This window comes from Lissotriton helveticus, chromosome 3_2 (genome assembly GCF_964261635.1).
Source record: "Lissotriton helveticus chromosome 3_2, aLisHel1.1, whole genome shotgun sequence".
NCBI lineage: Eukaryota > Metazoa > Chordata > Amphibia > Caudata > Salamandridae > Lissotriton > Lissotriton helveticus.
In genome coordinates, this window is record NC_136062.1 from 175,950,171 (window position 1) to 176,022,259 (window position 72,089).

Genomic DNA, 72,089 nt, shown 5'->3' on the forward strand with positions numbered 1-72,089 from the left:
TTCCTGGGTAGGGAGGAAGAACTGCATTATTTTAACAGCGGAGTCATGTGTATGAGGACTTAACAGCAAAAAGACCAACATTTATGAACAGTATTTCCGGAAAAAAAAACTATGACTAATAAAACCAGTCTTCTACAAATCCGTCCGGCAAAATAGACGAGCGGCAAAGAACAAAAACAAAGTGGACACACAATGTCAACAGATATATTCCTTCGTAGCACGTCTCTGTGGGCTAAAACATTTCTTTAAAAGAATTCAGACTTTACTACGAATTGACGGAAAGGAAGTTCATGTCCCCAAATCAATGACTTTGCTCAAAACACTTCCGTATGTCTGGATATTGACACAAAATCCCAAACTATTTAGACTTTCAGAGAGTTGTCTGCGAACACACAACGCCTAACTTTTAACAAGCAAACTCACCGCCGCAGCCCGGCTTCAACAGGAAGCCAGGCAACCTTTGTTGGGACGGGGGTGGTGTGTAGGCGAGTGTCTGTCTGCCCGTTTGTCTGTTTGTCTGTATGCACGCGAAAGCAAGCGAAACAGCGCGCAAGCAGCCAGCAGCAAAGGCGCGCTCACGAGGAGAAATCTGAGACAGCAGAGGCTCGTGGCCGAACGCTGTCTCAGATTCCCCCGAAAGTAACAGCTATAGGCCTGAGCTAGACAGCGCATGCTACGCATGCGCAGCTCTACGCTCGACCTAAAAACGGAGACACTCTACCACGGAGCAAATGGCAGGAACGAACTCGAGGCACGCGTCAGCGTGGGAGGCACTGGCGCACAGGTGGAGCTGTGTGGCAGCAGGGGAGCGACCTGGCCTGCAAGCAGGGTCAGAGGTTTCATAATTGGTGAATATTAATTAATAAAGGACATCCAAGAATAACGTGTATTAACTTATTTCTTTATGTAACGTATTTACTGTATTTATTGTATTTGTTTAGCAGATTTCTATAGTGCATGGTCACCCAAGGCATAGATGTGCTTTACCAGATAATAAATGTGATACTAGGTCATACGTAGAACTGGTAACTGTTAAACAATAACGAAGAGGAGAGCTTGTGAGAAGGATGAATTAGGGTGAGAGTAGGTAGATGAGTAAGGCGAAGATGGAGACTTTAGGAGGGAGTATCATTCGTGGAAGTGCAGGGGGTATGGTGGTTGCGGAAGACGAGGGCATTAACTGAGGTAGGAAGAGAAGGAAGGAAGGGGAAAGCAAAGGCAGAAGTGAAGAGGGCAGAGGGACGAGGGTGAGGCTACAATTATACCATATCAATCACTTCTGAAAACGAGGTGGTGGCGGCGTTGAACTGATGTTGATATTCAGGCTGGGTGTTGCCACTGAAGAACTGCTGTGATAGTGATCCTTGTTACTCATCCAAACATCATTATGACGGGAGTAATTAAAAGTGCAGTGTGTAATATTTCTATATATTCTTAGAAAGTTGTGGGGCGTCCACTCTCGAGTAATTAACCTGGTCCACCACAATCCACAGGGCTTTATTTAGTGTGAGCTTGAAGCGCTCGTCATCTCCTTAGGCCTGGGGCTAGCCTAGTGGGATGTCGCGATGGCGGATGCCTTGCTGATATAGGTAGCCTCTAATTGTACCTCCATTGAAAAGGAACCAATTATCAGTTTTAATTTCCTCCAGTCAGCTGAAGGTGGTAATGATCTTTTCAATTTTGGGTTTCACATGGTCAAACACTGTGGACATCACCAGTTCTACCATCAAAAACTTCGAGTGGGCATGAAACATGACTAATGTCTGTCTCTCATCATGAAAGCTGCCATACTCCATGTCGGCATTAGTTAGTGGTGTCATCTGTGGTTTTTCTGTGATTATCATAGCTGGCCTTTTCTGCTTCTCCATTTCGTTGTCACTCTTGTACTACTTCCTCAACTGCCTCATCCTTCTCCTGTACTCTTGGCTTTATCTTTGCAGTTAACTGGTGTCCTCGAAATGCTAGGGCCACTACTTTTGCATGTAGTGCTCGCAGGACAATACTCCACCACCATTCAAGGACGAGTCCTTTTGGCCACATTCATCTTGGAACTCCTCAGTGGCTCTGAATTCCAGGTTCTTGACTTTGGGGCATGCTCACTGGGATATCGACCAGACGAATCCTGCTGTCTTGTCCATTTCCCCACAAGCAGATGCTTTTTGTATTTTTTTTTCTTTATATTTATAGTTTTTCAGACAAAAATCAAAATGCTCACATGTGTGCAGCAAACAAACACTCAGCGAGCCATTCTTACCTCCTTTGGGAGTCTCAATAAATAACCTGTAGGATTTGTAAATGACAGAGAGTTGATACAGTTGTAAATTTTCAATCCACTTTTCGAATCAGTAGCATGAGGGTTGGGACATGCCAGCAAATAGGATGGCCAGGGTGTTATGTTGTGAATTACATGCATGTTACTTTAATACTATTCATTCCACATTCCATTCCGAGTGTTCCCTCAAGATATATTCTAATATATTCAGTTACTTCTTACTGCTGACCTGTCTGGCTGTGTACCTGCTCTGCTACTGCAATAAACCTACTTTCTACATAATTCATGCGTGGATTATCACTTCAACAAATGGCGACGATCGGGATGATTATTTCAACTTACTGAAGGAACCTGTATACCGCTTTTTTTTTATAATTTAAGAAACAAAAAAAGGTTCTATTGCGGATGAAGTAGAGCAGAGACGACGTTACTAAAAAAGGACTGCGCTCTGAGGACGGTAATCTTTTTGAATCCTGAAATCCTGGTGAGCGACTATTTAATTATAAAAAGATTTATTAATAGTCCATAACTTTAAAAAAATACAGCTCGCGCTACTGCATCAGCGCTCGAGCACTCACCGTTACTGAATTCAAAGCGCAGATCGAATGCGCGTGTCCTCTGTCCTAGAAGCTTTCATTGGGAGTCGCGCTGCTTCCCTGTGACGTCATACGTTCAAAGCGAACGTGCCGCATCACTCAATGCGCAGCGGCCATTTTGGATTGGGCAGGCCTACTCGTTATCAATAAAAAAAAAAAAAAACGGAAGACGTTTTTTTTATTGCGTTTAACTTGCCGATTTCAACACTTGAAGTCAGAATTACAAGGCGGTTACAGGTAACCTTTATTGAATGCTTGGAACAACTCTACTTATCTAATTTTTAGACACTTTCAAGATCATCATCATTTTAATACAATTGGTGGTGAAGACTGGACAGTGCAAAAAGGAACTTGTGCAAATCTTCTTATTACTCACTGAACAATTCCACCACAAATAACTTTACTACTTAGAAACAAACTACCAACAAGCATAAATTATTCATTAATTCATATTTTTATGTCAACATGAGTCAACAAACATTTTCTTTAAGTAACCCTCAGGAATTCTGGTGCAAAAGCTCTGAACCAACCTTGAAATGGCTAGAATGGAAAGACTATTTTCTAAATTATATAGAGACTGTAGATTCCGATGGTAAAATGTCTGCTGATCAAAAGAAACGTATTCTTTTACATTCCTTAGGTCCAAAAGGGCTCAAATGCTATAACCAAATGAACAAGCCCATTGTAGGGGGAGGGGATAGTAACGTTTTTACAGTAGCTCTATCAAATTTAGACAAATATTTCTCCCCTAAGGTATGTATGGGCATTACACGTTACAAATTTTTCCAAAGAAAACAGTCAAAAAATGAATCTGTGGATGACTATGTTGGAGAGTTAAAAAAAATGGGTAATGATTGTGCTTTTGGAGGTTTACTGGAAGATTTAGTTCGTGATCAGGTTGTAATGCACGCTAATAATCCTGCAATACAAGAACGTCTTTGGATGAATGGTGATGCTTGTCTAGAAGACATACTAGCATTAGTTCGTAAAGCTGAGTCCTCTAGTAGATGTGCAAGTGCTCTAAAATCAGAAAGTGTCAATAGAGACACTATGGCTAAAATTGATTCAAGCTCAAAAAAAAATAGTAATTTTAAACAAAAGAATGAAACATGGGCAAAGCCTAAATATAGTAGTGAACCTCCCAAATGTTATAGATGTGGTAGTTTGGAACATTTGGCATTTGCCAAGTCGTGTCCAGCCAAAAAGAGTAAATGTGGTGCTTGTGGACTGTATGGTCACTACACTAAGGCATGTAGAAGAAGGACAAGGACTGTCAAATGTATCCAAGAGGACCTTGCCTCTGAGGAAAACACTTCTAGTGATGAGGACCAAGCATCAGATTGTGCTGTAGTCCTGAAAAAGAAACTACTCCTCAACATCAGAGATGGTTGTTTGCTTGTTGATAACAAACCTGAATGTTGGATACACATAGGAGGTGTGCGTATCAAAGTATATGCTGATTCTGGTTCGCCCTATACAATAGTAAACGAAGACATATGGCGTAACACATTTGTGAACAAAGTTGGTCCAAAACTGTCTCCTCCAGATATAGAACCAGAGGGTTATAATGGTGGGAAGATAGACATAGTAGGTTTTCGTTGGCTAAAATTTGAGTTCAAGAACCGTAGATCATATGGCAAGTTGTATGTTTCAAAGAAAGGTCCATCAGTTTTAGGGTGGAAAGATCAGGGAGATCTACATATAATTCTTGACCCCAACTCAGTGGAAAAAGTATTAGTTATGGATGAGAGTACCAAAACAGGTGAGGAACTATTAAAAAAAATTCCTGCAGTTTTTCAAAAGACAATTGGCAAATTAATAGATTTTGAACACAAAATAATTTTAAAGGATTCTGCTGTACCTAAGATCCACAAAGTTAGAAGTGTACCAATAGCTTTAAGGAAAGACGTTGCAACAGATCTTGAGAAATTGGTCTCATCCAACATTATTGAACCTATTGAAGCATCTGCTTGGGTTTCACCCTTGGTGGTCGTTAAACGCTCCAATGGTAAATTAAGGTTATGTGTGGACCTTCGTCATTTAAATGACAATATAGTAGTAGATCAATTCCCTCTGCCGAAAATTAATGAGATGTTAGCTTTGCTTGACGGAGCTAAATGGTTTACTACTATAGATTTATCATCTGCGTACCATCAGATTCCTTTGTCCAGAGACAGCAGAAAATATACTGCTTTCATAACCCCTCAAGGTTGTTACCAATTTAAAAGGATGCCTTTTGGCTTAGCTTCGGCCGCAGCCGTTTTCCAGCGTTTAATGCACAAATTATTTTCCACAGTTAGGAACACAAAGTTCTTTCAAGATGATATTCTCATTTTTGGAAAGGAAAGAGCTGATCATGACAACACATTAAATGAAGTTTTGAGTATATTGAATGACAAAGGTTTGACAGTTGAATACAATAAATGTACCTTTGCTAGTGATCATGTTACTTACCTTGGACATGTTATAGATTGTGATGGGATCAAACCAAAACCTAACTTAGTTGATGCTATCAAAAGTGCTCCTTCCCCCAAAGGTAAAGATGATGTCAGATCCTTTATTGGTCTAGCCGAATTTTGTTCAAAGTACATCCCAAACTTTGCGACCAGAACATATAATATAAGACAATTGTTAAAGAACAAGACAAAGTTTGTTTGGTCAGTAGAATGTGAACAAGATTTCGAGGACATCAAAAGCTGTATTACAAATATTGCTTCATTAAAAAGCTTTAACCCTGATGCCCAATCTGTTATCACCACAGATGCCAGCATAAAAGGTTTAGGTTCGGTTTTATCCCAAGTCAATACAAATGGTAAAGAACAAATTGTTGCTTATGCTTCCAGGTCACTCTCACCTACAGAAGAAAAGTACTCTACAATTGAAAAAGAGACACTAGCATGTGTATGGGCTGTTAATCACTTTAGAGCATTTGTATGGGGTACTAAATTTATTTTACGCTGTGATCACAAACCATTACTCAGAGTCCTAACTACGGAAGGTACAGTTAACACCTCTGCAAGAGTTGCCAGACTTGCTATTAAACTACAAGATTATCGTTATAAAGTAGAATATGTGCCAGGTAAAGAAAATTGCATAGCTGATTTTCTTTCTAGGATGCCTAAACAACTTGATGAATGTGAAGATGATATATGGAATTCATTCCAAGTTGCCTATGTACAAGATATGGAAGGTACAGGCATTTTGAAAGAGAAATGGGTTGAAGAATATCTAAAAGATGAAGAGTTATCTTTAGTGAAAACTCATCTAGCTGGATCCTGGCCGAAGAAAGTTGATAACAAGCATCCTTTGAAACCTTTTTGGGAAGTTAGATTAAATTTAAGTATTGAAGATGGCAACATCTGGTTTGGAGAGAGAGTCATACCTCCAAAAACGTTACGGTCGTCAATCATGGCCTTATGTCATGAAGGGCATTTTGGCATAGTCCGTTCTAAACGCACTGTTAAAACTTCATTTTGGTGGCCAGGTATGGATGCAGAAATTGATAAGTATGTAAGGAACTGTAAATCTTGTCAAACAGCTGACAAATCTCTGGTAGTGTGTAAACCTCCTATGGGCAACATGACTGCACCTACTTCTCCTTGGGAACATTTAGCTATTGACATCATGGGTCCCATTGGCAGTGAACAAAAATATATTTTAGTGTTGATGGATTTGTTTTCAAGGTGGCCTTTTGTAAAAATTGTAAGTAAAGCTGATACAGAGACTGTTTTAAAATTTTTAGACAAATCTTTCACTTTGGAAGGCATTCCATCAGTTTTACTAAGTGACAATGGTGTCCAATTTACTTCTAATAAGGCAAAAGATTATTTCAATAGATTAGGTATTAAGCACAAGAACACGGCTCTATACAACCCAAACAGTAATGGAATGGTTGAGCGCTTTAACCGTGTTATTAAAAGTACTATTCAGATGTCAGAGAAGAATAAGGAATGGGAAGTTCAAGTTTTGAAAATGGTTTGGTCTTACAGAACCTCGATATGTGAAACTACAGGTTATCCTCCTTTTGTACTAATGCGTGGCAGGAATCCACGTACCAAGTTTACTCCTGGATGGCTGTTTAAATCCAATATAGTAAATTGGTCTGAAGATGAGGTGAGAGAAAAGAGCCAAGCTTCACATGTTAAAAGCAAAATGTTGTATGACACAAAGCATAAAGTGAAGGATGTTGATTTAGTAATTGGTCAGTGGGTAAGAGTAAAGAAACCTTATAAAACTTCCAAAGAAGAAAGTAGTTATTATGAACCAATGCAAATAATAGAAATTTTAAACAATTCTGTTCGTCTATCTAATGGGCGAGTTTGGAACCTCAAAAGAATTGCCAAGTGTCCTACTCCTCAAGTCAATTCTTCTTGCCAAGTCTCATCTCAGAAGTCTTCTGACTTATTTGATTTAGAAGATTTATTATATGCCAAGTCACCTAATGCTTTAGAAACATCCAATATTTCCAATTGTCCTGTTTCAGATACCTCTGCCCAGATTTCATCTGATATGTGTGCTTCTACTTCTTCTAGTACAGCATGTGATGAAGAGATAAATGTTTTTAGAAACCCTAGACGTGAAAAGAGACCTCCTGTATGGTTAGCAGATTACATTTCTGAAAGTTTTCCTTTGTAAAGTTAAAATTCGTTCTCTCTTCTTTTTCTTTTTAATTCTTCCCTTTCTCTCTCAGTAATTCAGTTCCAAATTTTCATTTTGTAAAGATGGGGGGTGGTGTCGAGCATCGGGAACATGGTTATAAGTTTAAATTTTATATTGTTCAAAGGGGGATGTGTTATGTTGTGAATTACATGCATGTTACTTTAATACTATTCATTCCACATTCCATTCCGAGTGTTCCCTCAAGATATATTCTAATATATTCAGTTACTTCTTACTGCTGACCTGTCTGGCTGTGTACCTGCTCTGCTACTGCAATAAACCTACTTTCTACATAATTCATGCGTGGATTATCACTTCAACACAGGGTCTGTGATCAGTAACAGATTGAACTCTCTTACGTAGAAATACAGGTGGAAATGAACATACCCCCACTTACTGACCAACATTTCACGTTCAGATTCAGATTCAGAGAAGCTTTATTCGATTTTTAAAAGAAAATCATAAAAGCATACATTACAGTATAAAGTGCCGTAGACATTAATTAATTATGCAGGATTTTTAAAATTCAAGAATAAATAAATTAAAACAAAGTATTTTCAGTTAAGAACAATCTAAAATAAGATTAGTCATCAGGGTTATTGCATTCAAGTCCGAAATCTTATGAGGAGTTTTAAAAAGCCAGAAACTGCATAATCATTTTCTAATTGTTGCAGTCTAATAAAGGCTAATTTACAAGTACGGATACCCCACTGCTTTAAAATGGGTTTCAGAAAAGCCCTCCGTGGTGTCTGATAAAATTTACAGAAAAACACAGAATGGATGTTTGACTGAAGGGATATGTCATCACATGGACAAATTACATTTTCCATGGTCCAATTATTAGGGTGAGGGAAAGTAATCAGGCGTAAGAAAGTACCAAACCTAAAACGGGAAAGTAGCATTCGGGCATAACAACTAGAATTGGACGTAAGAAACCATTGGAGCCCTTCAGAGGTGGTGATTTGTTGGTATCTGATAACTGTGGGCTTGATTTTTTCCATGCCCTACCTCTTGTTATTTAGATGGTCCAAAACCATCTTTTTTATTGATTTTCTTGGCACCAAATCCATGTTCAATGGGCTGGTGTAAAATTCCAAATGTCCAATCTTGGTCATCATATTCTTCACATAGGTTAACCATTTAATGTTACCTACCCCATCGAGTTTAAGACAATCATTTATTAAGTCTCTATTTACTAAGGTCTCGGGGGTGACCCAGACTTTGTCCCATAATAATATGGGTGCTATTTTTATGATGTCGGAAATGTAAGGCAACCCCAATTCAATATCTGCAAGATAGGTAGGTGTTGATTTTGGTACAGCCAGTAGGTGGCGAATAAACTGGTTTTCGCAGTGTTGGATCAGTTGAACATTTTCCGTTCCCCAGAGACCTGAGCCATATACAGCTGTAGAAACGCATTTTGCATTATAGATGTGGATCAGCTCTCTCACTGGTCTACCCTCTATTTTTGCCCCAAAGTTGTTCAGGGCGCCTATAGTCCTAGAGAAGGCTAGCTGTCTGGCAGTCACAGCAGGCTGCCAGCTTCCTTTTCTATCAAAATGTATGCCCAGGTAAGAGAATCTATCTGTAGACTCGATTTGCCTACCATCAAGAAAAATAGGACACGGTGTCCTCTTTGACCCTGGGCCGCATGACATTGTGTATGTTTATGAGATGTTAATTTTTAGTCCTCTATCTGTCATGTAATTAGCGAATTTGAGAACAGCCTTCTGCAGTCCAAACCTAGTACGGGACATAATAGCAGAGTCATCCGCATATAAGAATAGTGGTACTGATGTTACCATTATAGTTGGATGGTCGTGCTGAGACTCCCTGAGATGTTGACTGATGGAATTTATGTAAAGGGTGAAGAGAAGGGGTGCTGGAATGCACCCCTGTCTCACACCCCTCTTAATGGGGAACTTGTGTGAGCACTCACCCAGTCTACCATAACGAACCCTAGCGCCTGCTCCCCTATAGAGTTCTTTAATAAACTGGAGAATTTGGCTGTCCAAACCCATATCTCTTAGTGTAGCCCATAAAAAATCGTGGTTAACGCAATCGAAAGCAGAACTCAGGTCAACAAAGGCAATAAAAAGGTTTCCCTTCTTGGCCTGAGTATATTTCGATATTATTAACGCAAGGTTTAATCCCTGCTCTATTGTTCCTTTCCCCGTATTGTAAATTTGATATAATGTCGTTCTCCTCAACCTATGATTGAATCCTGGGTAAAACTATCCGACCTGCTACCTTCATTAATGCATTTCACGTTCTATTTAGATATTTTTGGTACTCTGTGACTGCAAGTGCTTGACTTTCGAATGCTACCAGTACCCACTATCCCATTGATTGCTTTTGGACCAGGACCACCCCAGGCCACAGGGTTCACATCTATGACTTGTTCTGTATTTTTGGGTTGTTAAAATACACGCTGGTGGTGTCATGATCATGTGCTCTCTTGACTTTGCAGAATGCTTCTTTGGGCGTGGGCCCCCATTCCCACTGAGCCCTTACCTTTATGGTGCTCTCTGTGGTTTGGTCAGTGCTGCCAAATTTGGTATGAATTGCCCACAACAATTTGCCGTTTTTGGGAATATTAGGATATCATCAAATATACTGAAGACTCCTGCTATCCCTGACATGTTCTCTCTCAGAGCCTTATGGAGCACCTTTGGGCAGAGAAAATGCCAAAGTACAACCTATTGTACCTTCTGAGTCCCACATGCATTGAAATTATACGAACTCTCAGGGTGTAGTGGTAGCTGGTGTTAATCGGTGCGCAGATCTAGCTTGAGAACTACAGGGACTCAGTGAGGCCGATGATGCTTTTTGAGAGTTAGGTGGCACTCCCTTCTGATGGAATGATTGGGAGCCACATATCTATGAACAGTTGCACAGCTCCTGTTTGTTTGGACTTTTTGGTTATTATCACTGGAGGCAGACAATGGGGGGGGGAGAAGCCTTTTCAATTATGTCCTTTAACTCCAACCTCTCCAGCTCTTTCTACACCAGGGGACGCAGGTCAAAAGGCACTCTCCTGTGCCAGAGGGCTACTGGCTGGATCGTTTTGTCTATGTGCAGTTTAATGATGGTACCTTTAATGCAGCCAGACCTCAGAATAACCGGATAAAGTATTAAAGAAAGTCTTTAGTGTGGCATGTGTATATTTATGTGGCATAAAAATAAACTGCCCTAGGTCTTCGTCGGTGTGGCAACTCAGCAGCATCCTCACCCCTTCCATTGTGACATAGAATGTAGTGTCCTCTTTCCGGTCTTTGTGTTGCACTTGGACCTCGTAAGTTCCTGCTAATGGTGTAGCCCTCCAAAGGAATATATTTGTATACGTGTGAGTCTCAGTTTGGTGCCGGGATTACGTTTGTTCCTCAGGAGCAGTACCCTCAGGAGGCCCACCTTCCAGCAGCTCCGACTCTGAGACAAAATCAACAGAGGATCCGAGTGGCAAGATGAAGAGAAAGAAGTTAGGAAGGGTACTGTAGGGAGGGAGACCTGGAACACATGGTTCAGTGCATTAGTACCACAGTTTGAAAATTCAGGCATATAACTGTCACAAATAATAGTCACACTGTATATAATGGCTAGTGAGTACTTGAAAGAAATGTTGATTACTCTTAGACTGAATCTCAATATTCACTGTACTTGGCTCATGTACTATTCTCCTGCTTCATTCAGAATTTATCAAGGTTTCTCTGGGTATTCACACTTTATCAATATGTTGGTTCTTTGTGGATGGTTTTATGCATACTATTCGGCTTACATAGCATGCATCGTTCGTGGTTATCAATAAAGTAGCAACAATGATAGTCAAACTGTATTCACTCTAGGTCTTTCTTTAAACAATACCAAGTACATAAGAAGCAATCAGTAGCTTGCAGCTTCCAGTGTAGTTTTTTGTACCAGTACATACATATGCATACAAAAAAGCAGAAAAAATATTTTCACTACCATACGTAGCAGTGTGTCGAAACATAATATAAACAAATTATATAATAACACAAAAAATCATAACAATATTTGACAATAAATCCATAATTAGAAACCATAATCACAGAACAAAAGACAAAACATGAATACATTGAACAACAGTTACATATTCACAAATTAAAATGGCCAAACATGTGACAATAGTGAGCTCACTCGTATTATCTAGCACTTGGTTCTTATTGAATGAAGCACTACTATAGTGTCTACTATAGTGTCTTTTATAAACAGGTCTTGAATATTACATAGCGATTACTAAGTCCTCTTCGTCATGTTATAGGTTCATTCCTATTGTCATGATTTGTTTGGGTTATTATATAATTTGTTTATGTTTCAACATAATGCTAAGTATAGTAATGAAAATACTTTTTCTGGTTTTTGTATGTATTTGTATATGTTGTTGTATTGTCCTAATGTGCCAGTAAAAATTGTCTTATATTTTATGTATATTATTTACAACCCTGACGAAGTTCCAAACTTATGTGAACAAAAGGCGTTGGCTTAATGTTCTTTGTATGAGAAATGCTTTTATGGATACAGAGTAAAGAAAAAATAGATATAGTTTGAAATATATATGTGATCTCTGTGGAATACAACATTTCCTGGCGCACCTTTCCATTTGTAACTTTACTCAAATTCTGCTGGACAGTGGTACTGAACGACGGCAGGTACCGGAAAAGAAGTTTACAGGGCCACAATCTATTGGAACTTTGAGTGAGATGAGGTCTCTTTAGTCCGCTGTTAGTGTGTTTTTAGTTTCGTTTTTTGCACTTGACTGCACGAACCATCCATGACTGAATTTACATGATGTCAATGACAGGAGAGAGGAACTGGTACAAGATCTTTTTCACAGAGGTTTGACCTCATCACCATCATTGCCTAGGAACCAACAGAATGAAGGATTGTGATCTTGTTTTTTTAAATTAGAACATTTAAAAAAACAAGAACTTGCATGGTGGTTTGATGGGGCACCTTACAGCAGTATGCAGAGAACAAAAAGATTCCGAGGGGGTTCTACATTCTAATATTTCCCAGTTTCGAAGACCTTAGTGAGGATTTTTTGGCGGAATGGGAGAGCAACTTATAGGGTGCATCGTATACTATGATGCAGATCTTAATTAAAATGCTAGCGTAAAGGGGGCAAAACTACAATCTGAAATAGAAAGTCTAGAAAAAGAGATTAAGACAATTGAATGTAAAGAGCTAATTGAACTAAAAATGATGATATCTTGAACACGGTGATAGAAAATCACCAGCAATATCTAAAACATAAAAACATGAGAACGATCAAGCAAGATGATCGAGACTACAAAGAGGGCCGCATACACACTTTTGCAAAAAAGTATGATAATGTTAATACAATGTTGGACAGGAAGAGGGCCAGAGAGAAGAGTGAGGAAACCAAATCAGCGAGTAATAGTACCATTGATTCTACGAGCAGTACCACCTCTAGTCATTTTAGCATCAGAAACCCCATTAGGAGGAGGAAGAAGCCTCTTCTTTTCAAAAGAAGTTGGAGAAGCTCTGAATAAGCAACAGACAATATAAGAAGGAATTAAATAAAACAGAAGGGGTGGAAGGAGGTGTAAAGGCAAAACAGGTAGAAAGAATGGATTCAAGATTCCACCAAGCACTCAAATTGTAAGATTTCAATAAATCTGAATCAAAAAGTGTCTCTGAATGATCAGGTAGTGTAATTTTCTTTTCTTTATTCCAAATTTTCAGCGTAGCTTTTGAGGCACAGCCAACACGTGTTTCGTCTTGTCAGTCACAGACAAACAGACTTCTTCAGGGCTGTAAACAAGTACATTAACCAATATTCAAATATCATCACTGAATAAACAATATCATAATTCCACCACATTTCACCGAGTAATGTGAAGAGTGAAGCGAAAAGAGCCCTATACCAAGAAAAGAGCTGGAATCACCTCAGATGTATCAAAGGACCAAAGGATAATGCCAAAGTAAATAGTTCTAAAATAAATATAAATCAACTAGTAACACATACCATCAACGAAGGTTCAAAATTATTCAATTCTCCTCATTGAATTCAATAAGCTAACCGCTGTAAAGTATTCTAGAATACGCAAGAGAAGCAAAACAAAGCCCCGGTCACAGATATGCACTTCCAAAATAACAAGGACAAGTATAAAAGTATTAATCAGTGACTTACCATATAGGTGTATGATAAGTCATGTAGCACGAATAGTAATCTTAAGTAACAAGGTCCATAATATCCAAGTGATGTAAAAGTAATAAGGCAGTAGATTCCGTAAATTCAAAATAGTAATAACAAACTCCACTCTGTAATCAGATAAATATCATGTAACAGCCAAATACATGTCAGGGTTTAAAGTCTCACTAGCCTTCTGAAAGCGTAATCTTACCCGAGTCCGAACACTCAAAGTCATCCAATTCGCAAGTAATCCGTAAGTAATTCCAATATCTGGAATAATAAATAATAGGACCCTTAGTATCATTTTCCAACGCTACATTGCCATTTAAATCAATGCTAACACCTACAACAAGAGCAAACTCACCGCATATCTGCTCAGAGTGTTCGTATAAAGCTCCGCGTGCTACACGGGCGCCATCTTGCAATGGCAATTTATAGTTTAGCCCCGTGGACGCCATCTTAGAACGGCTAAAAATTACTTCTTAATACAGAGCGCAGAGTATTGTACAGTAATATGCTCAATAAAAGTATACATCAAGGTCACTAAATGTATATATATGATTCTTTATATCGTGAATAACGCACTGAGCGAACATTGTCCCTCAAATCACATTCAATTGAGGGAACTAGAGTAAACACCGGGCGCGCCCTGTTTGCGTAGCAACATGTCGCGTAAAACACCACGGCAGAGGAGAGTAACCAGTAAACATCCGCCATCTTAGAATGGTAAGCAGTAACATTCGAGTTAAAGCTAAGTAACTTAATCAGGAGCGCACCTTCTTTTGTATAGCCAGATGGACCAAATATAATGCTTCCCATATAAACAACAAGAAATGTACCATATTTAAATCGACATAACAACGATAACAAATTCTTGAGTAGTAATAACGAATTATCAATAACATCCTAGGATAACATGAAACCAAGTATAAATCGCTCAGTCCATAATACGTAATAGCAGAGGATCCAAAACCCTATACCATAATAAGTATATTTATATATAAATACGCGACTAGAATACATCCGTACGCCGCAAAGACAAGTAATAGAGGCGTAATATACATCTTATCAATCTAGCTAAACATCACAGTATGAAGATGTCCTCAATAATCCAAAAGTGCACCTCTCCCCCGGGGGATGTCAAATAATATAGAGAAAAAGAAGCAGAAAATCAGAGAGAGGGGGGGGGAAAGAGGGGGAAAAGAAGAAAAGAAGAAAAATAGGAAGGCAAGAAAATTATAGTGTGCACATGAAATCGATTTAAAGTAACAACAGTCAGTAACTAAAGATAAACAATATGAACACTGTCACATAACGACGTACTCACATTGATAATATCATTCATAATTACAATTTCATTCATTGGAGTCAGTTTAGACTAACAGCAATCAGTTGCTCTGGAAATACAGTATGGAAGCTGCCACATAATGATGTAATCATATAGATAATAATTCATTGATAACAGTTTCAATCATTTCCTAGATAGTATTACATCTCATGATCAATGTTCAATCCCAGTTCAACCGCTTTAAGTTTCATAAGCCAAAGTACCTCTCTACGTCTCAGTTGTAACTGTCTATTCCCACCTCTTGGGTTTCTTTCGATATGATCAATACCATGGTAGCTGAACTTATGTTTCTCTTTCTCATTGTAGTGTCTAACAATGTGGGAAGCAATAGGATAGCGGGTATCACCTGTTTTTAACGCTCTGAAATGTTCCACCATTCTTTCTTTTAGTTTCCTAATGGTGCTGCCTACATAAATTTGTTGGCAGGAACACACTATAACGTAAACCACAAATGTGGTATCGCAGTTAATAAACATATTTATTGAATGGTCACCAGTATCATTATAGTTAAAAGTTTTCACTTTAGTTTTCGCCCATCTACAGGAACTGCATTTACCACATTTGTGGAAACCTATTGTTCTTTCAGTAAGCCAATCAGGTTCAATTTTCTTTACTGGGTAACTAGGACTGATAAAGTTAGACAAAGTGCGTCCCTTCCTAAAGGTCAATCCAGGTCTATTTCCAATATAGGACTCAAGATCCTTATCCATACTCAAAAGGTGCCAATGCCTATTGAGTATACCATATAGTTTGGCACTATCACTGCTAAAGTTAGTTATTAGGCGAATCCTTTCATCCCTCTTCTCACAGAGTTTTTTATCCAAGGTTTTAGATCTTTTGAGTTTTTTAGCTCTTGATACAGCATTATCAACCACTTTATTTGGATAACCTCTTTTGAGAAATCTCCGTGATAGATCAGTGAGGTTCTTATCAAATTCATTATCCATTGAGCAATTACGCCTTGCCCTCACCATTTCTCCATAGGGAATAGCATTTTTTTGGCTAGCTGGGTGACAGCTTCGGGCATGTAGAACAGCATTGCAGCTGGTAGGTTTTCGATACATTCGGCTGCAAATCTTGCCCTCTTGAATGTATAATTCAATGTCCAGAAATGTGATGCTATTAGTGTCATAGTGAGTAGTAAACTCAAGATTAAGTAAATTATCATTCAGATAATCAAAAAAGCCTTTAAGATCATCCACTGATCCAGTCCAAATTAAAAGGCAATTGTCTATGTACCGCCCCAATAGTAAATGTATTGTATCCATTTTTTGCCGGATGGGCCCCAGATTTTCTCCGCCTCGAACCATCCCATAAAGAGGTTCGCGAAGGACGGAGCAAATCTGGAACCCATCGCAGTACCAAGACGTTGTCTGTACCATTTACTATCAAAGAGAAATACATTATTTTGCAACACCATTCTTGTCATCATTAGTATCATCTGATTATGATCAAAAAATTCCGCTGGCCTGTTACTGAGAAAGAAATCAATAGCACTGATACCAAGTTCGTGATCTATATTGGTATAAAGTGATACCACATCTAATGTGACCAATATCATTCTGTCATCCCAAGCTACATCATTCATTAAATTCAACACATGTTTAGAATCTTCAATAAATGACGGTAAATTCTTCACATACAACTGCAGATAAGTATCAACATATTGGGATAAGCGTTCTGTGGGCCCCCCAATACCCGAAATAATGGGTCTTCCTGGCGGTTTGACCCTGGACTTATGAATTTTTGGCAGTGTGTACATGCATGGTGCTTTTGGTGTCACAACCTGTAAATAAAGATACTCATCGTGATCTAGTAACGTCAGATCGTACCAGGTTTTCAGTTGATCATTGATAATTTTGATTAGAGATAGCATGGGATTAGCAGATAATTTTTCATAGTATTTGTTGTTACTCAATTGTGAGTAAACTTCATTATTATAATCAACAGTATCAAGAATAACAACATTCCCACCTTTGTCTGCTTTTCGTATTGTAATAGATGGGTTACCCATAAGTTCTTTAAGTGCAAGCCTTTCTCCTGGTAACAAATTATCATTATACCTCTTATTTTTCTCTTGACATTTAGCATCAATAATCTTGTCAATATCAAAATTGACTGCTCTATAAAATGCCTCGATAGTACTACCGGATGAGATTGTAGGTGTCCATTTTGATCTTTCTTTCAACCCACTACCTTCCGTTTGAAATCTGTCTATCTCAAGGTCATCTAATAGCTTGTACAAAGTCACTGGGTCATCTTCCTTTTCAGTAAGGGACAGTAATAATTGAGTCTCTTTAAGTTCTTGGATTGTAATGCTACTCAAAGGTTTTAATTTCTCATGTTTACTTTTCTCTGGTACATTTGCAAAATATCAGCTAGAAAAATTAAACGCGACGAACGAGATTATCGCTCTGGCCGTGTCTATACCTTCGCTAGGAAATATGACTATTTGATGGTTAAAACACCTGCAGGTAAACAGAAGAGTGGCACCCCATCGGCCAGCGATAGTGATCCTGGCTCTAGTAATATCTCCAGCAGTGATACTGATGACATTCCTGATTCCGCTACCCTCCCCACACCTGAGAATAATTTTTTAGTAGAGGTGCACAGATTACGTCGGGGAAACAGGGATTCAGAAAGGAATCGGGTACTAAATGTACAAAAACCAGGAGAGGTGGCAGAGGCGGGAGGAGGTCAAGGAGGAAGGGTAGGGATGCGAACGAGATCTTGGAAACCATAATTGAAAAAGATGTTGATGACTGTGAGGATATTGAAATTGTGAACTTGTCTTCAATTGTATTATCTGATGATATGAACAGCTTACTTAGTAAAGGGATGGGTTTTTGTCCTATGACTGAAGTTGATTGGTACCTAACTAAGATTGATTTGTTTAAATTTGTTAGGAGACTTAAACTGAAAAAGTATTTTGCAAATGTACCAGAGAAAAGTAAACATGAGAAATTAAAACCTTTGAGTAGCATTACAATCCAAGAACTTAAAGAGACTCAATTATTACTGTCCCTTACTGAAAAGGAAGATGACCCAGTGACTTTGTACAAGCTATTAGATGACCTTGAGATAGACAGATTTCAAACGGAAGGTAGTGGGTTGAAAGAAAGATCAAAATGGACACCTACAATCTCATCCGGTAGTACTATCGAGGCATTTTATAGAGCAGTCAATTTTGATATTGACAAGATTATTGATGCTAAATGTCGAGAGAAAAATAAGAGGTATAATGATAATTTGTTACCAGGAGAAAGGCTTGTACTTAAAGAACTTATGGGTAACCCATCTATTACAATACGAAAAGCAGACAAAGGTGGGAATGTTGTTATTCTTGATACTGTTGATTATAATAATGAAGTTTACTCACAATTGAGTAACAACAAATACTATGAAAAATTATCTGCTAATCCCATGCTATCTCTAATCAAAATTATCAATGATCAACTGAAAACCTGGTACGATCTGACGTTACTAGATCACGATGAGTATCTTTATTTACAGGTTGTGACACCAAAAGCACCATGCATGTACACACTGCCAAAAATTCATAAGTCCAGGGTCAAACCGCCAGGAAGACCCATTATTTCGGGTATTGGGGGGCCCACAGAACGCTTATCCCAATATGTTGATACTTATCTGCAGTTGTATGTGAAGAATTTACCGTCATTTATTGAAGATTCTAAACATGTGTTGAATTTAATGAATGATGTAGCTTGGGATGACAGAATGATATTGGTCACATTAGATGTGGTATCACTTTATACCAATATAGATCACAAACTTGGTATCAGTGCTATTGATTTCTTTCTCAGTAACAGGCCAGCGGAATTTTTTGATCATAATCAGATGATACTAATGATGACAAGAATGGTGTTGCAAAATAATGTATTTCTCTTTGATAGTAAATGGTACAGACAACGTCTTGGTACTGCGATGGGTTCCAGATTTGCTCCGTCCTTCGCGAACCTCTTTATGGGGTGGTTCGAGGCGGAGAAAATCTGGGGCCCATCCGGCAAAAAATGGATACAATACATTTACTATTGGGGGCGGTACATAGACGATTGCCTTTTAATTTGGACTGGATCAGTGGATGATCTTAAAGGCTTTTTTGATTATCTGAATGATAATTTACTTAATCTTGAGTTTACTACTCACTATGACACTAATAGCATCACATTTCTGGACATTGAATTATACATTCAAGAGGGCAAGATTTGCAGCCGAATGTATCGAAAACCTACCAGCTGCAATGCTGTTCTACATGCCCGAAGCTGTCACCCAGCTAGCCAAAGAAATGCTATTCCCTATGGAGAAATGGTGAGGGCAAGGCGTAATTGCTCAATGGATAATGAATTTGATAAGAACCTCACTGATCTATCACGGAGATTTCTCAAAAGAGGTTATCCAAATAAAGTGGTTGATAATGCTGTATCAAGAGCTAAAAAACTCAAAAGATCTAAAACCTTGGATAAAAAACTCTGTGAGAAGAGGGATGAAAGGATTCGCCTAATAACTAACTTTAGCAGTGATAGTGCCAAACTATATGGTATACTCAATAGGCATTGGCACCTTTTGAGTATGGATAAGGATCTTGAGTCCTATATTGGAAATAGACCTGGATTGACCTTTAGGAAGGGACGCACTTTGTCTAACTTTATCAGTCCTAGTTACCCAGTAAAGAAAATTGAACCTGATTGGCTTACTGAAAGAACAATAGGTTTCCACAAATGTGGTAAATGCAGTTCCTGTAGATGGGCGAAAACTAAAGTGAAAACTTTTAACTATAATGATACTGGTGACCATTCAATAAATATGTTTATTAACTGCGATACCACATTTGTGGTTTACGTTATAGTGTGTTCCTGCCAACAAATTTATGTAGGCAGCACCATTAGGAAACTAAAAGAAAGAATGGTGGAACATTTCAGAGCGTTAAAAACAGGTGATACCCGCTATCCTATTGCTTCCCACATTGTTAGACACTACAATGAGAAAGAGAAACATAAGTTCAGCTACCATGGTATTGATCATATCGAAAGAAACCCAAGAGGTGGGAATAGACAGTTACAACTGAGACGTAGAGAGGTACTTTGGCTTATGAAACTTAAAGCGGTTGAACTGGGATTGAACATTGATCATGAGATGGAATACTATCTAGGAAATGATTGAAACTGTTATCAATGAATTATTATCTATATGATTACATCATTATGTGGCAGCTTCCATACTGTATTTCCAGAGCAACTGATTGCTGTTAGTCTAAACTGACTCCAATGAATGAAATTGTAATTATGAATGATATTATCAATGTGAGTACGTCGTTATGTGACAGTGTTCATATTGTTTATCTTTAGTTACTGACTGTTGTTACTTTAAATCGATTTCATGTGCACATTATAATTTTCTTGCCTTCCTATTTTTCTTCTTTTCTTCTTTTCCCCCTCTTCCCCCCCCCCCCTCTCTGATTTTCTGCTTACTTTTTCTCTATATTATTTGACATCCCCCGGGGGAGAGGTGCACTTTTGGATTATTGAGGACATCTTCATACTGTGATGTTTAGCTAGATTGATAAGATGTATATTACGCCTCTATTACTTGTCTTTGCGGCGTACGGATGTATTCTAGTCGCGTATTTATATATAAATATACTTATTATGGTATAGGGTTTTGGATCCTCTGCTATTACGTATTATGAACTGAGCGATTTATACTTGGTTTCATGTTATCCTAGGATGTTATTGATAATTCGTTATTACTACTCAAGAATTTGTTATCGTTGTTATGTCGATTTAAATATGGTATATTTCTTGTTGTTTATATGGGAAGCATTATATTTGGTCCATCTGGCTATACAAAAGAAGGTGCGCTCCTGATTAAGTTACTTAGCTTTAACTCGAATGTTACTGCTTACCATTCTAAGATGGCGGATGTTTACTGGTTACTCTCCTCTGCCGTGGTGTTTTACGCGACATGTTGCTACGCAAACAGGGCGCGCCCGGTGTTTACTCTATTTCCCTCAATTGAATGTGATTTGAGGGACAATGTTCGCTCAGTGCGTTATTCACGATATAAAGAATCATATATATACATTTAGTGACCTTGATGTATACTTTTATTGAGCATATTACTGTACAATACTCTGCGCTCTGTATTAAGAAGTAATTTTTAGCCGTTCTAAGATGGCGTCCACGGGGCTAAACTATAAATTGCCATTGCAAGATGGCGCCCGTGTAGCACGCGGAGCTTTATACGAACACTCTGAGCAGATATGCGGTGAGTTTGCTCTTGTTGTAGGTGTTAGCATTGATTTAAATGGCAATGTAGCGTTGGAAAATGATACTAAGGGTCCTATTATTTATTATTCCAGATATTGGAATTACTTACGGATTACTTGCGAATTGGATGACTTTGAGTGTTCGGACTCGGGTAAGATTACGCTTTCAGAAGGCTAGTGAGACTTTAAACCCTGACATGTATTTGGCTGTTACATGATATTTATCTGATTACAGAGTGGAGTTTGTTATTACTATTTTGAATTTACGGAATCTACTGCCTTATTACTTTTATATCACTTGGATATTATGGACCTTGTTACTTAAGATTACTATTCGTGCTACATGACTTATCATACACCTATATGGTAAGTCACTGATTAATACTTTTATACTTGTCCTTGTTATTTTGGAAGTGCATATCTGTGACCGGGGCTTTGTTTTGCTTCTCTTGTGTATTCTAGAATACTTTACAGCGGTTAGCTTATTGAATTCAATGAGGAGAATTGAATAATTTTGAACCTTCGTTGATGGTATGTGTTACTAGTTGATTTATATTTATTTTAGAACTATTTACTTTGGCATTATCCTTTGGTCCTTTGATACATCTGAGGTGATTCCAGCTCTTTTCTTGGTATAGGGCTCTTTTCGCTTCACTCTTCACATTACTCGGTGAAATGTGGTGGAATTATGATATTATTTATTCAGTGATGATATTTGAATATTGGTTAATGTACTTGTTTACAGCCCTGAAGAAGTCTGTTTGTCTGTGACTGACAAGACGAAACACGTGTTGGCTGTGCCTCAAAAGCTACGCTGAAAATTTGGAATAAAGAAAAGAAAATTACACTACCTGATCATTCAGAGACACTTTTTGATTCAGATTTATTGAAATCTTACAATTTGAGTGCTTGGTGGAATCTTGAATTGCTTCTAGCCTTGGCTTATTTTTTGAGTAGTGGTAACCTGCTCTACTCCGCCTTGAGCACCAAGTGGTTTATTGATCAATTTCATATGTACATTCTTATACACGCTGTGCGCTCCTGTATAACCGTTACCATTGTTATTATTAAGGTAGAAAGAATGGTTGTCCAGATCCGATCCAAGAAGAACTAGCTGGCATAGTCCCTGTTAATGCTGTTGCCAGTAATACTGAGATTTCAAATTTAAATCCAGACACAAGTAAATACAAGGGTTTAGAAATTATAAGCTTATCAGACAGAATACTGGATGAGAATGAAATTAATGTTTTATACAGGGGTTTAAACGTTTGTTCCACACAAAAGGGGAATGCTGTTGATGTGCATATTGATTTGTTCAAATTCACAAGAACTTTAAAATTCAAGGAATTATTTTCTCAATAACCATGTAAATCTGATGTCTGTGTTTCTGAGCGGATTCCCACGATCCATACTATTTCAGATGTATGTGATTTATAACGTCTCCTGTCTATTGAAGATGATAAAGTCACTGATATGAAATCATTACTGTGTGATCTTGACATAACAGAGAGTTTGGATGTGGGAAGTGGGTTGAGGCATAAATCTAAATTTATTCCCTGAAAAGCACACCATCTAATTATTGATGAATTCAATGAAAGAGTGACCAGTGAATTATAGCTTTTGAAAAATCCCAGTAGGTTTGGTTCGCAACCTCAGTACAATCTTTCACATAAGGAGAGAGAAGTACTTCTCAGATTACAAAATTATACCAATATAGTAAACCAGGAAAAACACAAAGGCGGAAATGTGATTGTCAAGAATAAGGTAGACTGCATGAATGAGATCACCCATCATCTGTATGATCGTCAGTGTTATGAATGTATTAAAACTAATCCCACCAATGAACTCACTATAGTTATCAATATGACATTGGGAAAATGGAAAGATACATGTTTACTATTCAATGATGAGTATCACACTGAGAGGCTATCTGAATTTGTGGACATCAAATTACAGAAATATGTGACCCTTCTGTCATCATATATCAAGGATAGTAAAGATGTTCTTATCAAATCAATAACCTGTCATTGTCATCTAATGTGTGCCATTAGATGTAACTAGACTGTATAAGTGTATACAGAAGGACTTTGGACAAATAGCAGCTCGATCCTTTTTGGATAAGGAAGGAGCGGACCACTCTGTGGACGATACCATGATACTGCATATGATTGACATCATCTTATCCAGGAATTACTTCATCCATGATGGTCACTGGTACACTCGACTGCAGGGGACAACTATGGACAACTATGGGTTTCTAGTTTGCTACCTCTTATGCCGGCCTCTTCATGGGCTGGTATGAGAGACAGCATGCCTGGGGAAAAGGTGCCTCCCCCTGGACTGAACACATAGTCTTTTGGGAGAGGTACATTGATGACATTATTTGCCTTTGAGCAGGTTCGACTGAGGCGCTGTAGGACTATCTTTCATATCTTAATGACAATCCTTACAACATTAAACTAACACTTAATGACAATGCTTACAACATTAAACTAACACTGAACCATCATAAGGACAGAACTCATTTCCCGGACCTTTACTTCAACTTAAGTGATGGTGTCATTCATAGCACTATATTGCATAAGGAAACAGCATGTAATAGCATCTACATCCATCTATCGCACACGCAACATCAGTCATTAGAACCATTCCATATGGCGAAATAGTACACATATCTATATATATATATATATAGATATATATATATATATATATATATATACTCGTTTTTCTTGGTGTGAAAGGGAGCGTTCATATATATATATATATATATAGATATATATATATCTATATATATATATATATATGAACGCTCCCTTTCACACCAAGAAAAACGAGTCACTCTGAAAGCGGGTGCTTCAGACCGCGATGGTGTCCGCGGTTAACATGACAGCTCCAAATCCCAAAACAGACCCAGCCGGGTTACTCAGGAAATAGCACTCGCAAGCACGGCAGTCACTTTAGCAGGGGGTAGATTTATTCAGAATATACGCGTTTCGGGAGAGAACTCCCCTCGTCAGTATTTACATCTGAAAAACTAAACGCTGCACCCTTATCTATGTTTGTCATTATAGTAGACATAAACGATGGACCAAACCAAGCGCGTCGTTAGGCGCCATCTTTAAATGTACAAATACAATGATTGCAAAACATTGCTGGAGAGTAAATTACACCATCAATTAAGCCGTGTATCGGCACAATCGTCATCTTAGTTATCACTCACATCGCTTTAAAATCCGGAAACCATCTCATATCCGAAATATGTGACTAAGATGACTGTTAACAAAACTTCAGCCTCTGAATCAAGCCATAAATTAGACATAGACACATCAGGCAAATCTCGCCGTGGATCGGCAATGGCACCCCCTTAGGACTGCCACACTAAAGGTGCAACAAAGAATGCAGCAATGTACATGACAGATGTCAGTGAAAATAGCACCTTCGATCCCAAGTCACCACCACTAAAATACAAGAATACAATTCATTTCAAAAACATGATTTCATCATTGTTACAGATTCAATGTACTATAACCCATTTTTCAACCCAAATGAGAGGCCAGTTCTTCTCCCATGTTCAATCCCTTGGGCGCTCAGGTCTCTAAGTCTATAATGTAACGGGACTCGAGTCTCCTTAATGCGAGCAATCTATTGCCCCCTCTTGGATTTTCTTCGACTCGATCCAAACAGAAATACCTTAGAAGGTTCCTGTCACTATTGTGTCTGATGGAAAAGTGGCGGGCCACGGGGTATGTAAAATCCTCATTTGCTATGGCACGCATGTGTTCCAATACCCTCAACTTAACAGGATTTATGGTGCTACCTACATATTTCAACATGCAGGGGCATACAAGACAGTAGATTGCATGGTCGGAATGGCAAGACATAAATTTGCTGATCTTCTTCCCTCCAATGCAGCCAGGGACCTCATAGCTCAATGTTCTTTTGCTTGATAGACAGGCCTTGCATTTACCACAAGGAAAGAAGCCTTTGGCATCCTTTAATGTGCCCTGTCGCTTGTCAATCGGTCGTAAGTAGCTGTGGACTACTTGATCACGTAGTGATCTTGCCTTCCTGTATGTAATTAATGGTACGTTGGGGATATCAGAACCAATAATTAGATCTGATTTCAAAATATGCAAATGTTTTGACAGGACTGATCGCAATTTGTAAGAATCCGCAGAATAAGAAGTAATCATGCGGAATTTTCCTTCTGTGGTAGAAGCTGGTTTTTTGGCAAAAAGACTAGAGCGAGGTATAGTTCTAACCTTATTCAGAGTCTCTCTGAGAAGATGGGGACTGTATCCTCTCATCACAAATCTCTCCACACACTCCATGGCTGCTTTCTCGAAACACTCATTTTGGCTACAATTGCGCTTAAGCCGCAGAAATTCCCCGTATGGAATGTTGTTAATCAATTTACGAGGATGACTGCTGGACGCGTGTAACACGCTGTTACCAGCAGTAGGTTTGCGGTACAAATTAGTGCAAATGTGCCCTTCATTAATGCTCACTTCCAGGTCCAAGTAATTGACCTTTTCCCTGTTTATTTCACCAGTGAATCTCAAATGAGAATTTGAATATACTGGTTTGCTTCCTCAATCGATCCATTCCACACTAGGAACAGGTCGTCAATATACCTGCTCCATAGCACAACCTTGGTGTTCCAGGTGGAAAGCCTGGGGGCCCAGGCTACCTGCTCCTCTCACCAGCCCACGAATAAATTCGCGTAGCTGGGGGCGAAGCAGGAGCCCATGGCCGTGCCAGACAACTGTCGGTACATAGTATCCTGAAAGAGAAAAATATTGTTATGCAAGCAAAATGCAATTAGTTCTAGTAACATCTTATTATGCATTGCATATTTAAGCTCTCTCTTATTGAGGAAGTACTCCACTGCATGGAGGCCCTGGGCATGGTCTATACAAGTATATAAACTCGTGATGTCCAGGGTAATCAGTATGTAAGATGGTTGCCAGTCCAAAAGTTCCACTTTTTCTATGAAGTCTGTGGTATCTCTGATATACGATCTCAAAGACAACACAAAGCTGAACAGATGGTGGTCTAGGAATTTGGAGAGGTTCTCCGTCAATCCTCCCATAGATTAGATTATGGGTCTCCCAGGGGGTTCATTGATGTCCTTGTGGACCTTGGGTAGGTGATAAAAACAAGGTAAAGTGGGGTTAGTAGTCTTAAGAAAAAGATATTCCTCCAGATCAAGCATCTGTTTGTCAAGCCATTTCTTGAGTAAAACATGAAGAGCATTAATGCTGGATAGGTAATCTGGTTTCTTTATTACGGCATAGCAGGAAGCATCCTGCAATTGACGCATGGCCTCAGCCACATATTTAGGCCTGGACATAATGACAATGTTGCCTCCCTTATCGGAGGGTTTACACACAATAGTCTTATCATCCATGATGGTCTTAATGGCTGATTGTTGTTCTTTGGTGGTGTTGAATTGTGTTCTCCGATTCCCTTGCGTAGTTCTCATGGCCATCAGATCCCTGATGACCGCATCGGAGAAAATATCAATTGAATCCACCGCAGTCTGCGGAACAAATTTAGAAGCCAACTTGAAATCACTCTTAGGTGCGGTCTGATCAATGTCAACATTAGCCAGTCTTTGAGTGAGTGTATTATCTGTTGTCTCATTTTCCATGTTGCACTCTTTCCTTAAATTATGTAGGACTTCACAGGCAGTGAGATCATTCACGGTCAGAAGGTCCGTATCCCTTTTACTTTGCCTCAAATGCTTGACTTCTTGAGCTGTAGGTTTAGTTTTATGAAACTTGTGCAACTTGACCTTCCTGGCGAATTTGAACAGATCAATACGTGTCTGCGTATACTCCATGTTTTTGTTTGGACAAAATGTCAGTCCTAACTTTAGAACAGACTCTTCCGCTGATGTTAAGTGTCTCTCTGATAAATTTACAATGGTAAGTTGTTCCGAGGTACCTACCACCTTCCCCTTCTCTGGCTCCTGGTCACCCTTGTGGTGGATTTGGTTTGGGCATTGCCTCTGCCTCTTCCCTTTCCAACCCCCTCGTCGGGTTTGTCTCCCACTTCTGGGGGTTTGTTCTTGCCGTCTCTTAGCCAGCTTTCTTGGATGACCTTGAACTCCTGTTGAAAAGGGGTCTTCTTTGACAAAGGATCAGGAGCAGTTGCCATGCCTGATGTTTCATCCCCAGATAATTCACTGGCAGTGACATCAGAGTCCGATGTTTTCACTTTGGTTTCTCCGGTCACATTTGGCATTTGATCTTTTCTGGCAACTTCCTTTCGTGGTTGATCGTATTTCTTTGAAAATGTCAGCACTCTTCCCATAGCATAGTCCCGTTCGTCACGGTCAAATTTTTTTTGTTTTCTTAGTTTGATTTTAGTCTCATATTTCTGGAGTCTCTTCTTCATATTTGCTCTGAGGAGATCTTGTTCCTCCTTATTGGTGTTCTGTGAAATTAAGCTTTCCAATTCCTCAATTTCCTTAACAGTTTTGTCGCGATCACTCCATGCAAATTGGATTAAAATCTCCAACATGCCCTTGCATGAGTTGGCTATATGAGCAGCCCAGGTTTCTAGCAGGAGGGGGTCTGGGTTCTCATAAGCAGGGACAGTGAAAATTCTCAGTCCTCGAGGAACCCTCTGCACCTCGATATAGCCCTGCAGTGAGGTACCCTCCCACCACTTACGGAGTTCGCGTTCACATAGTTTTTCCAATTTGTGAAATTGCGAAGTTAGAGCGCTAGGAATTGCCGTAGTATTAGTTGGTGGTGGCTTAGAGACATCCGGGTTTTTATTCTTGAAGATGTCAGTAGCTGCGTCCCGTCGTTCGGACATATTGAACATAGTTCAATGGTGCAGTTTGAGTGGTGCCTGGTCCCAGAGCCCAACTCACACCCCCGCTCTCAAGCAACTGCCGGCTCTCGCTTAACCGCCTTAAACAAAATGCGAAAGTACTTTAGGGTCGCGTAATCAAAAAGCAGGCTTACCGCTCTGAAAGGTAGCCGGCAAAACGCAATCCCTCAGTCAGTCGATCCGGAGTATAAAGGGATGTATCCTCACTCCTTTGTTTGTATGCTCCGGTGGCGGTGGTGCACTCGTTGTATCGCTATGAACGCTCCCTTTCACACCAAGAAAAACGAGTCACTCTGAAAGCGGGTGCTTCAGACCGCGATGGTGTCCGCGGTTAACATGACAGCTCCAAATCCCAAAACAGACCCAGCCGGGTTACTCAGGAAATAGCACTCGCAAGCACGGCAGTCACTTTAGCAGGGGGTAGATTTATTCAGAATATACGCGTTTCGGGAGAGAACTCCCCTCGTCAGTATTTACATCTGAAAAACTAAATGCTGCACCCTTATCTATGTTTGTCATTATAGTAGACATAAACGATGGACCAAACCAAGCGCGTCGTTAGGCGCCATCTTTAAATGTACAAATAAAATGATTGCAAAACATTGCTGGAGAGTAAATTACACCATCAATTAAGCCGTGTATCGGCACAATCGTCATCTTAGTTATCACTCACATCGCTTTAAAATCCGGAAACCATCTCATATCCGAAATATGTGACTAAGATGACTGTTAACAAAACTTCAGCCTCTGAATCAAGTCATAAATTAGACATAGACACATCAGGCAAATCTCGCCGTGGATCGGCAATGGCAGCCCCTTAGGACTGCCACACTAAAGGTGCAACAAAGAATGCAGCAATGTACATGACAGATGTCAGTGAAAATAGCACCTTCAATCCCAAGTCACCACCACTAAAATACAAGAATACAATTCATTTCAAAAACATGATTTCATCATTGTTACAGATTCAATGCACTACAACTTAAGTGATGGTGTCATTCATAGCACTATATTGCATAAGGAAACAGCATGTAATAGCATCTACATCCATCTATCGCACACGCAACATCAGTCATTAGAACCATTCCATATGGCGAAATAGTACACATATCTATATATATATATAGATATATATATATATATATATATATCTATATATATATATAGATATATATAAAAAACAATAATCCTGTTACACCAATGTTGTATTTCGTCCCCAAAATCCACAAAGATGCGATAAGACCTCCAGGAAGGTCGATCCTTTCAGCCAGAAACAGTTTACTGGAGAGAACATCGATTTATATTGACTTCTTCTTACAGGAATATGTCCAACAACTGACACCGTATATAAGAGATACAGGGGGCTTTTTAGCCAAAATGATCAACTTCAAGTGGCAAGAAGACTATTTTCTCATTACGCTTAATGTTACTTCACTTTATACATCTATTCGACACAAGGATGGCCTAAGGGCATTGCAATTTTATTTGTCACGTAGTGGTATCAAGTATATGAAACACACTAACATGCTAATCAGTATGGTGGAAATTTGTTCAAAAAATTAAATTTTCATGTTTCAAAATTCGTTGTTCCAACAACTAAGGAATGTAGCCATGGGAGCCAGCTACTTCCCGAGTTATGCTTGCCTCCATATGGGCTGGTGGGAGGAGCTGGTTCTCATGAAGGAACATACTGAATTCATGAACAACAAAGTGAAGGTTTGGTGGAGGTTCATTGATGATGAGGCAGGGCACTCAAACAGAGGCTGAAATATTCATAAATAGACTTAATAAGAACCAACTCAGCCTACATTTTACCGCATCTATTAGCAAGACCACAGTGAATTTCTTAGATGTTGAGGTATATGTGAATAACAAAAAGCTTAAGACTAAACTCCACAGAAAACCCACAGCTGGCAATGCAATACTGCATGCAAGTAGTGCACACCCAGGTCATCTGATCCAAAGTATACCCTACGATGAACTGTTGCGCTTAAAACAGATCTGCAGCAGTGAAAAAGATCTCAAGAAGGCACAAATAAAGTGCATAAAAAGATTCAAAGAGAGAGGTTATACTAAAAAATGTTTGGACACAGCCCTCGTGAAAAGCAATCTAACACCCACGGAGATTCTCCTCACCAAACAGAAACCTGAAACCAGAAACCTGCAGTGAGTGAGACAGTAAATGACCATGGTAATTTTAGATTTATTTTAAAATACAACAGGAAAGAGCAGCTAAAAACATAATTAAAAGAAATTGGCATCTGATCAGGAGAGACCCTGTAATTGGAGGTTTAGTATCCAAAAAACCCGCTATAACATACAGTAGGGCTCCATTGATGAAAGATGTTCTAGTCAAAAATTATCCCTGTGGCCCACAAGTAAAAGGCATGTGGCTGAGCCAGAGATTAGGGTTCCACAAGTGCAAAACGTGCAAAGCCTGCCAACATGGAGAAACTACAACAGCTTACAGAACTCCATTTATTGTAAAAGAGAAAAATATTGAGAAAGCGCTGAATTGCAAAACGGATCATGTGGTCTATGTGCTGGAGTGCCCTTGCAACCTAAAATATGTAGTAAGTACCATCTTGCAGGGACATAAATGGGTGCTCCAGCACATGAGGGCTATCAAGAACAACGATCAGTCATACCCAGTGGCACGACATTTTAATGAATCTCATGGGGGTAGTTCCAAGGATTTAAAATACTTCCTCATAGATTCAGTTCCACCTAACAAAAGGGGCGGTGATTGAGAAAAAGCACTTCTACATTGCTACATATTCTAAATCTCAACACCAAGCATTCGAGAGGTCTAAATGCCACAGAGGAATTACATGCGAGCTTGCTTGACTGAATAAACAATGAAAAAAAATAATGATCAATTAAAAATAAATTAGGGCACTTTGTGAGAACCAGTTGAAACAATGACTTATTCATCCTCGAACAATTTTATCAAACAACATGCAGTTTTAAGACAACCGCCTACCCCATCCCTATTTTAACACACCGAGCAAGATAGATTTTCACACTGTTTTAAATAAATTTGCACAATACACTTTTTTTGCATTATTTGCACATAAGAGCACTTTATTACTAACAGGGAGGTCCATCATATACTATTATACTACAGAGAACTTTCTAGAGCAACTCAAAAGGTATTTGCAGCAAGACAGAGTATAACAAGTAGGATTCCCAATCTGTAAGTATCTATTAGTATCTTCAAGTTGGGTGTGAAGGTTTCCAAACCAAAATATTTAGTAAACCCAATGAATAACATTATGCAGTAATGCTTTTTTGGTGTTTCATGGTTTTTAAAGCAAAAAAATAGATTTTTTTAAAGGGAGATTTTAGGTATTTGTACCGTTATTTTACAAACATCTGATCAATGTGGGAATATCTGTATTTATTTATATATATTTATGTATTTAATAACAAAGTTATTTATGTATGTATTTATTTATAAATTGATACGCACAGCATATTTGAAAGCTTTATAATCCATTGCTTAAAATAAAACCATTTAACAAGAAACCACCTCGACACTACTATTTCTATGTCCATGGTCAGCCCTGTTTTTATAATGCACTTGTCACTTTAAGAAAATCACGAGGCAAAAGTTTAAAAAAAAGTATTTAAATAACTCATCCTGCTGAAAGCACGTCATGTGATCAAGTCTCCTGTGAGAGATGAAACGTGTCATGGCTACTGCGATCTGTTGGGAGCAATAATAAAACAGCAGCAGAACGAACTATTGTGGTCCGTGCTCCTTCTTTCGTGTGGAGGAGAAAGCGAGACGAGAAGGAGTGTTCGTGGATATATATGATTTTGTGTTTTGGAAACTGTTCCCAGTAGGGAAAGAGGAGGAGACAGAATCAAGGAAATGAGGAGACTTGAATCTAGACTGATAATAAAGTACAGGACCACACAACCAGGGGGCCACAATTTACACGAGGAACTAACCGTGCATTTAGGTTAGCCTTAGAATGTGTATTTGATGATTGTTGCTGCACTCATGTCGTTTTTTAACTCTGTTTTTAACAAACTGAAATGTTATGGTTTTGCACCATAGTCACGAACTGATTTTCATTTTTTTCACGTTTACAGAACTTGGTGGTGACACAGTATGGGAATCTGCTCAGCACTCATGAGCAACTGCACGTTTGAATGAACTGTATGACTGGAAAACATATTTACTCTCTCAGATTAACTGGGTTGACCATGGAGCCTGGCGTCAATCACCATTTTTGGCCTTTGAATGTGAATTTCGTGCCCACTGGGGCTATATTGAACTTATTGATGGCCATGAACGAGATTATGGCGTTCTTAGCCCACTTGGGCGTCACCGTGCAATGTAATATGTCTGCTTGATATTCAGAGCAACAGAGGCTTGAAATGGAGAATTGGTTACCGGTATTTCCCGACTTGGGGGTAGCTGAGCCTCTTAAAACTGAGCAAGATGAATCATGTGTTACGAAATGAGTTTGGCGGCTCGCCATTAACATTGTTTCAGGACACTTGGCTGAATTTTTTTCTCATTGACGAACACTTTATTATTTTTCCATTGGTGAACACTGGCGATGGGTATTCGTCCCGGTGCCTGCCTTTGAATGTATGTAACTTTTTCAACACGGTGAACTGCACGCCATTATGAATGAACCATAATTTAACCAGTCATGTTTCAAACTTAATGTTTATCTGACAATGCTGTACAATGCCTGATCACAGCCCGGTTGTAAACCAGCAAGTCTGTTGTTTATTACCTTAGGTATGACGCTAATACCATGTGACTTTGTATATAGTGCACGTCATTCAGTTTGCTCGTTCTCGGGAGAAAGCAGGTTTCACCTGCGAAACGCGTCGAGATAAGCCGTTTGTGAATTAAACACGCTTTGCAAACTTGAAGTGGCCCGGATTTCTTTCTTTCTCACAAAGGAGAGTGTTTGGCTGGAAAATATATATCTATATATATATATATATAAAATATATATATATATATATATATAATATATATATATTATATATTACCTACTGGCGGTCGCCAGTAGGTAGTTATAGTTAGGATTGTTTTCCATAGGAAATCCGCAACATTCTATTGGGAATAACTTTGGCGCAGATTGAGGGATCTGCCTGTAATTTTCCTCAAATTTGCCTCGCTGCGCTCCGCTCCTTTCCTGAAAGTTTGGGGGGGATTCGTCAAGCGGGGGCCGAGATAAAAGGGGGTCCAAAAACGTGTTTTCCCCATGTTAATTTGCATAGGGCGGTTGGACTCACTTTTAGCCCGAACGGCTGAATGGATTTCCACCAAACTTGGCAAAATTGTAGATTCTGGTAGCCCGATGTGCCTTTGCTATGTCTCAAGATATGAGCTCCAGTGGATTTTGAGTAATTTAGGTTCCAAAAAATATATATATCTATAAGCGCGCCCCGGTACGCGCACCGGGGAGCGCACCGCAAATTCGCGTGCGGAAAGCTGATTGGCTTTCGGGTGTCTGTCAACATTCCAAACAAGTCTGGAGCGGCCGCCATCTTGTGTCTCGGTAGGATCGAGACACAAGAGGTGGCAAAAACAAAGGGGGAAATGACCAAAAGGGGGCAGGGTAGAGCCCCCCTGACCCCCTAGGTTTGATGTGGGGGCCATAAAAGGGCCCCGTGGAGCAAACAAATAAAAAATTCAGATTTTCGCGGGGGGAGCGCCCGGTACGCGTACCGGGGAGCGTACCAAAGGGAAAACCCAGTGAAACAGTAAAATAATAATTTAAAGTGCTTAGAGGTAGGGTAGCTTTGCATAGAGTTGTTGTGTTGTGTGGGTGATTTAAGTACCAGCATGTAGGTACCAATACAGAGTCTTAAATTCAATGTACACCATCTCCTCTGTAGATATCTTGCATGTTGTTACAGATGTTATTGTGGTATATGGAATCCATAGCATAGTCTGTCAGGAAAGCAGAAACAACATGGAGGCAGGAGATGAAAAAGAGATGTCAAATACACATTGGAGATAATATAGTGGGAGAAAGGAAGTAACTATGAGCAAAATTACTATGTAACACAAAAAAGTTGGACAGTATACTGTAAGTCTCACTTTATATTATATTCATTTTGGTACTATTTCATGAATTACATATAAAAATGAATAATGTCTCGAAATTTTTTATTATTAAATAAAAATGTATTGCTCTGATTTTTCAAAATTTAATAGCACTTCCAACATTATATCGTCAGGAATGTCCTCATTTTCAGTCCATGATTCCATTTCTTCCACACAATTAACTAACTCTTTGTCTAGAGACTGATCCATAAAGTCAAAGTCTTCCTCAGGATTGTTTTGAAGAACTATTTCGAAAGAAATATTTGCTTCTCCTTCCATTTTCTTGCTATAAATTGCATTAAAAATAAATATATCAGTAGAGTTAGGGCAGTGTTGGGTTTAAGTTTAGACAGGTACTTCTGAGTTTTTAACAGTGAAGTTATCTTTGGGCAGTGTATGGTATCAGGCAGGAAGTAGAAATATCAAAAAAGTGTATGTGAAGAAGCCTAAGTAATTTCATAATTATACCAGAGAAGCCTAACTCAATCCATAACTATAACAGAGAAGCCTATCTCAATCTATAACTATAACAGAAGGACAGTAAATAACTATCAGAAAACGTTTTTACAAATTAACCTAAAGTGCCCCTTACAAATTAACAACTTACCTTATTAAAAGGTGATGAAGATAAATGGAGAACATTTTTTCAAGATGTACCTCAGGTAGGTGTAGTCAAAATGGCCGTGTTTCCCTCTCATTTTTCATTTATATTCATGTACATAACCAATCAAATGTCAGGAAAAAAAAGTAGAAAATGAAAGTAACATTTTAATTGGTTGTAAATCCTAACACTTCATATGTGTTTTTGTCATATAATTTACCTCAGGATATTTAGACAGGGCTACAGCTCAAATGGCTCAATGGAATTCCACCAAATTTGGGAAAATGGTAGGGACTGGTATGTAGTAGGGCCTATTCTATATTTGGTGAAAGTCTCTCCAGTGGTTTTTATGTAAATTAACTTTTAAAAAATTTTGGGAGCGCTTACCGGTGCGCGTCCCGGTACGCGTACCGGCAGCGCAACGGGAGTCCTCCATCTTGTGTTTCGGTAGATTTGAGACACAAGAGGGAGGACAAACAACGTTGAGAATGGGTAAAAGGGGGCACGGTAGACACCCCCTGACCCCCTAGGTTTTCTGAGGGGGTTTAGGAGGCCCATATAGGCCCAAAAAAAACAATTTTTTTTTATTTTTCGCGGGGGAAGCGCCCGGTACGCACACCGGGAAGCGTACCGGGGAGCGTACTTTGGTGAAAAACAGTGAAAAAAGTTAGAGAAAAGTAATCATTTTGAGTGATCAGAGGTAGGGTAGCCCTGAAAAGAGCTTTTGGGTTCTGTGGATGATTTAGGTACCTACAAGTAGGTTCCAATGCACAGTCTTAAATTCAGAACGAATATTCTATTCCCCTCATCTGAGAAGTGCACACCATCTTCTCTGTAGATATCTTGCATGTTGTAACGCAAGTTATTGTTGTATATTGAACCCATTCCATAGTCTCTCATGTAAGCAGAAACAGATTTATTCACATGTTTCCGTGCTTTCTCAAATTGTGGACAAAATTGGTTGGACCACTTCCATTTCTGTCTTTGGCATATATTGGAATATACCAAGGCAGTTTGTGGAAAAAGTGTCATCAATTGCCCAAAGGTGTCCTTTAAAACCATTTCCAGACCTACCCCAGTCAAAGTGCCTAGGTCATTTCCACCACAGTGCAAAATTATAAGGTCAGGGTGTGGCAGATGGTGAAAGGTTTTCACCAATGGTATCAATTGATGACATCTCAATCCTCTTTGGCCAATCCATTTGATGTGCACATTTGGTAAATCAAGGTTGTGAAAATTTCTGAGAGCTGCATACCTTTGAGCCCAGTGGATGTAGCTATGTCCAATAATCCAGACAGAATACATGGTGAGAGGAGGTTCTGGTGCAGTCAGATGAAGTGTAGGAATAAAATGGCAGTTGGAACAGTAGGAGTTTGCAAAAAAAAACTGTGGAGTTTCAGTGCTGTTGAATCACAAGCAATGATTGGTGGATTCCGATAGTTGAAAACTGAAAGTTAGGGTGCATGTTTCTGTTCTGTAAAAGAAGTAATTTTAATGGTTAAGAAAAAGTCATTAAAAGAAAGATTGCACCTGATAAGCTGGTGTATTGAGAGGTCAAACATCCTTGCTGAGTTCATTTGCAACATTGTAGAATAAACTTTTAACCCTGAGAGCTCAGTGAGGAGGGAGTTGCTATGGTAACAGGTAGAAAGGGCTGAGGTGGGGGAAGGGTGTTGGTTTGAAAATAGAGAGGGAAGAGTTTTGATTGGTTACCATGAGGAATATGTGTGTAGAATTAGAGGTTTTCTGTGCCATTCATGGTTGCAGTGCCTGCAGTACATACCTTTTGCTCTGCTAAAGAAATATTGGTGTGTGTATCTGACACTGTTCTCAATCTCCCAAAGCTATTGTAAAGGTGAGTTATGATTCATTCAATATAGATAGAGAGTTTAGATTAGGAAGCACATTGAGCTTCTTTGCTGTTGGTTTGTGTGATGCTTTTTGAAAATGCAATATTTGAACCTTTCACAATCATGTCACCTGTGTTACCTCAGATTAGGAAGCAGACTGAGCTTCATTGCTGTTGGTTTGTGTCATTTTTTTGGTAATGCTTGGTAGGAATGTTTGCAAGAGAGAGGAAATGTATTTTGTAAAATAGTGAGTTTTTAGTACTGAAATGGAATGCTTGTAAATAGGACCTGCGTGCTGTTTCTAAAATGTTATTCAAAAAACGATTTTGGGGCAAATCAATGGCTTTTACATTTTTGAGAAGGAATAAATAGTGTGTGCATGATTACATAAAAATATTAGAACCTTTCACAATCATGTCACCTGTGTTACCTCAGATCAGGAAGCAGACTGAGCTTCTTTGCTGTTGGTTTGTGTCATTTTTTTGGTAATGCTTGGTAGGAATGTTTGCAAGAGAGAGACAATGTATTTTGTAAAAAAGTTTTCAGTACTGAAATGGAATGCTTGTACATAGGACATGTGTTCTGTTTCTAAAATGTTATTCAAAAAACGATTTTGGGGCAAATCAATGGCTTTTACATTTTTGAGAAGGAATAAATAGTGTGTGCATGATTACATAACAATATTTGAACCTTTCACAATCATGTCACCTGTGTCACCTCAGATTAGGAAGCAGACTGAGCTTCTTTGCTGTTGGTTTGGGTCATTTTTTGGGTGATGCTTGGTAGGAATGTTTGCAAGAGAGAGGAAATGTATTTTGTAAAATAGTGAGTTTTCAGTTTTGAAATGGAATGCTTGTATATAGGACCTGCGTTCTGTTTCTAAAATGTTATTGAAAAAACGATTTTGGGGCAAATCAATGGCTTTTACATTTTTGAGAAGGAATATAATTACATAAAAATATTTGAACCTTTCACAATCATGTCACCTGTGTTACCTCAGATTAGGAAGCAGACTGAGCTTCTTTGCTGTTGGTTTGTGTCATTTGTTTGGTAATGCTTGGTGGGAATGTTTGCAAGAGAGAGGAAATGTATTTTGTAAAATAGTGAGTTTTCAGTACTGAAATGGAATGCTTGTATATAGGACCTGCGTTCTGTTTCTAAAATGTTATTGAAAAAACGATTTTGGGGCAAATCAATGGCTTTTACATTTTTGAGAAGGAATAAATAGTGTGTGCATGATTACATAAAAATATTTGAACCTTTCACAATCATGTCACCTGTGTTACCTCAGATTAGGAAGCAGACTGAGCTTCTTTGCTGTTGGTTTGTGTCATTTTTTTGGTAATGCTTGGTAGGAATGTTTGCAAGAGAGAGGAAATGTATTTTGTAAAATAGTGAGTTTTCAGTAGTGAAATGGAATGCTTGTACATAGGACCTGCGCTGTTTCTAAAATGTTATTGAATAAACGATTTTGGGGCAAATCAATGGCTTTTACATTTTTGAGAAGGAATAAATAGTGTGTGCATGATTACATAAAAATATTTGAACCTTTCACAATCATGTCACCTGTGTTACCTCAGATTAGGAAGCAGACTGAGCTTCTTTGCTGTTGGTTTGTGTCATTTTTTGGGTAATGCTTGGTAGGAATGTTTGCAAGAGAGAGGAAATGTATTTTGTAAAATAGTGAGTTTTCAGTAGTGAAATGGAATGCTTGTACATAGGACCTGCGCTCTGTTTCTAAAATGTTATTGAAAAAACGATTTTGGGGCAAATCAATGGCTTTTACATTTTTGAGAAGGAATAAATAGTGTCTGCATGATTAAAGAAATACATTTGAATCTTTTACAATGATGTCACCTGTGTTACCTCATACTAGGAAGCACATTGAGCATCTTTGCTGTTGGTTTGTGTCATTGTGTTAGATAATGCCTGGTATCAACATTTGCAAGATAGAGGATTTGTATTTTGTGAAATAGTGAGGTTTCAGTAGTGAAATTGAATGCTTGTACATAGGACCTGTGCTGTGTTTCCTAAATTTGATTTGAAAAACGATTTTGAGGAAAATCAATGGCTTTTAGATTTATGAGAAGGAATAAATAGTGTCTGCATGATTAAATAAATATATTTGAACCTTTCACAATGATGTCACCTGTGTTATGTCAGATTAGGAAGTAGATTGTGCAGATGAGGCGAGGCATGTCCAGAGGTACAGAGGAGGTGAGGCCTGTGTTCAAGACTGTAGTGGGAGAGAGGCCTTTCCTGGGGAGCATAGGTGGTGAGGACTATGTCTAAGATTGTAGTGGACTAGGCTTCATGAAGCCTATCCCCCACTGTAGTCTTAGACACAGGCCTCACCTCCTTTGTACCCCTGGACAAACATCTCTTCCACTACACTCTTCAATACAGGCCTCACCTCCTTTGCACCCCTGGACAATCCTCACCTCATCTGCAACCCTGAATAGACCTCAACTCATCTGCATCCTTAGACAGGCCTCAGCTTATTTACACCCCTGGACACGCGTCACCTCATCGGCACCCAGTTACCATCAATTATATCCAATACATTGAGGCCTGTGCAGAGGACACAGATGAGGTACGGCTTGTCCAAGGGTCAGAGGAGGTCAGTCCTCTCCACTGCACTCATGGATACTGAATGCTTGTACATAGGACCTGCACTCTGTGTCTAAAATGTTATTTAAAAAACGATTTTGAGGAAAATCAATGGCTTTTAGATTTTTGAGAAGGAATAAATAGTGTCTGCATGATTAAATAAATATATTTCAACCTTTCACAATGATGTCACCTGTGTTACCTTAGATTAGGAAGTAGATTGTGCAGATGAGGTGAGGCATGTCCAGAGGTACAGAGGAGGTGAGGCCTGTGTTCAAGACTGTAGTGGGAGAGAGGCCTTTCCTGGGGAGCATAGGTGGTGAGGCTTGTGTCTAAGAGTGCAGTGGACTAGACTTCATGAAGCCTATCCCCCACTGCACTCTTAGACACAGGCCTCACCTTCTTTGTACCTCTGGACAGACTTTTCTTCCACTACACTCTTCAATACAGGCCTCACCTCCTCTGCACCCCTGGACAATCGTCACCTCATCTGCAACCCTGAATAGACCTCAACTGATCTGCATCCTTAGACAGGCCTCAGCTTATTTACAACCCTGGACATGCGTCACCTCATCTGCACCTAGTTACCATGAATTATACTCAATACATTGAGGCCTGTCCAGAGGACACAGATGAGGTAAGGCTTGTCCAACGGTGAGAGGAGGTTAGTCCTCTCCACTGTACTCATGGACACTGAATGCTTGTACATAGGACCTGCGCTTTGTGTCTAAAATGTTATTTAAAAAACGATTTTCGGGCAAATCAATGGCTTTTAGATTTTTGAGAAGGAATAAATAGTGTCTGCATGATTAAATAAATATATTTCAACCTTTCACAATGATGTCACCTGTGTTATGTCAGATTAGGGAGTAGATTGTGCAGATGAGGTGAGGCATGTCCAGAGGTACAGAGGAGGTGAGGCCTGTGTTCAAGACTGTAGTGGGAGAGAGGCCTTTCCTGGGGAGCATAGGTGGTGAGGCCTGTGTCTAAGAGTACAGTGGACTAGAATTCATGAAGCCTATCCCCCACTGCACTCTTAGACACAGGCCTCACCTCCTTTGTACCCCTAGACAGATCTCTCTTCCACTACACTTTTCAATACAGACCTCACCTCCTCTGCACCCCTGGACAATCCTCACTTCATGTGTAACCCTGAATAGACCGTTTGCTTATTGTCATTGCTTTGTTGTTTGGTAATAGTGGTCTATAATGTGTTATTTTTTTCTTTACCACAGATTGAAATCAAGATTTCAATAGTAAGGAAATATGCCCTCAAGGCAGAGGAGAAGAAAAGATGTGAAGCGGAAAAAATCAAAAACAGCAACGGAATTACAGTACTCCTCTACAACAAATACTTTAAAAAACAGGAAAAAAGCTCCTGGTAAGACAACTAAGTCTTTCTTACGGAACTATGTAGATCAAAAAAAAATGTTGGACAGAATGTAGAAAAAGAGAAGGAGAGAGCAAATTTGAAAAGGAAGGAGTGGCCCCCCAAAAATGTTAGTACTGGAGCAGGAGAGAATAATATGTATAGCAATAGAAGGCAAAACCAATTTAGGGACATTCGTAAACGAATGTTTCGCAATAGGGTCGTTTTAAATTTGTTAAAAAATATTTTAAAAGGTAAACAGAGATCTGCTTTTTATAAGAAAAAGAAAAGTGTAGAGAAGATTGTTGATCAGGCTTTTGAAGTTAAGAAAAAATTATTTATTTTAATAATCAATAGAATTAGGACACTTAACAAGACAATTGATGTTTTCAAATCAAACAGTAGATGGAAAAGAGTAATTAATCGGACTAATTTTTGTAAAGTTTTTTCTGGAGAATGGATGCACAGTTCAAGTTGTGAGCCATTTTTCAATGAGGAGAGTTACTTCCAGGAGTATGATTTAGTGCATGCAGTTGACACCAGTGGTCGAGCATATGAGGTGAAAGACGGTTGTCCGATTGAAAAAGAGAAACTTGTGCCTAGAGAACCAGAAGAGGTGTTAACTGATGAAGTTTTAGGGAGACGTACTAAGAGTCCAGTGTACACTTGGAAGTGTAGTAGTATTTGTAGTGTGCGACAGGAATCAATCGATTTGTTTTGTAATTTCTTACGTACATATAGTAAGAAAAGTCTAAAACAGAAAATGAAGATGTTGCAAGACTTAGATCCTTGTAGAGTGAGAGAGAACACAGGTTTGCAAGGGCATTTACTGGCTTGTCTTTCTAGAAAATCAATCAATCAATCAATCATAGACATTTATAGAGCGCTCTACTTACCCGGAGGGTCTCAAGGCGCTAGGGGGGGGTGCTGCTACTGCCCGAACAGCCAGGTCTTGAGCTTCTTCCTGAAGGCGAGGTGGTCTTGGGTCAGGCGCAGGTCGGGAGGGAGGGAGTTCCAGGTCTTGGCAGCCAGGTAGGAGAAGGACCTTCCTCCTGTTGTCGTTCTTCGGATGCGGGGGACGGCGGCGAGGGCGTGACTGGCTGATCGGAGGTGTCGTTTGGGAGCGTAGAAAAGTCTGTCAGAGTGTTTTTCATCATTGTAGGATGTTAGCAGTGCATCATAACAAAATGAGGAAATTAGTGAGAAGGTTGTATTATGCAAAAAGTCCAGCACTTAAACTTAAACAATTAAACAGTGCTCTTTTGCATGGAGCTGAATTAGATGTGAAGAAGATTTGTGAAAACATTGTGATTTGTTATTTTGGTGATAGAGAGGGCAGTGTAGAAATTGACACAGAAATTCAAGGTAATGTGGAAGACAATGTACAGATTTCAAGTACAGAAAAGTTTGACCAGGAAATTATCAGGTTTAAGGTGAAATCAAGTGAAAGGCCGAATTTTACTTGTGTGTGTTGTCGACGAACTCATTATAAGCATCAAACTAGATTAGTTGATTTATACGTAAAAAGTGAAAAGATAAATAATTATGAGTGGAAGGATTTTGCCACTTATTTGTGGGTGGAGAATTCTTTTGATTTGAGTTATGATCAGTGTATTTGTAAATATTGTTATGATAAATTAAATCAAAACAGAATGCCTGCTAGAGCTGTTCATAATAATCTGGAGTTGGTAGACATTCCTCCTGAATTGATGGATTTAAATACATATGAGTCTATTTTGATTCAATGTGTCCATCCTTTTCAGGCAATTGTTCGCATGGAGCCTAAAATAGGGAAATTGCCTCCTTCAGATTTACAGAGAGGATTAAAGGGAAGAGTTGTTTATTTGCCTCTAGATTTCAAGAAAAATATTGATACAATTGGTGTAGAGAAAGTGGAAGCGGAACCTCTGGTTATTCTAGTTAATGGGGTTCCGACAAAGAGTAAGAAAATCTGGCAAGATTTAGTGGATGTTAGGAAAGTCAAAAAGGCAACGTTGTATTTGGTCAAAAACAATGAGTACTACAAACATGTATGTGTTGGAGCAGAGGAAACAGCTGCAGATGAAGACAGTGATTGTTCAGCTGGCCAAATTAAAAAAGTTGATGTGTCTAGAAGTGAAGAAATATATGAACATTATACTGTTCATCCTTTGCATTCCAAAGAAGTGATGGGGAATGCAATTGACTTGTTTCAAATGAAAGCAGCAAAAGGAAGTCCCATTAGTGTATGGGAAGAAAGTTTGGAAGCTCGTTGTTTTCCACATTTATTTCCAACAGGTCGAGGTGGGCGATATGACGATCGACCACTTCAAATTCCTACATCTGAATATCGAACTTTAAGATTATATGCTGAAGATCCAAGGTTTCGTCAATGCATTCCATATTTGTTTCATCTACTGTATGAAAGTGACTTGTCTGGGCTTTCTTATGCAGTAAACCATATACTGAGAAGTGGAGCACATCTGCAAAATGTTTCGGCGAGGGACTTTATGGAGAAAGTCAATCTGCAAGATAATATTTTGGAATCTCATCTAATCAATCTCATGGCATGTCAGCGTGGTACAAATGAGTATTGGTACCATCGTCATGGGGAATTGAAATGTATGCTAAGAAACTTAGGAACTCCTACATGGTTCCTCGCTCTTAGCTGTGCTGAGTATGCATGGGACGACTTACTTCAATTTCTACGAGAGGCAAATGCAAATATACAAAATATAGAATTCAAAACTGCTGGAGAACTGTGTTCTTTGGATCCAGTGAATGTATGCAGATATTTCAATCATAGATTTGAAGCTATGATGTCTTTTATTACCAACAAAAAAAATCCTCACCTTGGAGAGGTTTTGGATTTCTTTTGGAGAAAGGAGTATCAAGCGAGAGGTGCTCCTCATATACATATGTTGTTGTGGATTAAAGATGCACCCAAATTTGGAACAGATTCGGATGAGACAGTGATGAGCTTCATTCAAGAGTATTCAACATATGCTGTTCCGAAAACTACCGAAGAAAACAGTTTAAGGCAACAAGTTTTATGCTTTCAATCCCATCGTTGTGGAAAGTACTGTCGTCGAAAATTCAGAAACAAGGACAAGTTCTATACAAAATGTCATTTCGCGTTTCCACGAACAGTGATTTCTAAAGGAAGAGTAAATAATTTGATGTCTTCTCTGCGACATACTGTGACGAGGAAATCACCAAAAAATACATACAATTTAAAAAGAAACGAAGAGTCCAAGTACATCAACGACTACAACCCAGTGATTTTGTCCATGTGGAATGCTAACATGGATATTCAGTTCGTTGCTGACAACTCTATTGCTGTGGCTAGATATGTGACGTCTTACATCACAAAAAAAAAAAGACAGAACTGAAGGAAATGTGGGAGGACATTTCACATGAAAAGAGTCTAAGCAAGAAATTATACAGGTACAGTCTGAAGATGTCACATCGAGAAATTGGAGCATATGAATGTTCTGATCGATTGTCATCAGCAAGTCTATATGCCAAATCTAGAACCATCATTTGGGTGAGTCTAGGTCTTGCTGCAACACGAAACCGAGTTTTGAAATCTGTACAAGAAATAGAGTATTTGGCGGAGAAAGAACCAGAAAGTACAGATATTTTGAAGACAAACATGTTGGATACATACTATCCAAATAGAAGTCCTTACCTTGAGAACGCTTGTCTCTATGAAGTTCTGCAAAGATATATTTATGAGAGGAACATCAGAGAAGATATCAATAATGGAATATATGCTGTCATTGGGTGTGAAGGATGTCTAGTGAAGCAGAGAAAAGGCCATTTGATTAATCATCGAAAATTGAGTTGCGAAAATCCAGAGAAAAGGGAATTTTACTATTTAGCTCTTTTGCAACTCTTTAAGCCATGACGTACAGAAGAGCAACTACTTGGAGATTTTCTCTGTTACAAAGATTCTTTTAATGCAACCAAGGATACCATAGAATGTCCTGTTTTTACAAATAATCTGCAAATGTTGAACGAAGAGATAGAGCAAGAAGCCACAATTGCTGTAGAGATTGCTAGAGACAGTTCTCAAGACAGTCAGAGTTCTACTTCATTGAGTCAGGATCCACTAGGAGGACCAATTATCCAAAATGAAGCTGCCACAGCCATGGATGAGGTAGAAAGAGCTATGGAACAAGCTCAAGATGATGTAGTTAACTTAGAAGATTTGGTGAAACAACTAAACCTTGAGCAGAAGCAAATATATGACGAAGTAACAGAACAGATTGAACATGGATTCAGTCATGAGAAAAAAGAGTGCTCATGTACATCATTTAAGCCTGTCCAACTGTACGTGAGTGGAGAAGCGGGAACTGGAAAAAGTTTTCTAATTAAAGCAATTGCAACTTATCTGCAGAAAAGGACTGAATCATTGCTATCTTGTGTTGTTACCGCTCCAACTGGGCTGGCAGCACATAATATTAAAGGAATTACTTTACATCGTTTACTGATGCTGCCAGTGGAGCATGATAACAAATTGCAATACCACAAGCTATCTGGAGATGCGTGTTCCGAAGTTTCGAGAGTCCTGAAGAAAATGAAACTTCTTATCATTGATGAAGTAAGCATGGTCTCAAATCTAATGCTTGCTTTTGTGCATTTGAGAATGCAAGAAATTCTTAGAACAGAGTATGATGTGTTATTTGGAGGGAAACACATTATTGTTTTTGGAGATCTACTGCAGTTGACTCCAGTGAAAGGACAACCAGTGTTTAAAATGGTCACGCATGAAGATACCAGGAAGTGCCTAGGAAGCATTGGAAACGTTAATATATGGTTAAATTTCAAATATGCAGAACTACTCCAAAATATGCGGCAGGCAAAGGATGAAGATTATAAAAATATTCTACAAGATGTAAGAATCGGAAAAGTAAGTCAGCATGGGAAAGAAGCTTTACATGGACGATTAATTTCAAATTTGTACCCAAATGAAAACATTCTTCCAGAGAATATTTTTAAGAAAATTAACGAGAAGAAATCTGGCATATGTTTGATGCCAACTCTGAAAGAATGTTCCATGTTCAACAACAAAATGTTAAAGTTAGAAAATGAAGAGATAGTGAAACTGGAAGCTATAGATAAAATAGAGCATATGGGAGCAACAATTATTTTGTCTGAAAATTTGAAATCAAAATTGGATTCATTAGAGAAGACTATATCTAAAACTGCTGGTTTTGAAAAGACTCTGAATGTGTGTTTAAATTGTCGTATCATTTTGAGAAGGAATTTAAATGTTGAAAGAGGTCTGGTAAATGGAGCAATGGGTCATGTTGTTGATTTTGTGAATTACAAAAATAGAGATGGAATTGAAATTTTAAAAATAAAATTTGATGGCATTGATGAAATAGAACAAATTTGTCGTTGTTCAGCTAGATTTTTGCTTGTGAAAGACTTATATGTTCGCAGAAAACAGTTTCCTGTTTGTTTGGCATATGCGGTGACAATCCATAAATCTCAAGGTTTAAGTGTAGATAGTGCTTTGGTGAACATTGGAAGTTCTGTGTTTAAAGAGGGTATGGCATATGTGGCATTATCACAAGTCAGAACTTTATCAGGATTGTACTTGATTGAGTGTGATGAAACAAAAATTTGTGCTGATCTAGATTGTGTTAAAGAATACAATAGGTTAAGAAGAGAGTACGCTCCACATTTGCCTCAATATCCTATGTTTGAAAAACGTGTGGTAGGCCGAAAAAGAAGAAATGAGAATAATTGCAGTGAGGTAGTAGCAAAACGACAAAAAGTAGATGAAACTGTAATTGTAAGCAGAAGGAAAAAGGATTCTGTTGAAGATGTTGTTGGATTTCAGTTTGAAAACAGTTCTGGTGTCAACTGCTATGCTAATGTAGTGGTTAATGTTGTTTTTTTTCTTCAAAATTTACAAGAACAAATTGTTGAAAATCGGGATCAAACATTCTGCTGCTTTTTGAATTCTGTGTTTGAGAAATGTAGCAGTGATAGAGCAAAAATAGAAAGTGTTTCAGAAATTCGAAATCTTCTAGACATATGTTCTTGTCAAAATCAATTTTCACAGAATATTCAGCAGGATTGTCAGGAATTTTAATGTATATGTTTGATGTATTGGAAGATGAAGGTGTAGATATAAAAAATCTTTTTAGCCTCTCTTATCAATGGCAGCATGACTGTGACAACTGTAGTTTATCAAGTAGTACTACAATAGACACTGAAAGATTTATATATTTGACTTTACCAGACTGTAAATCAGTGTCTTTTAATAATCTAGTTAAAGCAGCTGATCACAATATGGTGTGTACCCAAAGTAAGTCTGCAATGCTGTCCACATTATTTATACAAAACTATGGTCAGTATGTCATTTTAATGTTCCAACGATGTAGACCTGATGGAAGTAAATTGACAACTTCTATTAAAAATTTCATGGCTTCTCAGTTATCAATTTCAGGAAGAACTTTTGCAACTGTAGCTATTATTTATCATGACGGTCCTTCAACAACATCAGGGCATTACACATGCTATTTAAAAAGTCGTAAAGGTTGGACTAACTGTAATGACACTCATTTGACTTTCAAACAATGTTTGCCTTTTGACTTAAAAAATTCATACCTAGTGTTTTTAGAAGCAAAATTTAATTAAAGGTAATTGCCCTATGAAGAAGGGAGCAGTTAATAAAAGTTAGTTTGCTGTTTAAAATTATATTGTGAGTAAAAGTGATGAAGATAATATAAAAATTATAGTTCTCATAAAGGTACAGTAAGTGGATCGCATATTAAGTGATATCAGTATTATAGGAAATGTTCAACATGAGAGAGCCGGAGCTGGAATTATGAATATTTAAATATTGTGAAAATGTTGTTTGAGCCTTTCTTTCAGAACGTCGGGAAAACGGTAATTTTAGAGTTTGTTTTAAGTTATTTGAAAATATACTGATACATCCAACACTATTTGGCCTTAAGGAAAGGTGAAGGAATGATCAAAGAGTCATGACTGAACAGAAGAAGTATATGCAAACATTGAAACATATTTCAGATGTTCTTGGAGCTTTTTTTCTAGAGAGTCGATTAAATGGATTTTTTAGAGAACAGCAGAGTACCTTCCAATGAAAAGGACCTTCATGATGTACTATTTGGCCTAAAGGAAAAGTAAGTGAATCAAAGATTAGTGTACATATGTGATTTGTAAGTTTATATGTTTTTTTTTAAACACAATCTTTTTGATTGTGTTTTTTTCCCCCGCTGTAATATGATGAATAGTTTGAACTCACTGATTTTAGTGAAATTCAATATGTTCTGAGAACAGCAAAAATAAACTATCTAACATGTTGTATAAATTATTCTATAGTTTGTATTGTGTAATTTATATTGTATTCCCATTGTCTCACACTCACTTTCCTTTTTCCTCTCTGTTTCAGCTCTCTTTACTCACTCACACTGCCTTTCTCTCACTTTATTTCAAATCCATTCATTTACTGCACTTCTTTCACAACCCCTCATTTCCATTTCAAGTGTCTGCATCCCCTCTCTCCCTTGCATCACTTTTCAGCTTTCAGTCTCTCTGTTTTACTTCCCTTTTCCGTCTTATCCTCTTTTGCTCTTTTAGTAATTCCTCTTTACTCACTCACCAGTATTGTTGCACTTTATCACTATAACTAACCCACTCTCCCTCTGCTTCACTTACTCTCAGTTATCTTCCATTCCCCATTCTTCTAAATGCATCCTTAATTAGACTCATTTCCCTCTCAGTCATTATCTTTTTACTTACTCCTGTTTCCGGATTTAGTTTTGCTAACTTACGTTCTTTTAGTATCTTTCTTACCTTCAGTTCATTTCTCTCTTCTTCTCTTCCTCTCTGTTAGTGAATCTATATGCCTTACTCTTAGTAATTTGCTCTCCTTCTATTTCTTTTTCCCTCTTTTTCTCCTTCTACCTTACTTTATTTCCCTTTCTGTGTCCTTCACTCTTACTTTATTTCTTAATACACTGTTATGATTTTTAACCTCTTCATTTGTATCTTTTATTTTAAAATATATATTTTACTAATTATAACTTATTTTTCTTCTCTCTTTAACAGATACAAAGTGTAGTAAAAAATGTAATTAAAGTGACATTAATTATATGGTAAGTGTGACTAAACAAATGTAGTTTGTCATCACCCTTTGCTTTAACTTCACTACTATTTTCTCACCCTACCTCACTCCTGTTTCTTTACTCTGCTTCCCTCACTTATTCTTATCCTCCATGTTTACTCCCCTTTCCCTAACTCCCCCCTGCTTTACTTCCCTTACCCTCTGTTCCCTTCCTTTGCTCCCTCACTCATTCCCTTTCCCTTAATCATTTACTTTACTCCTGTCACTCCTTCTCTCAGTCCGTCTGTTCTCATAGTTCCTCACTTCCGTTCCCTCACTCTGTCTCTCTTATCGTCGCTGTCTCTGTCCCCTCATTCTGTCAATACTCTCTCGTCATGCTCACTCCCTACAACTCACCCACACTCTCTCACTTACCTTTCTTTGCTGCTTCACTCACTACCTTTTAGTCACTCCTTCCCTTACTCTCTCTCTCTTTTCTCTCTGGCACTCCCCATGTCTTACCCTTATTCACTTTTATCCACCCTCTTTCACCCCTCTTTACTTACACTCACTGCTCTTTTCTGACCCACCATCACCGTTGTTCCTTTACTTCGGTTCCGTCACTACCCCTCATTCCCCATCCTTTACTGTCCTTCTCTTTACTTTCAACACCCACTCACATTCTCCCGGTACCTCTGCTTTAGTTTTCTTCCGCTCTCTTTACTTCTTTCGCTCCCTTATTCATTTTCCTTTTCTCACTTACACCCTATTACACCTTCTCTCTGTGTTACTATGTAATACACAGTCCCTCTGTGTTGCTCCCTCTAGCTCTCTTTCTCTTAACATCACTCTCTCTATCTCCTTTCCTCATGCTCACTCCTTCATTATTATTTTTTTCTATTTTTTTGGGTGCGCGCCCCGGTGCGCGTACCCTAAGGAAAAAAGAATGACAGAGTTTTTAAAAAATGTAGCATTTTTTTATAAATTGGAGGTAGTTCTAAAAAGAACTGTTTTTTTTATTCTTTTTGTTGTTTTATATTTTTTTATTGTTTTTTTGAACATTTGTTACTTTTTTGGGTTTTCTGAACAGTTTTATATTTTTTGTATTTTTTATGGGGAGAAACAAAAAACAGGGAATTGTAAACGGCTCAACTGGAGCAAAGAAATATCAGGAAAAAATTAGGGTTTTTTGGGGCAATTGTGGTTGTCACCAGCAAGGACGATGAGCTTCACGCTCTGCTCACCATAGCTGATGGTCTTACCACAAAAAATACAAATGACCCTGAATTCACCAAACCGTGGTTGTATAATTGGCATCATCTCTCTTGTCTCTGGTCCCGATGGAGTGGGTTGCTTTCTTTTGGAGGTGCTGGGTGAAGATTAGGGAGGGTTACTGGCCAGTTCTCTGATCTCTGCAGCAGAATAGTTGTTGGGATGCTTCCGCTGCATATGCCGAATCATGGTGTAATTACCAAATTAATATTTTTTATTAGGGTTCCCCTTGAAAGTTCTGAGCCACAGATTCGGCAAGTCATCTTGGGCGCATTCACTTTCTTCTTGCCCTCTGGGATGGAAAAAAACTCCCATACAATGTGCTCCTTTGGCCTATATGGGGTGTTGTCTTCTGGCAGGAATGTCCTTCTTCCCTCCTCCTCCTCCTCCTCCTCTTCTTCTTCTTGACCACCAATGTAATGTTGTGGTGGTCCTCTTGGTGGTGGTGGTGCAGATGCTCCAGCTGCTGCTGCTACTGTAGCCATTTTAAAGTACAAAAGATTAGGGACAGATCTCCAAACAGGTCTTCCTCAGTCAAAGGACAAAGTCAGAATAAGGAAAAAAGGTGGGGGCTTTCATCATTTGGAAAACAAAACTGTTCTGGACCAATGAAAAGTGTTATTTTCAAGTCACATGATCCGGGCTGTCATCATTTGGAAACCAAAACTGATCTGCACCAATGAAAAGTGTTATTTTCAGATCACATGACCCGACGCGCTTACGCTACGCGCCCCGGGGCGTGCCCCGGGGCGCGCCCGGGGGCGCGTTGCATAAGCGCGTCAGGATGTTGCGCGATCGTATGCGGTCGCGTGCTTCCGGGTGCGCTTACGCTGTGCGTCATATGACGCATCACGCGGCTACGCGATACGTCACGATGTTGTTTTCCTTCGCGGGAATTACACTAACGGGACGCTCACCGGTACGCGCCCCGGGGCGCGCCGTAGCACTGCGCTTACCGGTGAGCGCATCGGTACGCGCCCCAGGAACGCTCCAAGGCACAAAAAAAATTACAAAAAATACTTTAAAAAAATAGTATAACTTCATTATAAAAAATATTACATTTCATACCTATAGAGATTTGCTATTAAAAAACCTATGAAATTCACTGAAAAAACCATAGGTTTCATATCAGTTATAGTTAGGAATTAGTATTTAGAAAACCTATCAAATTCACTGAAAAAACCATAGGTTTGACACCAGTTATGGTTAGCTGGAAAATTTACTCGCATAAAACCAATGAAATTCCCACGTTATAGTTAGTTGGACTCACTATAACTTGCGCGTGCAATGCACTGCTGATGACGTCACATATTACATCACTCATGACATGGTCAGTGACATCACTCATGACATCACTGATGACACCATCCTTGTGACAGAGTGACAGCCCTCTTTTCACTGTAATGTAACCCTTGAAACACATATTAAAAAATAGAAACTAAAATTTTCTAAAAAATTTAGATATCCATACCAGTTACAACAACCAATTCAACAATTCCACCATCTATATACACATCCACTCATTCACCAACAGTTCTATATAGTCACTCATACATATACTCACTCATCATATGTAGTGATACACCCATACATCCTCTTACACACCAACAGTCAACCAAAAGATACTCTCACACATACTCACACATGCAAATAAACTATTGAACATCCATTTATTTGCATATACAGCTATACACACACTATCACTTTACTTCTAAGGAAACTTACACATACTTACTCTCTTAAACAATCACTTATAGAAACACATACTAATTTAAACAGGAACTCTTACAATCCCTCACTCTCACATATACTCACTTATATACATCAATACTCACATATACTAGATTAAAACATATGTAGTTACTGATAAAGACACTAGTGAGACAGTCATTCACTCACTAACACACACATATACACACTCATCCACCCATACAGTCCTGCACATATGCTGTCTTCAAAACACATACAAAGAGAGAGTCAGTCATTCATGCATCTATGTGTTAAGTAATACCCCCACCAAACCATACAAACACTCATACTGATACTAAGAAAAACATCTAATAACCCATATACATACACATGTAGCTACTCACCAACCCATGCAACCACTTATACACAAAGTGAAACACTAATACACATATTTAAATATTTAAACATTACTCTCTAATATATGTATTCACTAAGATACACTTAATAAACCAGTTGACCAATCATTTATTTATTTCTAAACATCCATGTAAACACTTATTTAAACATTTATTCTTACATCAACTTTTACATATACATATATAACACATTTATTTTTTAAAAAGACACACATTCACTGGATGGTGTCATCAGTGATGTCATGAGTGATGTCACTGACCATGTCATGAGTGATGTAATATGTGACGTCATCAGCAGTGCATTGCACGCGCAAGTTATAGTGAGTCCAACTAACTATAACGTGGGAATTTCATTGGTTTTATGCGAGTAAAATTTCCAGCTAACTATAACTGGTGTCAAACCTATGTTTTTTTCAGTGAATTTGATAGGTTTTTTAAATACTAATTCCTAACTATAACTGATGTGAAACCTATGGTTTTTTCAGTGAATATATATATATATATATGATCCCTGCTTACATGATTTTCTGCTCGCTGGGCTGTGGCGTCATAAGGGGACTTGGAGACTGGCTTGTTAACTCCATGACAGTGGTCATCGTGTCCTGCTTGGGTGACCGTGGTGAAGACTACTATCACACCCTCCCCATCTCACCAACCCGGACTGCCGTAACCATTAGGCCTTCTGGGAGATGGAGTCCTCTAGCTGCAACGGACTGCAACAGGTGAGCCTTATTGCTAGGGGGAGGAGCGGATCGCGCCAGTATTTCATCGGAGGCAGCAGGATTAACACACAACAGATGAAGGCTCCCAGTGTTGGGTACTGAGGAAGTCAAGACGGCGAAATGCATCTACCGCCACTGGGACTGCCTATTTGTTAATAAAGCCCGTTTTCCTTGTCCCCTCTGGGCTCCTGCTTCATTCATTTTTGGAGGAAGGTTTCGTTTATATTATTTGTGCCTGCCAGTTGCACAATACAGGAGCACCGCCACGCTTTGGGAACCGGACATTGGCTGGTACTTGCCTGAGGGCGTCCACTGTTTCCTGGGAAGGATAGTCCGGAACCCGCCTCGCCTGCAGAGAATACGGAGCAGTGAGGCATTGCCTCGTTCTGGACTTTGTGCACTCGCACTTCTGATCCCTGCTTACATGATTTTCTGCTCGCTGGGCTGTGGCGTCATAAGGGGACTTGGAGACTGGCTTGTTAACTCCATGACAGTGGTCATCGTGTCCTGCTTGGGTGACCGTGGTGAAGACTACTATCACACCCTCCCCATCTCACCAACCCGGACTGCCGTAACCATTAGGCCTTCTGGGAGATGGAGTCCTCTAGCTGAAACGGACTGCAACAGGTGAGCCTTATTGCTAGGGGGAGGAGCGGATCGCGCCAGTATTTCATCGGAGGCAGCAGGATTAACACACAACAGATGAAGGCTCCCAGTGTTGGGTACTGAGGAAGCCAAGACGGCGAAATGCATCTACCGCCACTGGGACTGCCTATTTGTTAATAAAGCCCGTTTTCCTTGTCCCCTCTGGGCTCCTGCTTCATTCATTTTTGGAGGAAGGTTTCGTTTATGTATATATATATATATATATATATATATATATATATATATATATATATATATATATATATATATATATATATATATATATATATACACACACACACACACACACACACACACATATATATATATTTACCTTATATACTTACCATGCGTGGTAAAGGCAGTCTCCTTGATGGAACTAACAATAATGTATTTCCTTCTTATGTATCCCCCAACTTTTAGTGCTTTCTTTGTTAATGGGGTTGCCTTCTGAGCACTCCCACTTTATTGTGTGCTTCTCCTATTGTCTGTATGCTTCTGTCGCTGTCTTTATTACACTGTACATGCCCAGACCCGGTATACGTGTCAGTCTGCGGTATTGCTGAAACACTGCTAGGTGGCGCTGTGGCTTAACATTGCAGCATGTCATGCACTATACAGAGCAGTCGACTGGGACCGGGTGTGTTTCCCTTTCACGGTGCTGTTCATAGAGAGGCCACGTTTTCCAGACAAAAATACCAGCCACTTGTTCACGTTTTAAGATTCTGCAAAAGCTTGGTACTTAAATAAAACTTTATATAAAATTGGCTGTAATTTTTAGGCTTTGCCTGCCAGCGCTTGTGCTGTGCTTGTGAAATATATTGTTTCTAATATAAACTTAAATGGGCTTTACATCCCGCCCCCTCTCTTTCCTGGCTTTTCATTGGTTCCTGTGCTTGCCACTTAGTTTTCCTCCATTTCTATTGGCTGTAGTATATTTTCCTGCATTTACCAATGCTTGTTCCTCGTGTGCTTCTCTTATCAGTTTCCCGTGACCAAATTACTGTTTGGGGGAACTATTTTTTGACAACGTTTTTCCTCTTTCTGCTTTTTCGTCTTGCAGCACATTTATATAATGTACCTTCTCACCAGGAAAGATTATGTGATTTGCCCAGAATCACAGGATGTTGCGCAGCCCAGAATCGAACGAGAATCCCCAGCTCTCCTGTCAGCAGCTCTGGCCGCTGCGCTATATCCTCTCCACATACTTGTTTTTTCTTTCATTTATTAGGTCGAGGGACCTATAAGGGTCCGGATATTTAATGTTACTTAGTAGGGCTTTAGAACCCGCCTCCCTGCCCTGTCTCTCCTCCATTGGCTGGCTTCCTAAACGGAGGCCAGCCATTGGAGGAGAGAGCCGTCCCTCCAAAGAAGCTCCATCTTTTTCGGATTCGGGGGCGTGATTTTTTGCGTTCTTTAGCCCTGTGACGTCGTCTGTCACTCAGAGCGCAAAAAACACGCCCCCGAATCTGAAAATGGCGGCGCTTTTCTTTAGGCCATTTCACAACGACCGCCGCCCCAAGAAGTCGCAGCCTCCTCCACCTAGCAGTCTCTGTGTGCCCAAGAGTACACATCGCGCCTTCTCGTTTTCTGTGAGCAGACAGGCGTTTAGTAGCTTGACATTAGCACACAGCGCTGGATGCTCGGTCCGATTCCGGATCTCCATGGACTCCGACCCTCGCTGCCCCGGACCTGCGCGTCCTTCAGCCTCAGGAGCACACATCGCGCTGCAGCAGTCTCGTTGGGCAGCGTAGGGCACCCTGGCACCCAGCCTTCTCCACCTAGCAGTCTCTGTGTGCCCAGGAGCACACTTCACGCCGTCCCGCTCTCTGTGGGCAGCGCAGGGCACCCAGCCACCTCCACCTGGCAGTCTCTATGAGCCCAGGAGCTCACATCGCGCTGCAGCAGTCTCGTTGGGCAGCGCAGGGCACCCTGGCACCCAGCCTCCTACACCTAGCAGTCTCTGTGTGCCCAAGAGTACACATCGCGCCGTCTCGTTTTCTGTGGGCAGACAGGCGTTTAGAAGCTTGACCGTAGCACACAGCGCTGGATGCTCGGTCCGATTCCGGATCTCCATGGACTCCGACCCTCGCTTCCCCGGACCTGCACGTCCTTCAGCCTCAGAGGGACCCCGCGGGCAGCTGTGCTGCGGGATGTGAGATGGGGGAGCCGTGAGTATCAACAGTGTTAGGTCCTGAGAAGTCCCACCGCATGTGTGCGTCTGTATTTACATGTACCTGTGCTACACGGGTATGCTGAATGTGTGCGTGTGGTTGTACCAGTCTCTGCATGTTTGCCAGTATCTGTGCCCATACGTGCGTGTAACAGTGCATCTGCATTTGCACGTGTGTGTGCAGCTGCGCCAGTCCATCCATAAGTGTGCCCGTGTGCGCGTGCCTGCGGCGTGGTGTGCCAGTATCTGTGCCCATGCCTCCATGCCTGTCTGCTGTGCGAACACTCCTGTAGCTGTGTGCCTGCGCGTGCACGTCTGAGTGTGCACGTCTGTTTGTGTGTGAATATTTGTGTCTTCATGTACGTCAGCATGCTGGAAGGTACGGGGGCGACGGGGGCCGCAGGGAGGGAGGAGGAATAATGAAGTGAGAGTGGACAGCGGGTCCGTTTAGCGTTACGGTTTTCTAGAATGTTATTTAAACATAATGTACTGAGTTTGATCTGTCTTAAATGGGCAACCATAGTAAATCCATACGTCATTGTTTGTTCTTAAAACGAAATGCAAGCCGGGGCTAGTATGGGAAGCAAGTGTTAAAGGGGGTGGTCAGGACTTGTTTCATCCGGTGCTCAGCTTTGTTCTGATACGTTGCATGTCCTGAAACCTGGACCACATGCATTTAAATCATATTGTTTATATTGCCTGTGCGCCAGTGAAATATTACAGACCAGGTGTAACACTACAGACACCAGCCAAGGGCTACTTTGAAAATATATATGGGCATGTTACATTTACAATGCATCCCGTACATTAAAAGAACATTCTCTAGTCATTGTTTTAAACGTTGTCATATGTATAACTATACATGTGGAACAATCAGATTTTGGAAGTTACCGATAATGTAAATTAAAAGAACATTCTCTAGTCATTGTTTTAAACGTACTCTTAGCGAGGACCTTTCTTTAAAATCTCAGATCGGTACGGTGGTGTCCTCTGGTTTTTTCCAATTGAGAAAAATCAGGAAAATTGCACACCTCCTTACCCACTCTGCCCTAATCCAGGTGGTCATGGCTCTAATCCTCTCCCATATTGATTTTTCTAACAGTCTCTATTTAGGCCTACCTATAGGCCAACTTAGAAGACTGCAGTACCTGCAGAACCAAGCCGCGAGACTGATTTGTAATGTTCCCAAATGGGTCTCGATCAAATCAGGCTTGGAGACCTTGCATTGGCTTCCTGTGGCTCAAAGAGCTGAATTTAAAGCTGGCTGTATTATTTTTAAGGCTTTGCAAGGGAAGGGCCCTTCCTTTATCAAACAGCTGATTGGCAGATACGTTCCTTCACGTAGCTTGAGGTCAGCCCACAAAGACCTACTCGAGGTACCTCGCTTTAAGAAGAAACGACAGGGAGGTAGCAGCTTTCATTTTTTAGCAGCAACCCTGTGGAATTCTTTGCCGCCAGTTCTCAGGCAGTGCAAGGAGTTTCTTGCCTTTAGAAAGGCATTTAAAACGCATCTATTCACACAGGCATATTTGAAATAGAGACTTTCGTTGTTTTATCCTTGTTATGTTTTTTATCTCTTTCCAGCGCCAAGAAGCCTTTGGGCGTATGCGCGCTTAATAAATTTTAATTAACATAACATAACATGTGGAACAATCAGATTTTGGAAGTTACCGATAATGATATCTAGAATATGTTTCAACTGTTCCTAACTTGTTGTGTAGCAGTCTGCATCACATGGTAGCCGTATTGTCCTTGCCAGAGGAGTCAGTTGAGCCCGCCTTGCCAAACTGGTTAACCAGATGAGCCAGCAGCCTGTGAGTGGAAACACAGATCCAGTCATGGAAAGGAGCTGGAAAATTGACATTCGTGTCAGATTGCTCGAAAGTGATGCTTACTTGGCGGATTCCACGCTGAGATAAATCGAGGCTGGCCTTGAGACCTGCAATTGGAGCTGCTTTGATCAAAGGTGCTGACCGTGCTTTCAGCTACTGATGAAGAAGCTCAGGAATTTCGGTAAAATGGCTCAAACACGTTTGCTGCATGGAAAACATTTTTACTGTAGAGAGTGGATGTTCCACAAACTTCAGCACTGCCTCCAGGAAAAAAACATCTGCTGTAGCAGCTCGGGTGTGGATCCATCTCCTGGGTCTCTTTCTGGGAACAATGCTACTACCGCCCCTTCTGGGGTGCTTTTGGTTAGGTGACCTGGGAGTGGTACGACTGCGCTCATCACGGAGTTGTTGTGGCCTAGCTCACCAGCTGGCTTCCATTTCTGCAGGGCCCAAGACTCTGATACACTGTGCCTTGGAGGCTTCATTCGAGGACTGGTAGCTCAGATCAGCAAAAGCAGGCTCATGTCTGGTTATGAGGAGAAGCTAAAAGACCCAGCCGGTCAAAGTCTCCTGCAACCTGGGGAATGTGAAAGGAATGCATCAGAGGCATTTAAAAGGTGCAGTATGACTTTCCTGTTATAATAGTGCAAGATTTGCCTTGCATGCAGCGTTCAACCTTTTAACCTGAAAGCTTTTTTGCCATTACCTACTAATAAGAATGAATACAGGTGTTTCAGCGCTCTCAATCATTGGTCTGTTCAGGTGTCTTTCATATTTCACTTTGCCCGCCTCATCGTACCCATGTTGCAGTGGGTCAGTACATTTCACCCATTTGCTCTCTTGCACTGCGAGTGGCAGCATTTTGCTTGATCACATGGCAGAGCTCCCTTAAAGTAGTGCACTTCAGGTCACTCCTTTTTTTTTTTATGTTATGCAATATGCAAAATAAAGTGCCAATGTTTGCTATACAGTTAAATGCATAAACAAAATAAAATGTTGCTTGCTTGCCAAGGCCAGACCATTAGACATCGCCAATGCAGGTTTTCTTTTTTTTTTTTTTTTTTTTTTCTTTTTATCCTCATTTGCCGTCTTGCCGCCCATAACTTCTTTCTAATCCACCTCTGGGCTATTTTTGTCTCTTAAGGCTGGGTTAGAGAATGGGGCGTAGACAACACATAATTTGAGTCTGGTCTTGCTGTAAACTATCCTTCTTGACCACCTGACCCAACATGTGAGTCCTCCACCATCTCTCTATTTATCGTCCTAGGATAGTCCATATACCAGCGAAACAGGCACGGGCTTAATCATCGGACTTTAACATAAATATAATTTAACCAAAATTTAACAGGAAGGGTACCCAAAAACCTCTATTTCTTTTAGAGCGGTCTAACATATCCAGCTTAGCCATGTACCTCATGGCTAAAATCCAATCCATTAAGATGGGACTAAGTGGTGAGACCCATAGTTTACATATCTCTCGACGTGCTAGCAACATCGCATGAAAAATAAGTCTAACATTATTATTCAAAAATCTATTTTGTAAATCATATCTCCCAGTAATAATTAGTTCGGGGCTTACCTCAATGCATTGGTTCAAGGATTTGGAGAGAGAATTACTCACGTCAATCCAAAATTGCTTGATATTTGGGCAGGATACAAACATGTGCAAGTCATCAACATTTGGAGCTTTACATTTTGGACATCCAACAATCCCTCCATCCTTAAATTTAGAGAGTCTATACGGAGACCAGTATGCCCTGTGAATGGTAAATAAAAGATTTCGCCTTAGGTTTGCAGGTTTAACAATTCTATATAGCATGCACATAGTTACTTGCCATTGGTCTTCTGTCGCGATCCTTGGCAAGGTATCCTTCCACAGCATCTCTGGTAGGTCGAAAGATCCATCCTCCATTTCTAGTATTCGCCAATACCAGAAAGCTACTTCCTTCTTGAAAGCCTGTGACTCCAACTTTGACTCAAAATCATTTTCCATTCCGATCTCCGATTCCAAATGGTTTGCCCAGCTTTGAATCTGTATATATTTGTACTTTGAAAAAACTGGGCCCCACATTTGCTGACAAAAACCCCAAGAAATGAAATTGCCATCTTGAAACAAGTCTTTCCACCTCTGCAAGGCAGGTTCCTTTTTCAAATTTAATGCTAGCGCATCTCTTGTCCAGGAGGGAGCTCCAGGAGATTCCCATATTGGAGCCATATAGCTGAAATAAGGAAGCTTAAATGTTTTTCTAATTTTGCACCATGTCTCGGCAATGTCTCTCAAAGTTCTAAGTCTCACCTTTTTGAAAAATTTAGGGTCTCCAAACTTATATAAAAAACCAAACTCATGATATCCTGATCTCTTCAGCATTATCCCAAATAGTCCGCCAATCTGAGAACTAAAAAGGGTACCCAACAACATCCTGCAGTTTTTTAAACAAAAAGCCCATGCATAAATTCGTATATCTGGAGCCGCCAACCCTCCTTTGTTTACTCTCCTCCTTATTTTCTTCCATGAAATTCGAGAGGCCTTTGACGCCCAAATAAATGTTGTAATCATGCTCTGTAACTTCGCTAGCCATTCTTTTTTAAAACCCAACGGAATAGTCTCAAACAAAAAAGTAATTTTTGGTACAATCACCATTTTTACAAGATTAGATCTTCCATATATTGACAGGGGTAAATTCATCCAGCCTTTTAACGTGTCGCCAACCTCCTTTTTTACTCTCTCAAAATTAGTTTTTGCCAAATCTTCAATTTTTTGAGTGATCCTAACTCCAAGGTACCTCATTTCTGTTGTAGTTTTTATCCCTCCCGTATTAAGATTCCAAGTCATTATTTCAGTTTTTTCTTGGTTTAACTGATATCCAGAAATCCTACCAAACTCCTTTGTTGTCTTTACTAAATTTTCCAATGATCTAACTAAATTAGAAGAATAAACAATAATATCATCCGCATATAAACCGAGTTTCTTTGACCAGTCCATCACAACAAAGGGGGGTATCTCTTCTGAGGCTCTAATTTTACATGCAAGAGGCTCTATATATATATTAAAAAGCAGAGGTGACAAGGGGCATCCTTGTCGGGTGCCCCGCATTATACTAATAGGAAGCGTAAGAATACCATTTACAAGTACTCGTGATGTCGGTGCACAATACAAAGAAAAAATAGATTGCGTGAATTTATCTCCTAGATTGAGATAGTGCAGGAGAGCTTTTAAGTATACAAAATTAACTCGATCAAAGGCCTTGGCAGCGTCTAACGCAATCACTGCCAAGGAGTATTCATATTTAGAGGCCAAATCTATCATTCCTATCAAAGAGTAAGTGAGTTCTTTTAAATACCTCATCTTAATAAAACCTCTTTGATCTTCATGAATCAATTTGTGGATGATTTTACCGAGCCTATCCGCTAAAATTTTGGAGAAGAATTTATAGTCACAATTTAAAAGTGAAATCGGCCTATACGCGTCCATGTTTTTTGGAGATTTCCCTGGTTTAAGTATTAGGACAATAGTTGCCTCGTTCCATGAGCTCGGGATTGTCACTTCTCCTTTAAAAATTTTATTATACAGATGACACAGAGTAGGGACCATTGTATTTCCTAGGGCTTTGTACACTTCTGCAGGTAAGCCGTCTGGCCCAGGGGCTTTCCCTCTTTTACTTTCCTTAATCACCTTCATCACTTCTTCTTGAGTGATTTCCTTATTTAACTCCAGCATATCCTCAACTGCAAGTGGTTTTATTAAAGGTAGCCAAGTCTCAATCTCAGCCTTTTCAGGACAAAGGTCCTCAGTGTAGACATTCGCAAAGTATTCCTGAAACGCTTCTACAATCTGTTTGTTGTCTGCTATAACTTGTCCTGTGCCCGGTTTCTTAATCTCAATGCAGGTTTTCTTATCCAGTTTCTACATAATTAAATAGGCTAAATTGGCTGCCAAGACATCTTAATGGCTTGAGTAGTATGTAATTGGTTTGGATGGTGATTTTATGAAACATTTCCCATGATATATGTCGTAATGCATAGCCGTGGGTGAATATAACTATTTACACTATTAATATGTGTGTGGCTCTGTGTGTGTGGCTCTGTGTGTCTGTGTGGGGCTCAGTGTGGATAGCTTTTTTTGTAGGTGGCTCTATGTGTGGGTGGCTTTGTCTGTGTGAGGGTGGCTCTGTGTAGGTGGCTCTATGTGAATGACTGTGTGAATGACTGTGTGAATGACTGTGTGGGTGGCTCTGTGTGGGTGGCTCTGTGTGGGTGGCTCTGTGTGGGTGGCTTTGTGTGTGGCTCTGTGTGGGTGTAAATGCAATAGGTCATGCATTTGCGAGCGATTAAGCTATTGGCATTGTAAATGACAATGCCATTTATTTAACGATTAAGCTATTGGCAATGTAAAGGACAATGCCATTTATTTATGATTTAAAAAAATAAAAAAAAATAATGAGCAATGCCAATAACTCTACCTTTAATAATGCCGAGACCATTGCATTGTAAATGCTTGTTATTACATGAGGCTTGGAACGCATCGTGTTCCAAGCCCCGCCTTAAGCCCTAAGCCCCGCCGTCCGAAATGCCTGGTTTATAGCTTCCTTCTTAGAGGCTATTGCGTGTCTGGAAGTGCCGAGGAAAACAGAAATGCCAGCTACAAACACTTCAGGATTTGCAGTTTACTGAGTTGCATGCCTCGTGTTGGGGTTTTCTATCAGCTGTGGATTCTACTTTGTGCCAGTCAGGCAGATCACACAAGTAGCAAAATGCTGTGAAAGCCGCATACTGCAGCTCAGTACAAGGCCTTTTCGTCATACTCTGCTGTTCGTGGACAGACAACCTCATGGCTGATGAAACAAGGACCATGGGGAATCAAAAAGGCATGAGTTGTACCTTTGCATCACACAGGAAGCAAGCATTGTAAAGCAACACTGATGACGATGTAAAACAAGATCAATTGTAGAAGACTGATCTCCATATGGGAGGTGAGGGGAAACATTTAAAAAGAGAAGAAAGTGTCCTTCGGTCACTGACAAGGTGTGAGGAAGTTTTTGAGGAGGTTTGCAGATAGCTCGCATCTGCAAGCTATCATTGTGAGTACCCTCCTCATCTAAATACCAGGTTGAGCTCTGACAGCAAGTTAAATGTTAATCCTGTTTGAGCAGCAGTGTCAATGAGTTATTGAGGGACTACTCGACTATGGAGGCTGAGTCAATAGCATTGCTGGGTTTGCCATCAGGGGATGGCAATGTAACAGATCTGTGTTGATCTATTTGCCTTTCATGCATATTGCACCCAGTCATCAGCTCTGTAACAGACACATAGAAAAGACCTACACTGCGACAAATGTAAACAATCCTAGTAGGTCCCATCCTAGATCCTTCTGACCAGCCCCTCCTGTATCCCATTGTTTCCTGTAGAAAATCACCTACCTGCCCCTATACTCCTCGTCAAGTATCAGCCCTCACGCACTATAAATTATTACACACAGTGCAGTTATGCGGCCCCTATAAGCCTACAATCATTGGGAGCATTAGCAAAAGAAATCTCTGTAACACAACACAAAAGCTGTGTAGATTCACACCATGCATTAGCCTAGAGTCACTAGAATACTCCTTTCTTTCCTTTGACCTCCCTATTAAGTTCCTTTCATATCTGCCCTTATCTGCCTGCTTTTTCTTTCCTTTGGTTTTTGTCTACTTTTATTCTCGCTGCTTAGGTTCCTGGCCCTCTCCTCGTTTGCTCTTATTTTCTTCTACACTTTGTTTTGCTTCTCATACCCTTTATTTTCATTTCTGCCTCCTTTCTCTTTTCTCTCACTCCTACTTTTCTCAGTTTCTGCCACTTGTTCCTGTGCCTCCTTTCTCTTTTACAGTAACCTCTCAGGTAATCCCCCTCTAGTTTTCAAAGCCCCACTATCTGTCCCTAAACAATCCCTGTCTCTCTTCGCTGTGTCTCTTTTTTTTTACCTCTCGTTACTCTTTCCATGTTCTCCTTTCCTGCCTTACATTTTCCCATCTATACTCTGAGTTTGTTTCGCTCTTCTCTTTCTTTTCCCTCTCTGTGGTTGTTATTTGCTTCTTTTTTTGCTTTCTTATTTCCGGCCTCTATCCCTTCTTCTTCCCTCCAATCTGCGAGTTTTCACGCGCTTTTCCCTCTTTTTTCAGAAACCACCTATCAAAGATTAGAATAGAGCCAGCGCATGGCGAGGAGCTGAATCTGGCTGTTTTGCGATGGTGACCCTGGAACCTTGTGGAAAGTCACTAGACCGCCCAAAACATGACATATATTTTCATATGAAATATTCCATTCGATCATTTCAGAACGATCTCTAAAACCCATATACAATTTGCAAAAAAAATAATTAAATATGGTACTCGAGAACGTACCATCTATGTGTGAGGGAAGTCTATCTAAACGACCCTCAGTCTCTCTTCGCTCAAAGCCCGTGCAGAGATAAACAAGGCTTAAAAGATGCAGCCCATCTAAAATGCGCCATGAAGAATTTCATTGGGAAATATGTTTTTTAAGCACAATTGTGTAATATAATCTTTACTAGACTAGACACGTATGAAAGACGGATCTTTCAGACGTGTCTTGTCCTTCTAATGATTGCAGAATACCGTTTTATTTCATGCAGTAAAATAGAACAGTTTACTACGAGAGATGTCAGTGGGGGAGTTCATTGGCGCTACCTCGACGTCACCCTGACTCGAGCTCTGTACTGACATGTGTAGTAATATTCACCTGTCACTCACCAGGGAGCATAACTTTCATTTGTACTGTTTAGGGTCAGTGCGCCCTCATGTGGCGGGTCACAATAATATTTCACCTATGGTCTGCTACACAGAACACCCAGCTAGCATCCTGTGACTGCCCAAACATTTCTGTAGCCTAGTAGATGTTAGTGGAAACTTCACCCTTAACCCGTGTCTTGGCTGCGAAGAACTGCGGCGGTCAGGGCCCTAAACATTAACATCATGACTTTTACATGGCTAGGCTAGGCCAGGCTAGCGTGACCAGGCTCTGGCCTTCTGTGTAACGCATTCTGGGAGTTGTGGTGTTGGTGCACTTCAACTGGACGAATACACCTGAAAACAGTGATTTGTAAGTGGAGACCTAGGACAAAATGATATAGCCACGCCTGGCATGAGTGGGCGGAGGTCTGCTGGAGTCGTCTGCGTTATTAAATTGCATACTGACCTGGAGTCTGCAAAGTCTCCCGTTCTTTTATCCGCTAGTGAAGTGCTTCAAGCACAGTTTGCAGGTCAGGGGCGCAAGTCAAGCCAGTGGCCTCTTTACCCCACTACAAACTTTCATGAGCCTCCTGTGAGATTAGACACCTTACAGATAATATACACGAGCTTTAGGGTGAAGGACTCATATACATCTCTGGGACTTTAGGGGCCCCTGTTATAACATAAGTACACTGATAGGTTGTTATATACTTGCTTTACTTTCATACCCCGACTTTTATAAACCGTTGTGCAGCAGACGTCACTCGTCGCAGCACTGCAGCCTCTGACACAACACAACACAACATCAGAAATATTGTGGCAAGTGTAAGAAAATAGGATATGCTTTTAAGGTTACCCCCACTTTTTGCCATTGTAGCCTGTGTAAGCTAGTGTTAGCGCCACTAACAACAGATATAGGTTTCCTATATCTGGGGACACTGCACTTAAAACCTATGAGTCATCCCTATAGCAGGCCTTACCAATCCTGAAAGCAGGGTGCTTAATTCTATGTGTGAGTGTGCCCCTGCATAAGCAGGACATCCCTGCAGCCTATGGAGTCCATTCTCCCGGGTTGCATGTGAAGCAGCCATATAACATATAGAGGGACACCGTGTAATTACGTGATGACCATCTTGAACTGGCTGTAACAAATCCTATCATGTTTGGTATCAAACATGTTGGCATCAAACCCACTCCGTCAGGCTCTCAGTGTTCCCGGTGCCAGCCTTCTAGACCCGGACAGAACAAAATGGTCGCTGCCGACCAGCGACATGATTCTGTCCTCTTGCTGCTGAGCCAAGCCCAAGCACGGGAATGCAGAACTATAGGCATTCTCTCACAGAGAGGTGTGACCACCTACCATACAGGAATTAGTGTATTGGGACGGGGGCGCACTTGTCAGTGCCACCAAGTCTGCATGAGGGGCACATTTGTTACCTCCTTGCATAGTCCAGTTCAAATCAGCCGCTGTGGTGCTAAACTGAACAAAGGACATGGGAGTAACCTCCCCACTGTCCAGACCTTCCCCTGGGAGAGTCCCCTGAATCATCCCAACCCTTTTCTGAGGGTACTTAAGGGCTTACCTGTGGGTGGGTCCCTATATTAGTTGTGCAATAAGATTCAGATCAGACACTACTTCTTCTTCTACCGTCTGGGCAGTCTGGACTTTGCTGGAATTTGTTTGGGCTTGACCTCGTCCCCCTTCCAGTCTGCTGCATCGTCTGTGCCTGTGCACCATACAGGAACCTTCCAAGACCTGTGGGCATCAAAGACACCTGAAGGAATCCCCTTGAAGTGAAGGAGTCACTTCCCTGCATTCGAAGGCACCGCAACTGAGTTGACCGGTCTGCTGATCCTGAGTTCTTCCAGACTCTGAAACGTTCTGCAACGCAGGTGGTGGTTCTCCACAACTCTCGAGGTCTGCCCTCTCACCAAGTTTGAGGCCAGTACCCCTTATAGGGACTGCAATACCCAAACCCCTGTGCACCACGTCAACTTGCAGTTGCATAGGCTTTTTGGCTTTCTTCCAAGAAGATCTTCGGGCTCCAAATAGCCCCACCCTTAAGCACCCCCGGTGTCCAGAATGTTAGGCCACCCCGCAACGTGTGCATCGTGGCCTGCATCTTTTGGTGAGCTGCTTGAGGCGACTCCAGTGCTTCCAGCATGTGGGTCTATATGAAGGTTACCTTTGCTTCTCTTGGGCTCCCCTGATTGCTCGGGGTCTGCCCTGACTCCCTGCTTGTGGTGAGTCCCCTGGACCTTGCTGGTCCCAACACTGCACCTTCTTCGACTTCTGTGTGGGTTGCATTTGCCAAGGCTTGTTGGTGCTACCGCCGGGCACTAGCCCCTCAGCACTCGACATCCTACGTGGGACAGCTCGTGCAAGGCTCCTGGTCTGACTCAGTGTTGCCTATTACTTGATTTCTTTGAAAAGTATTGTGTGCATTGTGCATATCTCCGGGTAGGAGATATCTAAACAAATTAGAGAGTATTATATAATAAATACATCTTTTTATAAATACCTTGTCTGGTTCTTTTTCACGTAATCTATACATATAAGATTGTGTTCTGGTAAAACAAGCTGCTTTACACTCCTTCTGGACTAAGCCTCAAGGCTGCTCTCCACAGCTATCACTTATTGAGCTTTTTATGGTTGTCGAAGACCTCCTAAATAATCATAAGGGTTGTCTGGACTGGAGAAGGGTGTCCACTTACATAAGTGTACAACATATATCAGGCCAGCTACTCACATTGGTGGCAGCGGTGGGATTCAAGCCTGCATTGTTTTACAAGATAAATCTTATTGTTGATTAATTGAAAAACCATCACTAATACTTGGCACATATTATATAAGCTTAGGCTAAGAATGTTTTACTGAACTTAGGGTTGGGTAGCCAATGGTCTAGCACGCCCTTTCTCCAACCTCACTTAGAGAATTTAGTTCCTGCTAGGTTAGGTAGGTGCAACACCACACCTCACTCAGTATGTCTTCTAAAGGAGATGCCAGTGGCTCTCTGCCTACTAGATACAGTGAGCTTTTGTTTCGAGAACTGAAAGCCCTGTGTGCCTCTAGGAAGCTGAAGAAAGGGAAAAGTGCCAACACTCAATGCTCCTAGAGGTGTTACTGTAGGATGAGCTAAGATGAACAGGACAGAGAGGGTGGGCAGGGCCTAGAAGATGGGACAGGAGGGAGACCCCTCTCTGACCCTGAAGCTGACCCTGACCAGGAGGAGACTAATGACTCCCACCTGGAATACCCAGATCTCCCAGAGGACAGTGCAGGTGGCCTTGAGGAGGCCTCCTTTGTTCCTCCTCTGAAAGTGCAAAGTAGACAAAGGAGGTCTAGATCCTCCTCTGCAGAATTCAATGCCTCAGGACAGTCAGTAAGGACCTTCATGTCTAGTAAGAGGGAAAACTCTTTGGATAGGGAATACCAACATCTTGAACTTGAGAAAGCTAGGCTTAGGCTTAGGCAAGAGCAGTTGGCCCTTGACAAAGAGTCCCTAGAAGTCCAGAGGTCTAGGAAGAAATTCAGACTAGAGTCCTGTGGTAAATAAAATATTACCCTGTCATAATTTCTATAATTAAACAAATGCATCATGCAGTAAATGAGAGGCAGAGTCCGTGGTATCCGAGTGAAAGGGCTTTATTCCAATAACTCGAGTTAAGGGAGAATCTGTTCCATCACCTCTAAGGTTCAGGAAGTGTCTTCTAACATTATTTACAAAGAACAACACATATATACATTTTTTTTTTACATAGGGAGGAGCGCTCCAGGCAGAGCATGAAAGAAAGAGATAAGAGCATGTGGGCGTGCATGAGGGTGTACACTTGATGAGTCACAGGTGGGTGATAGGTGGGTGGCTACATAGAGGAGGAGTTACATGGCAGGCTGGTACTTTGCCCTACTTGTGCACGCAATTTGAGCATGACGTGCAATTGACATGTAACTGGGAGGAGAGCTGACTTTCAGTCTAGTAGAGAGAACTTTAGTGTCAAGGCGACCAGCACGTCTGGTACTAACTGATATCTTAAGTCAGGGGATGTATTATCTGAAGCAAAGGTTGCTCATCACTAGAATCAGAAAAAGCATATATTTCTTTGTTCATTGCGTGGGGCCGTGGGCTTTCTACGGATGCAAGTACTGTGATTTACTTCAATGGAGACAGAGAGGCTAGGCCCTATCTTCCGCGGACGGGTTCTGTTTACCTTCCTCACTGGGCAGGAATGTGACCCTGTACAGCAGGCAGATAACTGTTATTCATAATACAGTCTTGGCAACCCTTGCTGGGTCTCTTTCGGCTGAGCTAGAAGTATGCGAGGTCAGAGATACGTAACTGTAGCTCTCAGAGTGTCAGGAGTCATGAAAACCCTAATTCAGAAAGTGGCTCAGACTGAACCACAAAAAGGGTTCATTACGATATTTATTTAAAAGTGTACAATGCAAATACATGGGCCTTCATGTTAGCTTAACGTTTGGGAAACTTGATGACAGGCACCTTAATGCAGGACGTGATTGCAGAGGCCTTGTGATTCAAGCCACTAAGAAAAATATGCATGGGTGACATGCACATACATGTAACATAGGGTACACGTAGGGGACATATTGGTCATGTAAAATTTCATTTTCCTCATTCCCTCCTTGTCCCCTACTTTTACCCTTCAGGACACATCTATATTCATGAGACCGTATAGTTGATCATACAGCATCATTTGTTCATCTTTGGTCCTTTGTACACGTGGATGTGGTACACAGGCAGTCGCACACAGGCCGCAAATGGCCGGGCCACACTGCAGACAGAGACAGCAGCCGAATATCATAAGCAGTATCATTCCTAGGAACGACAACACTTTCCATCCCCAAGCCGATATTACACCCCAGAGCCAACTGGACCAAGTCCATGTGCCTGGGTCTTGATGTATGCCATGAGCAATCTTGTGGAGCCTTGTTATCGCTGCATACACAGATGTCGCGTTATTTGGGATGAAAACGCAACAACTAGATCGGATCACGCTACAAGCTCCGCCCCTATCCGCCAAGATGACGTCTAGAACGAGGCGATTTTGAAGAACAACAAGTCTCATAGCAGACTGTTCCTGGGTCAAGTTCACCAGGGCAGATGCAGTCACATTCACTACTGCCTCAAGAGTCCTTGTTAACTTGCGTATCAGTTTACTGTTTTGGACGGGACCTATGAAGAAAAAGAATCCTTTGTTGAAATCTGTATATTGCTCCCAAGCTGTTTCAGTCTGATCAATCCCTGAGGCATCTGTCTCTCTCCTTACTCTAACATGTTCTAGTCGTGAATCTCTATGATAATGGGATGGGGCCAAGAATACAGGTGGCAATAAGAATGCTATATAACAAGTCCCACCCCAGTCTAAGGGCAGATGTACATAGGCTGTCTGACCGCAAATGAAATAGGTATGGCGTGATGTTTTGAAAGAAGAAAGTCCTTTATCATTAAACTCTACTACAACTTTACACTCGCTGTGTCCCATATGTACTGAGCCTTTCTTATTAACACATAAATCACCTTTTGCTGGTAGAACTGAAATAAACGGTGGACCTGTATTTTGCTTGGGCTGAACGTTTAACATATTAAAATTAACGGATGCATTTCCCTGCTCGTACTCTTCATTCTCTAGATCGGTTCCCTTCCTTTGGGGAAATCCGTCTTTGTCTGGAAAACATGCTTCATTCATTACTTTATTCAGGTTTCCATATATCCAGCCACCTGGATAAGCTATGTACTTTCTATCTATTGAGGTCATTAAGGCAAACCATGCTCCACATGAACCATTGTGTGAGAACGGTAGAGGATAGAAGGGCAGAACTCCCTTCGCCCTTTGATAAGGTGGCAGTTGGCCACATACCCAGCAATCAGTCGCATTGCTGGTCTGGTGACAATGGTGTAACATTTGAATAAAAGTATTGTTACGCAATGCAAGTCGATATGACAATTCATGAGGTGGCAGTTCACTAAATGTATGCTCTATGGTGCTGTTACTGGAAGAGTGTATATGTGAGGAAATAGGAAAGAAAACATGTAGTAATAAACTGACACAGATTATGACAATGCACAGAATAAAAAGAATGATCAAAGTAACTATACATCTACTGTGTACTAACTTGCAGTATTTTGCTTTCATCTTGTTTTTCTTACTATTCTCGTCTGTGATCTTATACATGTCAGAAATCTAGTCTAACCGATTCACCACCGAGTGGACTTAAACAATTAAACTACGTCTGACTTACTAGATCTCAACTTAGACCTATACTCCTGCTGTGGAGTCTTTTCTAGTAAAGGCGGCGCAGGCGGCGCAAGCGGCGCAAAGTCTGTATTGTCCTTAATGTTTTTAGTGTCTGTATCTTTTACTAAAGTACCAGATTGTCCAAAGTGTCTTTTACAGTGCTGAGCGTGGATCCATCCTTTGCGTCCCTCCACCTTCAGCGCGGTCCTTGTTGTAAGAAGCACTAATTTCGGGGTCTTCCAGCGAGGCTCGAGGGAGCTTGAACGATCAAAATTCCGGACACATACAAAATCGCCTGGTGATATGGCATGCTCCTTGACCTGGGTGTTGTCAGGGAAGGCGGCAGCAACCTGTGAACGACAAGAAAGTAGTGCAGACATCAAGGAAGCCAGGTAATCTGTCAGCATGTTACTGTCAACATCAGTTATTCTTTTAGGCATAGGCGTACCCCACATATTTGGCGGTCTACCGAAAACTACTTCATATGCAGATAGGCCTGTTCTGGAATGAGCTACCATACGCATGTAAAAGAGGGCAACCGGCAAGGCTACCATCCAATCCACACCTTTTTCGGCACAGATCTTCGCTAGTTTTGTCTTAATTGTCTGATTATGTCTTTCTACAAGGCCTGCTGCTTCAGGGTGTCGTACACAATGGAACTTCCAATTATATCCTAGCAGAAGAGACACTTGTTTCATTAATTCAGAGGAAAATGGCTGACCATTGTCTGAGTAGATGAAAGAATTCGCGCACCAATTGCCTGGCAGTTGTCACAGCAGTATAATCTGGAACTGGATATGCTTCTGTCCATCTAGTTAGTGCACACACAACTACCAAGACATACTTGTAACCTCTACATCTGTCCATTTGGTTGTAGTCCATCTGGAGGACCTCAAAAGGGTGGTCAGGAGGATGAAATCCGCCTTGTTCCACCGGGATGCCTTTACCTGGATTGAACTGGCAACAGATCATACATGTTCGTACTTTCTGTTTCGCTGCTGCACGCATGTGCTTGTTAAACCAGATATTCTGCAAGCTGTCTATCATTGCCTTTTCTCCCAAGTGAGCTGGACTATGTGCTGTGTTTATGATTACTTGTACCATAGAATCTGGAAGAAACCATGTACCTTTTCCCTTAGTCATCCAACCTTGTTCAGTCTGAACCCCCCCTTGTTCAGTCCATTTCTTTATCTCATCTGCAGTGGCATGTGTCTGTATGTCGAGTACATCTTGAGTGGGATCCCTGACTGTCATACATGTTGTCAGTAATGGTACTTATGTCCTTGTCGTGTCTGTTGGTGTCTGGGCTGTCTGGGCTGTAAGTTTAGCTGTTCGGTCTGCCAGGTCATTACCCTGGGAAATGGTGTCTGTAACTTTGGTGTGAGCTTTGCACTTCAGGATAGAAATGGCTGTAGGTAAATGTATTGCTTCCAACAGGGCTTGAATGAGCTGGCCGTGCTGGATCTTGGTCCCATGGGTGGTCAAGAAACCCCTCTCCCTCCACAAGACCCCGAAATCATGAACAACGCCAAAAGCATATTGTGAGTCAGTATAAATGTTTACTTTCAAGTGCTTAGCTCTTATGCAGGCTTGTGTCA